At 41.4% G+C, this 71,258-nt stretch overlaps 4 protein-coding genes across 6 annotated transcripts in view; 3 read left to right on the top strand and 1 right to left on the bottom strand.

The window, feature by feature from the left end:
• LOC122748445 (zinc finger protein 2 homolog) overlaps positions 1–14,664 on the top strand; it is an 18,153-nt gene extending 3,489 nt beyond the window's left edge. Inside the window, exons 3-5 of the mRNA XM_043994077.1 lie at positions 1,357–1,483; positions 2,236–2,334; positions 12,788–14,664. Coding sequence (XP_043850012.1) covers positions 1,357–1,483; positions 2,236–2,334; positions 12,788–14,529 — 1,968 coding nt within the window. The 3' untranslated portion in view covers positions 14,530–14,664. The remainder of the gene's footprint in view (positions 1–1,356; positions 1,484–2,235; positions 2,335–12,787) is intronic.
• Positions 14,665–26,462: 11,798 nt separating this feature from the next.
• On the top strand, positions 26,463–43,616 carry LOC122751850 (zinc finger protein 271-like). Of its 3 annotated transcripts, none has more exons than XM_043999054.1 (5): positions 26,463–26,789; positions 37,848–37,912; positions 38,134–38,260; positions 39,320–39,412; positions 40,240–43,616. In XM_043999054.1, exons 2-5 carry the CDS (start codon positions 37,910–37,912, stop codon positions 42,408–42,410), a joined length of 2,394 nt encoding a protein of 797 aa, XP_043854989.1. In that variant the 5' UTR covers positions 26,463–26,789; positions 37,848–37,909; the 3' UTR covers positions 42,411–43,616. The 3 variants fall into 3 exon arrangements, with proteins under 3 accessions (XP_043854989.1, XP_043854988.1, XP_043854990.1); XM_043999053.1 differs by lacking the exon at positions 37,848–37,912 and adding an exon at positions 27,796–27,960; XM_043999055.1 differs by lacking the exon at positions 37,848–37,912.
• On the bottom strand, positions 29,648–30,362 carry LOC122751883 (60S ribosomal protein L34-like). Its single transcript, XM_043999106.1, has one exon. The coding sequence runs from the start codon at positions 30,360–30,362 to the stop codon at positions 30,009–30,011; it is 354 nt and encodes a 117-aa protein (XP_043855041.1). The 3' UTR covers positions 29,648–30,008.
• A 14,843-nt stretch (positions 43,617–58,459) lies between the features above and the next one.
• LOC122751868 (zinc finger protein 287-like) lies at positions 58,460–68,299 on the top strand. The gene is made up of 4 exons (XM_043999101.1): positions 58,460–58,658; positions 63,975–64,101; positions 65,192–65,287; positions 66,697–68,299. Exons 1-4 carry the CDS (start codon positions 58,614–58,616, stop codon positions 67,617–67,619), a joined length of 1,191 nt encoding a protein of 396 aa, XP_043855036.1. The 5' UTR covers positions 58,460–58,613; the 3' UTR covers positions 67,620–68,299.
• The last annotated feature ends 2,959 nt before the right edge of the window (positions 68,300–71,258 follow it).

Below are 71,258 nucleotides of genomic sequence, written 5' to 3'. Positions count from 1 at the left end.
AGTGAGTCATCTCGGTATAATGGAAATGGAAGAAAATGAGATGGAAGAACACCAAATTCCTAGCCCAGTGGCCAAACATGAAATCTACATTTGAGAGGTTAGAGAAATAGATGACCTATCCCAAGCATCAAAGTATTTTCACATCTGGTCAATCTCTCTTGTATGTCGTTCATCAGTAGGCCACAACTTATTCTCTTGACTCTTGTTCTCCCAAGTCCCAGAATTCTAGGGGTCTGTTGAGATCATTTGTTTCTCATAAAGGAACTGGCAATGTTTTTTAGATCAAACCCCAATCTTGGTTAATAAAATATTACCTTGGGGCAGCTAGGTGGCACAGTGGATAGAGCACTGGCACTAGAGTCAGGAGGACCTGAGTTCAAATCCGGCCTCAGACACTTGACACTTACTTAGCTGTGTGACCCTGGGCAAGTCACTTAACCCCAATTAAAAATAAAATATTACCTTGGGGCAGCTAGGTGGTGCAGTGGATAGAGCACTGGCCCTAGAGTCAGGAGGACCTGAGTTTAAATGTGGCCTCAGACACTTGACACTTACTTAGCTGTGTGACCCTGGGCAAGTCACTTAACCCTAATTGCCTCACCCCCCCAAAACTACATTTATAACAAATGAAGGAAAACTCCTTTCCCCTTCTTAGTTATTATTTCTATGTAACAAATGAGAGCAATCACAAACCTGAGGCAGGAAGTGTTCAGGCCCCTCACGCTCTCAGTATAACACTTGATAGCTCCTTTTCCCTAGACTAGAAATAGGCTCATACTGTTCAGTTCAACCTAGAATGTGATAAATATATCTTAAAAATGCTTGTTGTTTTTATCTAAATAAGACTATTTCATCCACTCAGGAAATCAACAAGATCTTTTCTTTTTCTTTATACTCTTTTCAGTGATCACAGGAGCCCCAGCCCCACCTCACCCCCACTACTGCCACTACACAACACCTGCTAGCATCTCACCAACTGTTCATGGAATTTTCTTTATAATATATCACTTAGGTCAGTTCTGTTAAAGAAGAAATTTCACCCCACCTTCTCTCTCCTCCAGAGATTCTCATATATCTCTGACAGGTCACAAAACTTCTCTGATTCCACAGGGAGACATTTCATAGGGGCACATTTCTCCCCTTTATCCCAATTGCAAAGATGCAAAGCTTTCCTCCAGACTCCTTTGGGGGCTTTTCATGACTGGCTCTAAGTGCCGACTCTGACGCCAATGAAGGGGACAGCCTTTGGGCAGATCTCTTCTCTGTGCTTCAGTTTCCCCAGTAAATTGATGAGGTCAGTCTAGATGAATTCTGAATCTCTTTCGGCTCTAAGTCCTCTGACTTTTGGTGGTTTAGGAGTTGGTGACCTTCAAGGACGTGACTGTGGACTTCACCGCAGAGGAGTGGCGCCTCTTGGACCATCCTCAGAAAGAGATGTACAAAGAGGTCATGCTGGAGAATGCCTGGAACCTGTTCTCCCTGGGTAAGGACCCTTCTCTTGGTAACTGCATCTACCATCAGAGGGACGATTTCATTCCCTTCTTCCTGTGACTGGTTTTGAGCATTTATCAATGATGAGAAAGGCCACAAAGCTGGAATCTTGTGTCCAAGAGACAGGGTCCTCCAGCTGCCTGGTTTTCCTGGAAAAGCTCTTTGCATTGTGAGATAGAAAGCTGGGGGCCCCTTTATTACTCTTGAAGCTGTGTCTTACAGGTTCTAGGGAGACTGAGGTCAAAGATCAAAATCAGTGTTGAAGAATCTCTGCCTCGGAAGTTGTCTTACAGGATGTATCTAGTCTAACTCCTCCCTGGACACGAATTTTGTTGCCAAATCTCTGAAAACTGCTCAGGCAGCTTTTCCTAGGAGAAGTACAGTGAAGGGAACCCCCTCCCTTCCAGGGTAGTCTCTTCCTCTTTGGGTTGGGGCTGGTTTTTGGAAGGCTCTTCTCTACTGCACTACCAGCTGGCTTTTAATGTCTAGATATTGCAATCTGAAGAACCAGCCAATTCTTCTATAAAGAAAGTGGAGAAAAAGAATTTTCTGACTCCCAATGGGCTTCCAAATGACCTCCTTCCCACTCCCCACCAAAGCTCCCAACATTAAATATCATGGAAAAGGTTCTTGAGGAGTGCTGGGAACCATCCTCTGACCCTTCCTGCAGGCCCCATTTCCCTAAAGAGACCTGAGTTATGAGTGTTTCTCCATCCTCATCCCTTCCTTATTTCCCATGCCCAGGACTTCCAGTTTCCAGAGAAGCTTTGATCTCCCAATTTGAGCAAGGGGAAGCACCATGGATGCTTGAGCAAGAAGGCCCAAGAAACTTCTCCTGTACAGGTGAGTGAGGTGAAAGCAGGTATGTGAGATCTGTTAACACAAGAGGAAGCCACTTGTCACAGTGAAGGGAGTATTAGACTTGGGTTCAGGAAGATCTGCCTTGCAATTCTTTTTCAGATCCTTTTTAGAATTGGATTCCTGTTCAAGTCACTGAAGCTCTGAATCTCAGTTTCCCCATCTGTGAAAAGAGGGGGTTGAACACCATGGCCTGTCATTTCCCTTTCACTGATAAAATTATGATCTTATTAGATACATTGTTTGGGACTTTGGGGCATGGAACTCTCCTGAAGGTATTCAGAAAGGGCTTAGACTAATACAAGCTCTTTCAAGTCAACAAGCATTTATTAAGTGCCCAATATGTGCAAGGCCACATGCTAAGTGAAGGGGCTTCCAAGCAAGTCAGGGGATATCCCCTCCTCTTAAGGAGTTCACAGACTAGGAAGGAAGACAACATGGAGAGAGCAGTGTAAAACCTATTGGTACAGGGGAAGGCCCTGAGACCAAGGAGGATTGCAAGAGGCTTATGGAGGGGGTGGGCTTTAGCTGGGGCTTCAGAGAAGGCAGGGGGAGCATTACAGGTTGGTTTTGGACATGGTAGGAGGAGAAGCCAAACAGAGGGGAGTGTTACCCAAACATATAGGGAAGAGAGTCTCAAGGAAAAGGGGGTGATTGACAGTGTCAAAAGCTGCAGAGAGGTCAAGGAGGATGAGGACTGAGAAATGGTCTTTTGGTTTAGCCATTAGGAGATCACTGGCAACTTTAGATAGAGCCATTTCAATTGAACAGTGAAGTTGGGAGCCAGATAGTAGAGTTTTATTGGAAGTAAGAGGTAAAAGAGTTGGAGACCCCCAGTATAGATGGCCATCTCTAGGTGTTTAGCCATGAAAGGGAAGAGAGATATAGGAAGACGTGTCCTGGGGATGGATGGATGGATGAAATAAGGGTTGTTTGAGGACCAAGGAAAAATGGTTTCATTTGTGTCACTTGAGAAGGAGCCAGTAGGAAGGGGGAGATTGAAAATTAGTGAGAAAATGGAGATGGTAGAGAAGGAAATATGTTGGAGAACTAGATGAGACAGAATGGGATCACATGGGCATATTTGCCTTCTAAAACTTCAGGCTAAGGGGGCAGCTAGGTGGTGTAGTAGATAAAGCACCAGCCCTGGATTCAGGACTGGAGTTCAAATCTGGTCTTAGACACTTGATACTGTGTGACCCTGGGTAAGTCACTTAACCCTCATTGCCCCGTAAAACCAAAACAAAACAAAACAAAAAAATTTAAAAGGGGGAAGCTAGGTAGCACAGTGGATAAAGCACCAGCCCTGGATTCAGGAGGACCTGAGTTCAAATCTGTCCTCAGGTACTTGACACTTACTAGCTGTGTGACCCTGGCCAAGTCACTTAAACCTCATTGCCCTGTCAAAAAACAACACCCCCCCAAAAGAAACAATAAAACTTCAGGCCCCATCTTCACGAGAGGCTGGGGTGACAGAGGAAAAGAAGGCTTCTGATTTGTGTGGGATGAGGAGGAGGTAAGAGTGTCCAATTGTTCCAGTGAAATATGAAGCCAAGTTCTCAGCTGAGAGGTTGGACGGGAGAAGGCCACATGGGTGGGTTGGGGAGGAGTGAAAAGATCTGGCAAAGCTGCTGCGGTGAGTGGGCCATAGGGAGTCAGGGAGATGCCAAAGGATTGCCTCTCCACAGTGGGGACCCAGCTGAGATTGAGTGACCTAAATTTGTAATGGACCCCAGCAACCTGGCTTCATGTTTTTTCTCTCTTCATTCAGCATTACCAGAGTAGGAGTGAAAGCCAGTGTCTCCTCTTGAAGCGATCCAAGGCTGAAGCTTGCATAAGTCACCAACCCACGTTCCTTTACTGATCTTTATGGTCCAGCCTTTGTCTCCAGAAATGGAGAATGATTGTCCAGATCCATGTAGGTGACTGCCACCCTCCATTTAGGGAGGTGGGAGGTAGGGACTACCAGCATTCCATGGTAGGACACTCTCCAGCAGCCTTTGGGATTACCAGTATTGGGTCTGGTCAGGTCCCATCCATGTTAGAACTGGACAGGGATAACTCCTCGTATGGTATAAGATGAAAGAAGGAGACAGAAAGAAAATTGGATTAAAGCCAGAACCTGCATGTGACCAATGGAGAGAAACTAGGTTCCATGGATTGAGGTAGAAGTTAGGGCCTAGCATGAGCCTTGGGCCATGACAGTCAATCAATACACCTTCCTTAAGTGCCTCCTATATTCTAGGCATTGTGCTAAGTTCTCAGGATACAAAGAAAGGCAAAAGACAGTCCCTATTGTCAAGGAGCTCCCAATCTACTATGGAAACTGGGAGATAGTTTGAGAGGAAGCAACAAACCATGAGCCTCAGTCACATTGCTAGTTTCTGTGCTGGCTCCGGGGCTCAGGTATTCTTGACAATGAGTCAGCATCCCAATTTTCTAACACACCCTCCAACATCCAACATTTTCCTTTTTTTTTTTTTTTATCATATTAGCCACTTTGATAGGTGTAAGGTGATACCTTGGAGTTGTTTTAATTTATATTTCTCTGATCAATAGTGATTTTGAGCATTTTTTCATATGACTAAAGATAACTTTGATTTCTTTCTCTGAAAACTGACTGTTCATATCCTTTGACCATTTATCATTTGGGGAATGACTTGTATTCTTATAAATTTGACTCAGTTCTCTATATATTTGAGAAATAAGGTCTTTATAAGAGATACTCGTTACACAATTTCCCCCCAGATTTCTGCTTTCCTTAAAATCTTGGTTGCATTGGTGTTTGTGAAAAAGCCTTTTCATTTTATATAATCAAAATGATCTATTTTACATTTTGTAATTCTCTATCTTCTTTGGTTCTAATTTCTTCCCCTGTCCATAAATCTGACAGTAAATTATTCTATGCTCACTTAATTTGCTTATGTATCATGATTTATGTGTAAATCACAATCCTATTTTTACCTTCTTTTGGTATCTGGTGTGAGATGTTGCTATATACCTAGTTTTTGCCATATTGTTTTCCAGTTTTCCTAGGAGTTTTGTAAAATAATGAATTTTTGTTCCAAAAGCTTGGATCTTTGGACTTATCATATATTAGATTACTATAGTCATTTATCATAATTAAATTTGTGCCTCTTCTATTCCATTGATCTACCACTCTATTTCTTAGCCAGTACCAGATTGTTTTGATAATTACCACATTATAATAGAGTTTGAGATCTGGGATGGCTAGACCTTATTTTGTATTTTTTTTACATTGATTCCCTTGATATCCTTGAGCTTTTGTTTTTCCACATGAATTTTATTATTTTTTCTAGATCTGTAAAATATTTTTGATAGTTTGACTGATACAGCACTAAATAAATAGATTAATTTAGATAGGATTATTATTTTTATTATATTGGCCCATCCTAGCCATGAGCAATTAATATTCTTCCAGTTGTTCAATCTGACTTTATTTGTGGAAGAAATGTTTTTTAGTTGTGTTCATATAGTTCCTGGGTTTGTCTTGGCAGGTAGACTCCCAAATGTTTTATACTATCTAGTTATTTTAAATGGAATTTCTCTTTCTATTGCTGCTGGACTTTGTTGGTAATATATAGAAATGCTGAAGACTTATGTCAGTTCATTTTGTATCCTGCAACTTTGCTGAAGTTGTTAATACTTTCAATTAAATTTTTAGTTGATTCATCATAATGTCTGCAAAGAGTGATAGTTTTTTTCTTCATTGTTTATTCTAATTGCTTTAACTTCTTTTTCTTTTTTTATTGCTATAGCTAACATTTCTAGTACAATATTAACTAATAGAGGTGATAATGGGCATCCTTGCTTCACCCCTGATTGTACTGGGAAAGGTTCTAGCTTTTTTCCATTACAGATAATGCTTGCTGACAGTTGCAGATAATGCTTGGTTTTAGATAAATATTACTTATTTTAAGTAAGGGAAGCTCTATTTATTCCTCACTCTGCTGTATTTTGTCAAAGGCTTTTTCAGCATCTGTTGAGATAATCATATGATTTCTATTGTTTTTTATTGATATGTTCAATTATGCTGATAGTTTTCCTAATATTGAACCAGTCCTACATTTGTGGTAGAAATCCTGCCTGGTCATAGTATATTATCCTTGTAGCATATTGCTGTAATCTCTTTGCTAGTATTTAATTTAAAATTTTTGCATCAATATTCATTAGGGAAATTGGGCTACAATTTTCTTTTTCTGTTTTGGTTCTTCCTGGTTTGGGTATCAGCACAATATTTGTCTCATAAAAACAATTTGTTAGGCCTCTTTCACCTATTTTCCCAAATAGTTTATATAGAATTGGGGTTAATTGTTCTTTAATGTTTGGTAGAATTTGCTTGTAAATTCATATGATCCTGGGTATTTTTTCTTAGCAAGTTCAGTGTTGGCTTGTTCAATTACTTTTTCTAAGACTGGGTTACTTAAGTATTTTATTTCTTCTTCTCTTTATCTGGGTAATTTATATTTTTGTAAGTATCCATCCATTTCATTTAAGATTGTCAAATTTATTGGCATATAATAGGGAAAAATAGCTCCTAACGATTGCTTTAATTTCCTTTTCACTGGTGGTGAGTTCATTCCTTTCATTTTTTATACTAGTAATTTGATTTTCTTCTTTCCTATTTTAAATCAAATTAACTAATGATTTATCTTCCCCCCCCCATAAAATTATCTTCTAGTTTTGTTTATTAGTTCAATGGTTTTCTTTCAATTTTATTAATCTCTTTGATTTTCAGGATTTCCAATTTGGTGTTTAATTGGGGCTTTAAAATTTTTTTCATTTTCTATTTCTTTTAAATGCATGCCCAATTCATGATATGCTTTTTCTCTATTTTACTGATGTGAGCAGTTAAAGATATAAATTTCCCCCTAAGTACCACTTTGTCTGTATCCCATAAATTTTGGTATATTTGTCTTGTAATTTTCTTTCATGAAATTATCAATTGTTTCTATAATTTGTTCTTTTATCCACTTGTTTCTTAGGATTAAGTTATTTAATTTCCAATTCCTCTTTGATTTCTATTTCCATTGCCTATTATTCAATGTAATTTTTATTGTATTATGATATGAAAAGTATATGTTACTATTTCTGCTTTTGGTTGTGAGGTTTTTAATGTCTTAATACATGGTCAGTTTTTGTGTGGGAGCCATGTATTACTGAGCAAAAGGTGTATTCCTTTCTATTCCCATTCAGTTTTTTCCAGAGATCTATTATATTTAACTTTTCCAGAATTTTATTCACTTCCTTAACTTCTTTCTCATTAATTATCTGTTAGATTTATCCAGTTCTGAGAGGAGAAGGTTAAGGTACCCCACAACTATAGTTTTATTATCTCTAACTTCTTCAAAAATTTAGATGCTATTCCATTGTTAAGGGCTAAAATTCTAGCTAGTCTGTCTAAAATATCTAATGAGTGGTCGCCAATCAATTACAAGCTTTAGCAAGAGTTAGACTTTTAAGCATTTATTAAGGAGAATAAGAATTTGGTAAAGAGAGAGAGAAAGGCCTAGATTCCTATCTATTAAAGGGAGAGCACATTTCTAGCTCCCTTCTCCGCCAGCGTCCTCAGGAAAGAGCCCCAGAGTCAGCGCCAGTCTCTTCCTTCCTCCTCCCACTAGTCCGCGTCACTTCCTCCTGCCAAAGAAGAGACTCCTGGTCTTGCCCTCAAAGACCTTCACTTCATGGGCAGAACTCTTCTACAGTAAGTATCCAGCAGGTGGCGTCATTCCAATCGTTACACCATTTGGTACATATATGATAAGTATTGATATTACTTCATTGTCTATGGTACCTTTCAGTAAGATATATTTTACTTCTTTATCTCTTTCAATTACATCTATATTTCTTTTGTTTCATCTGAAATCATGATTGTTAAACCTGCTTTCTTTCCTTCAGCTGAAGCATAAGAGATTCTGTTCCATCCCCGTGTGTATCTCTCTGCTTCAATATATGTTTCTTGTAAACAACATATTGTAGGATTTTTTGTGGGGTGGGCCAGGAGGGTTGAGTGACTTGCCGAGCATCACACAGCTAGTAAGTGTCAAGTGTCTGCAACTGGATTTGAAGGATTTTGGTTTTTAATCCACTCTGCTATCTTCTTCCATTTAATGGGTGAACTTATCCCATTCACATTTATAGTTATGATAACTCTTTCCCTCCATGCCATTTCCCACTTTTTTTTAATCTTGGCCTCTCTCTTACCCTCTTTTTCCTCCTCACAAGAATTTTATTTCTTATCACCACCTTCCCCGATATTCCCTCCCTTTTATTGGTGCCCTCTACCCTTTCTATTATTCTTGTCTTTTTTTAAACTTCCTTATGGGTAAGATAGATTTCTTTTATTTTTTTAATTTAAAAAATATTAAAATTTTTTTTAATTTAATTTTTTTTGTAAGATAGATTTCTATGTCCAACTGAGTGTGTATACTATTTCCATTTTGAGATAATTTTGATGAGATAAGGTTTAATCTTTGCCCACCACCCCACCCTATCTTCCCCTCCATCACAATACCTTTTTTGCACTTCTTTTATGTGGGATAATTTACCCCATTCGATCTCACCCCTCCTTCCACCCTACTTTCTTTCTCACCCCTTTATTTGGTCCCTTAGGGTATCATCTCATCAATGTCACCTTATATCCACACCCTCTGTCTACATAAACTCCCTCCAATTGCTCTTATAAATAATAAAGTTATTAAAAGTTACAAATATCTTGCCATATAGAAATACAGTTTAACCTCATTGAATTTCTTATATTTTTTTCTTTTTTGTTTCTTTTTTACCTTTTTATGTTTCCCTTGAGACTTGTATTTGGAGGTCCAATTTTTTTATTCAGCTCTTGTCTTTTAATCAGAACTGCTTGAAAGTCCTCCATATTATTAAATGTCCATTTTCCGCTGAGAAAAATTATTTTCAATTTTGTTGGGTAGGTGATTCTTGGCTGTAAACCTAACTCCTTTGTCTTCCAGTATATTCTATTCCAACACCTCCAGTTCTTTAATGTGGAAATTGCCAAATCCTGTGTATTCATGAGTATAGCTTCACTGTTTCTTTTTGGCTGCTTATAATACTTTCTGATTAATTTGTGAACTCTGGAATCTAGCTATAATGCTCCTGGGAGTTTTCATTTTGGGACCTCTTTCCAGAGGCATTTGCTGGATTCTTTCCATTTCTATTTTGCTCTCTGGTTCTAATATATTAGAGCAGTTTTCTTTGATAATTTCTTGAAAGATACTGTTCAGACTTTTCTTTTTCATCCAGGCTTTCAGGTAGTTCAATAATTCTTATATAATCTCTCCTGGATCTATTTTCTAGACCAGTTGTTTTTCCAATGATAAATTTCACATTTTCTTCTATTTTTTTTTATTCTGATGTTCCAGGAGCAGGGAAACAACTTACCATCCCAGCAGGAAAGGTCTGTCCTACCTGGGTGGGAGAGGGGGGAGATCCAATCACTGCAGTGGCAGTAGCAGCTGCTGCTAAAGCAGGCCTCACTGCAGGACATTTGCTGCAGGGCTCTAACCCTGGGGCAATCTACCAGTAAGGCACTGCCCTCATACAAACTAGTGGACCTGTAGGCAAGTGAGCAGTCTGGACCAGCATAGCAAGGTCCTACACCAGTAACATTACACCAACCTGAGTCACTGGGGAATCCCTTGACCCCATTGCTGACCAGTAGTGAAGCTTTCCCTTCCCCACCCAAGAGCCTATAGTGAGATCCCACCACTGGGGCCTACAGGCAAAGAAATTCTGTTTCCAAAATAACACATCAACAGGGGGCCCCAACCCTCTATGAAGTCACAAAAAAAGAAATAAAAGTGAACAAGAAAACAAAAAAAGCTTGACTGTAGAAAGTTACTGTGGTGATAAGGAGGATTAGAAGACAATAGTGCCAAAACGGCTACAGGTGAAGCTTCAAAGAAAAATGTAATTTGGTCTCAGGCTGAAAAAGAGTTCCTGAAAGAGTTTTAAAAAGATTTTAAAAAGGAAATTTCACTGTGGGATATTGGTCTATACCTTACAATCAGGAAACTTAGCAATGCCTTCTTTTTTTTTTTTATGTATAAGGTATTTTATTTTTCCCGTTACATGTAAAGATAGTTCTGAACTTTTGTTTATACAAGCTTTACAATTTCAGATTTTTCTCTCTCCCTCCCCTCCCTCCCCCCCTCCCCTAGACAGCAGGTAATCTGATATAGGTTATATCTATATATCTCTATACATATACATATAGATATATATATATACACACACACACACATATATATACACATAATAACATTAATCCTATTTCTGCATTAATCCTGTTACAAGAGAAAAAATCAGAGCAGTGATGCAAAACCTCAAAATAGAAAAAAAAACAACAGCACCCAAAAGAAAAGAAATAATATGGTTCAATCAGCATCTATACTCCACAGTTCTTTCTTTCTTTTTTTTTCTTGGATTTGGAGATCCTCTTCTATCATGAGTTCCCTGGAACTCTTCTGTACCATTGCATTGGTGAGAAGAATATAGTCCATCACAGTAGGTCAACACTCAATGTTGATGATACTGTGTACAATGTTCTTCTGGTTCTGCTCATCTCACTCATCATCAGCTCACGTAAGACCCTCCAGGTTTCTCTGAACTCCTCCTGCTCCTCATTTCTTACAGTACAATAGTATTCCATTGTATTCATATACCACAACTTGTCCAGCCATTCCCCAATTGATGGGCACCCCCTCAACTTCCAATTCCTTGCTATCACGTAAAGAGCAGCTATAAATATTTTTGTACATGTGGGTCCCTTTCCCCCTTCCATGATTTCTTTGGGCAAAAGACCTAAAAGTGGAATTGCTGGGTCAAAGGGTATGCACAGCTTTATCGCCCTTTGGGCATAATTCCAAATTGCTCTCCAGAATGGTTGGATCAGCTCACAGCTCCACCAACAATGCATTAGTGTTCCAATTTTCCCACAGCCTCTCCAACATTTATTATCTTCCTTTTTTTGTCATTTTAGCCAATCTGATAGGTGTCAGGTGGTACCTCAGAGTTGTTTTAATTTGCATCTCTCTAATCATTAGAGATTTAGAGCATTTTTTCATATGGGAATAGATAGCTTTGGTTTCTTCATCAGAAAACTGCCTGTTCATATCCTTTGACCATTTCTCAATTGGGGAATGACTTGGATTCTTATAAATTTGATTTAATTCCCTATATATTTTAGAGATGAGGCCTTTATCAGAAACACTGGCCTCAAAAATTGTTTCCCAGCTTTCTGCCTCCCTTCCAATTTTGGATGCATTGCTTCTGTTTGTACAAAAATTTTTTAATTTAATATAATCAAAATCATCCATTTTGCATTTTATAATATACTCTATCTCATGTTTGGTCAAAAACTGTTTTCCTTTCCAAAGATCTGATAGGTACACGATTCCTTTCTCTCCTAATTTACCTATGGTATCACCTCTTATGTCTAAATCATGTATCCATTTTGACCTTATTTTAGTATAAGGTGTAAGATGTTGGTCTATGCCTAATTTCTGCCATACTATCTTCCAGTTTTCCCAGCAGTTTTTGTCAAATACTGAGAATGCCTTCTTAAAGAAACTATTTTCCAAACAGCTGGTACAAAATGATAATCATTAAAAATTTTTTTTGTGTGATCCCCATTTTTAAATAAGTACAATTAAATTAACTACAGAATGTGGCAAGAATTAAAGTGTTGAAAAATCCAACTAAATTTGTATTTCAAAAGTGTCCGAACTCATTATTTTTTTAAAGTATATTTTTCATAGTATTCTTTAACTCATACTTATGCAGCAATACCTCTAAAATGACATTACTGATATGCCAAGCCTACTGCTTCCATTGGACACTCTTTAAAACTGCTGCTTACACCGTGGTTGGTACATACACTTATCAAAATTATTTCCAGTATTATGAATGGAGCATGTCCAGTCATGGGAGTTGAGTCTTAGTCTGAGCTGCAGGGATGTTGGCCAGATCACTCTCAGTAAGAGTTCGTGTCTTCAGTTGTGAATGTAATGAGAATGCTGGGCTTTTCTGTGTTACAGGTCTGTTGTGAGTTAGTACTGTATGTGAGTTAGTACTGTATTCTTGCCACATTCTGTAGTTAATTTAATTGTACTTATTTTAAAATGGGGATCACACAAAAATTTTTTTTAATGATTATCATTTTGTAAATGAAATAACCCTGGGAATATGAGCTAATGGCATTTTAAAATGATTGATATTGGTCATTTAATTTTGAAGACTCCTCTTTCCCTAGAGAAACATATTGCAAATCAGTTAACTTTCTGTCAGTGGAGGGAAGAGGATATGTTTGTGTAAATGTGTATTTGTTACTATATAGATAGATATATAGAGAGATAGATATATAGACATAGATTTGGGTTTTTTTTGTTTCCTTCAGATGGAGAGACTAGGCTTGACATGAGGAAGGCTACTTCGACACTGAGCTTTTCTGTGGAAGAATCACAACAGCAAAGATTCATGAAAAATACTCACTGTGACATTAATTTGAGAGAAAACTGTGATTCTGATATCAAGATAGAGAAAAAACAAAAGAATCACTGTAACTTTGATAAAGATAGAAAGAGTTTCAGCCAATATTCACCCCTAATACACTGTAAGAAAATTATCTCAGGGAATGACTGTTCTCAGGATAATAAATCTAAGGAATGCTTTACTAAACAAGTAGAGGTTGTTGAGTCTCAAGAAAAGCCTCCTGAAGTGCAAACTTATCAATATGATGGGACCTTCAGCTTGAATTCAGACCTAATTAGACATCAGAAAAGTCATACTAGAGACATGCTTTATATCTATAATGAAGTTGAAAAGGCCTTTAGTCATAATTTAATGCTCATAGACCACCAGAAAATTCACAATGAAAAGAAATATCATGAATGTCATGAATGTGCTAAAGCCTTTAAAAGGCACTCATCCCTTCTTTTCCATCAAAGAATTCATACTAGAGAGAAATCTCATGAGTGTCATGAATGGCATAAAGCTTTCGGTGAAGACTCATCCCTTCTTTTCCAACGGAGAAGATACACTGGAAAGAATCTTTATGAATGTGATCAATGCAGAAAAACTTTCAGTCAGAAGGTCCATCTTGCTGAACATCAGAGAATCCACACTGGAGAGAAACCTTATGAATGTAATCAGTGTGGAAAGACTTTCAGACACAGGTCCACTTTTGCTCAGCATCAGAGAATCCACACTGGAGAGAAACCTTATGAATGCACTCAGTGTGGAAAGACTTTCAGACACAGCTCCACTCTTGCTGAACATCAGAGGATCCACTCTAGAGAGAAACATTATGAATGTAATCAGTGTGGAAAGACTTTCACACAGAGACCCAATCTTGCTATACATAAGAGAATCCACACTGGAGAAAGACCTTATGAATGTAATCAATGTGGAAAGACTTTCAGACACAGCTCCAATCTTGTGATACATAAGAGAATCCATACTGGAGAAAGACCTTATGAATGTAATCACCATGGAAAGACTTTCACAAATACCTGCCATCTTGCTCTATATAAGAAAATTCATACTGGGGAGAAACCTTGTGAATCTAATCAATGTGGAAAGGCTTTCACAATGAACTCCATTTTTGCTGAACATAAAAGAAATCACACTGGAGAAAAACCTTATAAATGTAATCAATGTGGGAAGATTTTCAGCTTCAACTCCAAACTTGCTGAACATCAAAGGATCCATACTGGAGAAAAACCTTATACATGTAATCAATGTGGGAAGACTTTCAGACAGAATGCCCATCTTGCTAAACATAAGAGAAGCCACACTGGAGAGAAGCCTTATGAATGTAATCAATGTGGGAAGACTTTCAGACAGAGCTCTAATCTTGGTATACATAGGAGAATTCACACTGGAGAAAAGCCTTATGAATGTAATCAATGTGGAAAGACTTTTAGACATAGCTCTGATCTTGCTAAACATCAGAGAATTCACACTGGAGAAAAACCTTATAAATGTAATCAATGTGGAAAGGCTTTCAGACATAGCTCTGATCTTGCTAAACATCAGAGAATCCACACTGGAGAGAAACCTTATGAATGTAATCAATGTGGTAAAACTTTCCGGCAACACTCATCCCTTATTTCCCATAGGAGAATCCATAGTAGTTAGAAATCTTATCACTGTACTGAATGAGGAAAAGCATTCAAAGTGTGTATTGGGCCTGTTAGATATCAGAATTCATTCTGGGGACAAGCTAAACATGGATTCAATGTGGGAAGACCTTCACTTAGAGATCATCTTTTGCTTTACATCAGAGGATTCAGAAAGCACATGGCTTTTTTTTTTTTTAAAGAGAGAGGTCACTAAGACATCAGAATAATCACACTGGTATCATAAAAGCAATGATTGTGGGAAGGCCTTGACATAGAGTTCATACTTGACTGCACATGGGAGGAATTATGCTAGAGACAAAACTTATGGAAGACCTCTTGTTTGAACATAGACCTTTAGGCTTCTAGGTGACACAGTGGATAGTGTTACTGCTGCAGGCATAAGACCGGAGTTCAAATTCAGTCTCTTTTACTTAGTAGATATGTGATACTGGGCAAATCACTTGACCTATTACTGCCTCAGTTTCCCCCATCTGTTGTAGAATGTGTATACTAATAACACCTACCTCTTAGGATTAATGTAAGGATCAAATGAGATAATGCCTGTAAAGTCCTTTGCAAGCATTAAGTCATTATTTCAATGCTAGCTATTCTTATCATTCTTTGGGCCATAAGTCTCAGAATCATTGGCTAAAAGATAGGGAGAAATTAAAAAAGAATTCAAGTACTGTGGAGCCCCAGTCAGGATAGCTCAAGATCTAGCAGCTTTTATATTAAAGGACTGGAGGGCATGGAACATGATATTCCAGAGGGCAAAGGAAATGGGATTACAACCAAGAATCACCTACCCAGCAAAACTGAGCATAATCTTTCAGAGGAAAAAAATGGGACTTCAATGAAAAAGAGGTCCTTCAGGTATTTGTGATGAAAAGACCTGAACTGAATGGCAAATTTGACTTTCTAATACAAGACCCTAGAGAACCATAAAAAATTGGAGTTGGGGGACATACCTGGGGTCGTGCAGTGGGTGACTGTCTTGTGTCTGAGGACGGGTTTTGGCTGGGATCCCCTTGGGTCCTGTATACTTTGTCCACTGTGTCACCTAGCTACCCCATGATATCTTTAGGGTTAAATTGAGGGGTGAGGGGAATGCACTGGGGGAGGGGGAAGGGCAGAGGTGAAATCCTACATGAAAGAAACAGGAAAAGGCTTATGGAGTGGGGGAAGAGATGGGAGAGGAGCAGGGCAGTAAATGAATTTTACACTCATCAGAAAAAGCTCAAAGACCTTACACTCATCAGAGTTGCCTCAAGGAGGAACTAACACACCCACACCCAACTGGGTGGAATAATCTATTTAATCTGGGCAGTAAATGAGCCTGCACCACCTAGTTTCCCCTGGACAGCATCTTTCAGCAAATTATCAAAGAAAACTGCCCTTAGATCCAGAGTAGAAAATAGAAATTGAAAGAATGAACCAATTTCCTCCTGAAAGAAATTCCAAAATGAAAACTCCCAGGAATATTATACCCCAAATCCCAAACACCTAGGTTAAAGAGAAAATATTGTGAGTAGCCAGAAAGAAACAATTCAAATATCATGAAGCCAGTCACACAAGCCACACAAGATTTAGCAGCTTCTATGTTAAAGAATTAGGGAACTTGGAACATGTTATTCAAGATGGCAAAGGAACTAGGTTTACAATCAAGAATCAACTTCCTAGCAAAACCGTACAATCTTTTTTTTGGGGGGGGTGGGGGTGGATGTTCAATGAAATACAGGACTTTAGAGCATTCTTGATGAAAAGCCAGAGCTGAAAAAAAAATTAACTTTCAAATATAAGACAAGAGAAGCATAAAAAGGTAAATAGGAAAGAGAAATTATAAGGGATGACATAAAGTTAAATTGTCGACATTCCTACATGGGAAGATAATACTGGTAACTCCTGAGAACTATCATTATTAGGGCAATTAGAAAGAATTGAAGACATGACTATAAGTTAACTATATTGGGATATATTTTTTAAAATTAAGGGATGAGGGGCAGCTAGGTGGTGCAGTGGATAGAGCACCAGCCCTGGAGTCAGGAGGACCTGAGTTCAAATCCGGCCTCAGACACTTAACACTAGCTGTGTGACCCTGGGCAAGTCACTTAACCCCAATTGCCTCACCAAAAAAAACCCAAAAAACAAAAAACAAACAAAAAAATTAAGGGATTAGAAAGAGTTGTACTGAGAGAGGGGGGAGAGGTAACGTGGGAAAATTTCTCACAAAAGTTGCAAAAAAAGCTTTTAAAGTGGATGGGAAGATGTTGCAAGTTGGGGGAGGGAGAATGCTTGAACCTTACTTTCATTGGAATTGTTTCAAAAATCTAATACACTCAGTTGGGGATAGGAATTTACCTTATCCTACAGTAAAAAAGAAAAGGATAAAAAGAGGGATGGAGGCTAATAGAAGGGAGAGAGTATTACATGAGGTGGTGGTCAAAAGCAAAACATTTGAATAGGGACAGGGTGAAATGAAGGAAGGATAAATAGGGAGGAAATACATAGCAATAATAACCATGAAAATTTTGTTTTACAAGTCTCTGATAAAGGCCTCATTTCTCAAGTATATAGAGCTGAGTCTAATTTATAAAAATACAAGTCACTGCCCAATTGATAAATGGTCAAAGGATTTTAAAAGACTTTCAGAGAAAGAAATCAAATCTGGAATCATGAAAAAATGCTCTAAATCACTGTTGATTTGAGAAATGCACATTAAGAGAATTCTGAAGTACCATTTCACTCCTGTCAGATTGACAAATATGATAGAAAACGAAAATAACAAATGGTGGGGATGTGGGAAAATTGGAACACTAAAGACAACTAAGGAGTTGTGAATTGATTTAGTCATTCGAAAAGTCCTCTTTATCATTGAAGTCCCATTTTTTCCCCCTGAAAGATTATAATCAGTTTTGCTAGGTAGGTGATTTTTGGTTGTAGTCCCAGTTCTTTTGCCCTCCAGAATATTAGATTCCATGCCCTTCAGTCCTTTAATGTAGATACTGCTACATCATCTGCTATCCTTACTGGAGCTCCACAGTATTTGAATTCCTTTTTTCTAGCTGCTTGCAACATCTTCTCCTTGACCTGGGATCTCTGGAATTTAGCTATAATATTCTGGAAGTTTTCATTTTGGGCTCTCTTTCAGGAGGTCATTGGTGGTTTCCTTTCTCTCTCAATTTGAGGCAGAAGGAGAAGAAAATATTTGCTGATTGAAAAAAAATTAATTTTAATGCAAGAAGAAAACACATTTAGATATATTTCACAATTGTGGCTTAGGAGTATTCTTCATCCAGTATTTAGAGGGTTTTTTTTTTTTTTGAAAAATGGTTAATTCTAACTACATGCACTTTTAAAAATTTGAATAAAATAAGTGAAGATCAAATAGGAAAAGAAATTGTAGAATGGAGAATATAGCTAGTGATACATCAAATATAACCAATAAAAGCCATTTATATCCAAGATATAGAGAGAATTGACACTGGTATGTACTGAGAACTATTGCCAATATTGTGAATGCTGAAAGGATACCATTTTCAAAAGGACCGACAATTATAATTGACCACATAAAAACATGTTCTAAAAAAGCAATAAAGTCAAATTAAAAATATTTCTCAACAGGCCTTGAAAATTGGAAAAAATGACAAAAAGTAAATCAAGATTTTAATTTTTTAAGTGTTGAAATCCATAAACAAAATTATATACACAATTTATTATGTGTAGCTTGGTTTTCTTTTTAGGCAACTAAAAAAAACTGCAACATGGCACTTTCAAAGCAGCCCTCTGGTTCAATGTTGATTCCTCTGGCCTTCCTCTTATATTCCATATACATGCATGTATATATACATGTATATCCATCAATTTCATTATTTTCTTTTTTGGGAGGAGGGGCAATTCTATTCCTAGTTCCCATCATACTGTAATCATCCTCCCAAACAACTAGGGAAAAAATGAAGTTTTCATCATGGAAACACAGTCAAGCAAAACAAAGAGTCAAATACCACGTTGTTCATATCCCAGAATGTACTTTTTATTCTACATCTTGAATCCACCTCTTTTTAGGAAGGCAGATAACAGAGATGCTTATAAGTCCTCTCAAATAATGTTTGACCATTACAAATAATCAGAGTTGTGATAGCTTTCAAGTTGTTGTCTTTATATTGTAATTATTAGTACCCTTGGTTACACTTCATTCTGCATCAGTTCATATATTTCTTCCCAGGTTTTACTGAAATTGCCCATTGTTTCTGGCACATCAATGTTCCATTCTATTCATGTATCAAAATTAATTAAGTATTTTCTCTATTGAAATACATTGTGGAAAAAAAAGAAATACATTGTGTTTTGGTTTCCAGTACTTTGCCATAGCAAAAGAAGCTGTTATTGATATTTTCATATAGTTGGGTCCTTTAACTCTTTCTTGGATTTCTTTAGGGGGATGTGTCCATTCTTGCTGTCACTGAGTCAAAATGGATACACAATTTAGGGATTTATGGGTTTCACAGCCTCACCAATGGTGAATTAATGTGCCTATTTCCCCCCAAAGCCGCCAACACTTGTTCTTTTCTTTTCTTTTTATCTTTTCCATTTGCATACATTTGAAGTAGAAACTTAGAGTTGTTTAATTTGCATTTTTCTAATTATTAGTGATTTGAGCATGTTTTTTTTGCACTTTTTTTTTAAAACTTAATTTTCTTTTTTAAATTAACAAGCATTTATTTTCTCTCTCTCTGACTTGGCCTCCCCCAGTTGAAAATTAATACAAAACTCTTGTAACAAATATACCATAAAGTGAGTTGAATTCCTTAGTTGTCTATGTCCAAAAATTCCTGTCAATATTCACTGAGTCCCTGACCTCTGGAAGCACCTCTCCTCATTGGCTACTGCATTACTTATCAGAGTTCTTAAATTACTCGAGTTGGTTGTGTTGACAATGTTACCACTATATGTTTTGCTCTGCTGGTTTTCCTCACTTCATTTTTTGTTTCATACACATTTTAATAAGTTTCTGTATCTTTTCTCTTTCAAAATGTCTTCTTGTAAAATTGTATTCTATTACATTGATATGTCATGATTTTCTCAGCCATTAGGGCCATAGATGGGTATGTCCTTTTTCCAATTCTTTGCTATAACAAAAAGAGCCACTACAAATATTTTTGAACATTTGCTTTCTTTTTCTATTTCTTTAGTCTTGCTGGCATATAGGCTTAATAGAGGTGTCCCTGGGTCGAGTATGAATAGTTCAGAACTCTGTGCATAGCTCCAAACTGTTTTACAGAAATGACAACAGTGTCAGTGTAGCTAACAGTCTTCAAGCCTGCCAACATTTGTAATTCTTATTTGCTTGTCATCTTTGCCAACCTGATAGTTTTTCTAGTTATTAGTGACTTGGATTAGTGATTACAGATGTGGAACATTTTTTTAATATGGTTCTTGATAACTTGTATTTCTTCCTTTGGAAAGTACAAAAGAAGAAATTCAAGCTATCAATACTTATATGAAAAAATGCTCTAAATCACTAAAAATGAGAGAAATGCAAATGAAAACAATTCTGAGTTGCCACCTCATAACCATGAGATTCACTAACATGACAGGAAAGGAAAAGGACCAGTGCTAGATGGGATGTGGGAAAATAGAGACACTAATGCACTGTTAGTGGAGTTGTGAATTGGTTCAACCAATCTGGAGGACAATTTGGAACTCTGCCCACAGGGCTATCCAATTGTGCATACCTTTTGACCCAGAAATGCCACTCCTAGGTCTGTATCCCAAAAAAATCAAAGAAAGGGAGAAAGTACCTAATGTACAGAAATATTGACAGCCTTTCTTTCTGTGGGGGCAAACAGTTGGAACCTGAAAGGATACTCATCTATTGGGGAATGGTCAAATAAATTGTGGCATATGATTATAGTATTGAATAATATTGGTCAGTGTTAGGATTGAAATGAAGGTAAACTAGGGCAGCTAGGTGGCGCAGTGGATAGAGCACTGACCCTGAAATCAGGAGGACCTGAGTTCAAATCCAGCCTCAGACACTTAACACTTACTAGCTGTGTGACCCTAGGCAAGTCACTTAACCCCAATTGCCTCACCAAAAAAAAGAAATTAAGGTAAACTGAGAGGCAAGGTTCAGAGCATGATCAATTTATTTGTTAGGCTAGTGGTAACCAGTACATTGGATCAATGACCTCTCTCAATGTACAAAGACCCTGAGTGAAGACCGACAGAGTCTTTTATAACAATTAGTAGAATGACAGAGCCAAATCTCCAGCTCTATAAGTGTGTTTTCTTCTGATTGGCCTGACATTACATCATGACCATCCTGATTGATAGATATTTTAATGAGGAGGTTGGTTAAGAGTCATCTTAGTTGTTCCTCATTACTTCCTTGTTGGGAGAGGGGAGTAATCCTTCAGGGTAGGAATAGTTTGCAGTCTTGGGTGTAGTCTGCAATGAACGTTTTGACTGAATCAAATTGTATTTGGGGTGAGCGGGTAGTGGGTGAGCTTACAAAAATAGACAATACAAGGACAAAGATTCTATTCACAATAGAATGGAGTCCTGAGTCAAGGTAACTACAAGATGAGAACTTGGCCTTTAGCCAAAGTTTCTCCCAGAACGTTGTTGTCATTGTTGTTGTTTGTCCTTCCTTTTCAAAGAGGACCAATGACATCACAGGGTGATGAAGAGACTCCCATGTGAATTGGATTTCAGTGAGGCAGAGTTGCATGGAATTATGAGTCTCACCCTCCCAGAGTCATCCAAGTCCAGTGGCAAGACAAAAGCCAAGATGACTGGTGATGGCCATGAATGCAATGGATGCCCTTGGTGTCTTTGATATTTGAGCGAGCTCTAAGCACTCCACAGTACCTCTTTCAGCCCCTTTCATGGCCATTGGGACAAATTGTTCTCATTTGTCCATTTTATGGGAGAAATCTTCACATGCTTGGAGTAGACCTCTCCTTAACTCACCAACAGGTCTGAGACCTGTCAGTTATCCTCAACCTGATTTGGCCCGCTTGCCAAGACAGTTTGCCAGGGTGTGGCCACTGCAATGCTACAGCTTCTTGGAGACACAGGTGAGAGTTGAATGTAAAGTAGACACCAAAGATGGATGAACATCCCTGAAAAGGACTTGGCAGCCCTCACATCAGAGGTGCTAGTCTTCCTTGAACACCCCATATACCTCCCAGGATGTAGGTGAAGGATGGCATTACAAAGGTAAGGAGTTTGAACTTACACAGGTGTGGGAGAGTATTAAACCCAAGTCAGCTTAAGTCTTCAAAATAGAATGAAAATCAATTTCCAGTTTTACAGGTGTCAGAAAGGACAAGCAGGATGGTTTCAGAAAAACCTGGGAAGAGTTATATGTACTGATGCAAAGCGAAGTGAACAAAAACTAGGAGGACATTGTACACAGTAATAGCAACATTTAACAATAATCAATTGTGGGAGACTTGGGTAGTCATATCAATGCAAAGATTAATGATGTTTTACAAAGTACACCTGATGAAAAATGCTATCCACCTCTGGGGCAAGAACTGATGGGCCCTGAAGCACGTTTTCTCTTTGTATTTCCACATTAGTTATGTGGAGGCTAACTGGTGGTCCATGGCGTCCTATTCATAATGGCTTAAATATTTCTGGCCCTTTCAATGGGTGGGAGAGGTGAAGAGAGGGAAAGAACTTGGAACCCAATGAAGAAAGTAAGAAAATTGCCTGTTCATAACTTTTGACCATAGGTCTATTGGAGAACAGGTCACTTTTTCTAAGGTTGCATCTGTTCTTACATACCTTGAATAGGAGGCCTTTATCAGAGAAACTTCCTGAAAATCTTTCCCCCAATTGATTCCCTTTCAATTCTAGATGCAGTGGGTTTGGGGTTTTGGGATCAGAATTGCTAATTTTACATTCTCTGATCTCCTCTATCCTTTGGTGTTGAACTCTTCCTCTACCCATAATTGCAAAATGTATCTTCTTTACGGCTTCCCTCATTTGTTTGGGGTGAGCTTTTCTATCTTAGGCAGGTATTCAGTTAGAGCTGATCTTGATCTAGTGTGAGATGTTGGTCTAGCCCTACTTTCTGCCAGATCACTTTCCAGTTTTCCAGGTATTTTGTAGTGATTATCAAGTCCTGGCTCCCCAGTTGAGGTCTTTGAGTTTGTTGACTGAAGGTTCTTATACTCATCTTCCTTTGTGTATTATGCTCTTCACCTCTTTGACATATCAACCTCTATATTTTTTAATGTCATACAAAGTTTTTTTTGATGACCACTGCTTTGTAGTCAGTCTGGTACAGAATCCACTGCCCTGTCTGTTGCAGCACCCTGCCTTCCTCTACACAGTTCTGAATATCAATTTGAATGATAAGAAAATTGATCAAACTCTCCATACCTTTAGTCCACCGACTGCTATGAAACTTATGATCCCAGGAAAAAAATAGTAGCTTGCATTTACATAGTGATTTAATACAAAGCACTTTACAAATATGATCTCATTTGATTTTCTCACCAACCCTGGGAGGTAGGTGATATCATTATTTCCATTCTGTAGATGGGGAAACAGGCAGGAATAGTTTAAGTGACTTGTCCAGGGTCACACAGCTAGTAAGTATCGGACTTAATTTGAACTCAGGTCTTCTGACTCCAAACACAAAACACTATCCATTGAGTCACCTAGTTGCCTAAAGAAATTATTCCAAAATGAGTGTCCAACAGATTCCAAAGTATTTATATTAGGACTTTTTGTGCCAGTAAAGAGGTAGAAACAGTGAGCATCAATGATGTAAGAAATGGCTGGAGAAGTGATGGTATAGGAAAGCTATGGCATATTATTGAAGAAAAATGACAAACATTGGGATGTCAGAGAAAGATTCATTACATATCTCAGGTTTTATGCACAGGATGAAATCCCAGATGTCCCATGAAGTCTGTGCTGCCACAAAAGGCCTTCCCTCATTGAATAGATCCTCAGGTGTTATCTCCAGTAGGATTTCTCCAGTGAACAGTCAAGTCTTAGCTCTAGGTGAAGGTCTTCCTGTAGCCATTCCTTTGATAAGGCTTCTTTCCAGTATGAATATTTTAATGGTGGATGTCCTCCTCCTTCCAGCAAAAGGCATGTCCCCAGTAAGCCCATTCATGAATGTAAATCCTCTGATGTAAATAAGAGATGATCTCTGGCTAAAAGCCTTCTCACATTGAGTCCATATAGGGCTTGTCTCCTGAATTAATTTTCTGTTGTCTAACAAGTTCTGTGGGGCAGGTAGATTACATAGTAGATATAGAGCCAGGCCTGGAGTCAGGAAGACCTGACCAGCCTCAATCACTTCAAATCTAGCCTCAGACACTTGCTAGCTATGGGACCCTGTTTGCCTCAGTTCTTCACTTGTAAAATGAGCTGGAGACTCCTAAGTATCTTTGCCAAGAAAATCTCAAACAGGGCCATAAAGAGTGAGACAGACTGAACAGTGACAATCTCTGTACCCTGAATACCTTCATTTATTGCAGTGACATGAGTGCAATCAAATAGGAATTCTCGAATGGCAAATAAGGGATGATTTTTGTCTGAAGATTTTATTACGTTGATTACATTCATAAAGTTTCTTTCCAATGTTAATTTTCTGATGTCTAATGAACTTTGAGCTCTGGCTGAAGGCCTTTCCACCCTCGTTACATATATAAACTATTTCTGGTAGGGGCTGGAAAGGAGTGGAGTGGGAGTGGCTAAGAAGTTAATTAATAATAAAGAAATGATTTTTATGATGATTTTCTGGTCACTAATTATGAAAATTATAAAATTGACCTGGGGGTTAATATGCACTACCTTAAGATATGTATATCTGTAACTTGGAGACTTGCAATGGCCTATGTTTCTCTGGGTTTTGAGAGAACAATCATGTATTCACAGTATGTCTTCAAGTATAGGAATGTGGTTATTTTTTCCCACTTCTATTGATTTATTTTTGCTCCAGGATGGATGTAAAGTAGACAGAAAGGGCAAAAAAAGACCTTGAATGTACTTAATAAGGACTGAAGATAAATGTTTTTATTATTAAGTGCTATTGGACAAAGATGAAAAAAATAATAACTGTACCTTGCCCTCAACTGATTAGTGAAACTTGCTATTTGAGGAAAAATCTCTTGAGACTATATAAAATTCAGCATTTTTCTGAGTTCTGAATTCAGGTATAATTGTCTGAATTATTACACCAGTAAACTTCCATTCAAAAGAAATGCCATGAGCTGGTCAACGTGAGTGTGATCTGAGAATTGCTGCAGGTTGCTTTTTGTATCTGAGAAGGTTGAGAAGACAGCCTTACAAAAGTGAGGGCAGGAGCCTTTTGAAGTTTTCCCATTGTGATAACTCCTTTGTGATTAGGCTTGTTTCTCTGAGTCCAGTGATGATACCTTGTAAATAATGTGGAACTTTGCTACATGATTGACTATTCTAAAAAGTTAACTGTGACTCTTATCTGGAATGGACCAGAGCTAAGGAAGCTTTATCCTCTTAAGGTCAGTCTGGGCCCTTGAAGGGACAGTCTTGATATTCTTACAACCATGTCCCTCTCTCTTCCTTTCCTAACAAATTTCTAAAACCAGGGCAGGTGAATTGTAAATAATGAATCTCATAGTTACAATACTTAAACATCTTTGAGTTACTGTAATGTGATACAAGTTTACAAGACCTTATTGGTTTTATTTTTATTATTCTGAATGGATGCTCACCATTTCTTTCAATTTTCCAACCTAAGCAAGTAAGGAAAATGAGCTAGCAGGCTTGGCAGCCATCTCCCTGTTAAGAGCTATGTATTCTTGTGTAACATCAGGTCTGAAGTGTCACCTCTTTTCTAGATGATCTGATGAGATACATAAATATGTATCTCTCTCTATGTGTGTATATATATATATATACACATATATATATATATATATATAATGTATGTATTTCTCCCCTCAACAAAGGTGAGGGTGGAGTGGGTTGGGAAACCTAGGACAAAGATGTGATATGATCAGTATGTAAAAGTTTTAAATTTTAGGCAAAAATTTTAGTTTCAAATTTTAACAGGGGCAGCTAGGTGGCACAGTGGATAAAGCACCAGCCCTGCCTTCAGGAGGACCTGAGTTCAAATTTGACCTCAGACACTTGACACTTACTAGTTGTGTGATCCTGGACAAATTATTTAACCCTTATTACCCTACCCCACCCAAAAAAAGAAATAAATGGAATAGTACATTTTACTTTGAGAAAAGCAACAGAATTAGACTGTTTTCCCTGAGAAGTGGACCATAGAAGACTGGCTTCCAAATGTTTCTATTAAGAATAGCAAGCATCGTGTTTCTGAATGATACATACTTACATTTTCTTTTGATTCTGAAAGTAATAAAACACAAAACTAAAAAACAGACCCAAATACTAAACTTCCTGAAGGACCAAGGGATATATAGAGACGAATGAAGTTTTTGTGAATTTGGTTTTTACTAGGATGATTTACAGGCTTTGGCTTTGTTTTAATGATTGTTTATAAAATCTCAAAATTGGATTAAGGCTTTTTCCTATAAAATTGATTTATTAAGTTGTGAATAAGCTTGTAAATCATGTTGCTCCATTGCCCCCCCCCCCCCTTTTTTGAAATCAGTCGGATAATATGAAGTGGCAGAAGGGCTCATTTTACAAGCACCTGTAGTACCTGGCCTGGGGACAGGCTTCTGGCCTGAACTCTCCCAGAGGATCCATTTGTCTTCCAGTGAGAGAATAACAAGATAGTCTGGAAGATGAGTGTGTGTGTGTGTGGGGGGGGGGGGAGCAGGAAGAACACCAGGAGAATCTGCTCAGGAGGAAGGGCTAAGGCCTAAAGCAGGGGGAGGGAGGGAGGCTGTGGGAACAGGACTCTCCCAGATAATCAGCCTGCTGGGTGGAGACGCAGGGGAACTTGAGCCCTGGGGTGGAGTTTGGAGGCCTGGGAGGGGTTATTCTAGTGGCCGCAGTGTTCCACCTCGCTGAGGGCCGGGCTTGGGGATGAGAGGCAGGGAGGGCCTGAGGTCCTGGCTCTAGGAGCCATTGGAGGAGAGGGAGAGCCTGGGGTTTCAGAAGTGGGCAGGGCGGAGCTTTGGGACCCGGAGGACCTACCGGGAGAGGGCTGATGGGAAGCAGGAGTCTTTGGAGCTGAGATCAAGCTGCCTTCTTTATTTGGAACCCTGATCCCTGTGCCTTCTTCCCTTGGAGCTGGGATCGCTCTGCCTCCCAGGAGGAAGCCGGCTCCGTGCATGCAGCTCCCAGGTAGGTCTGCACCAGGAAGCCAGGCAGCGCTCCCTTTTGCCGGCTGCCCGTGCCTTTGGGTGTCATCCTCCCTGTCTGATCTTCCCAGTATCCTCCGGGGCCGCGAGGAGCCTCCTTTCTCGTCACCACTTCTTGTCCAGGCTCCCCAGCACATCCCAAACGTCCTGGGCTGTCATCACCAGCTTTACTATTGTATTCAGATCCCCCCATAGGGACCCAGGAGTCCTGCCTGGCCTCCCTTAACTGGGCCTGTGGTTCTGGTGCTGGCTCCTTATCTTATCCCAGGCATTGGGCTCCAGGGACCCAGATAAGCAGGCTCCAAGCCTAAGCTCCCAGTGAGGGTCCCAGAAGTCCTGCCCAGCCTCTAGTTAGACCCCCAGACACAGTCATCCTGCTTTCCCAGGCTCTGCTGCCCCCCTCCCCATCACTCAGATGTCCCCTCTCCCCTCCTCAGCTGTGTTACAGTGTCCTGCCTCCCAGACCCTTCCCTTCCCAGACCCCCGCCCCCACTTTGTTCAGAGCCCTCGGGCCCCTGCCAGGCACCTGAACCCCAAGGACTGTGTCTCCCAGCCTCAGGCTTTCCCTGGTCTTTTCTTGCAGCCCCATGTCAGAGCCCTTCCCATCCTCCACCTTCCCTCCCTCCTGGATCAAGCAGTCAGTCTGTTGTCTACGTTCTGTGAGGGTCTTAGGTGGGGAGGGGGGGTGCAGGGAGGGCAGAATACCAGCTGGAGGGAGAGCTCTGGCCCAGGAGACACTGGGCTCTGACTGTTCTTATCCCATCTGGGATCCCAAAGCCCTTTCTGTCTCCTGGGTCTCTGTAGAAGGATGGGGGAGAAGAGAAGGATGAAGAGAGGGAGGTGGGTGGTCTTCCTGTTCAGACCATCTTCATTTCCAAGCCTGACCTACTGCTGCCTCCCTCCCTCTAAGATTTGGAGTCTCTCCCCTGAGGGCAGGGTCACAGTCTCTGTACCTCCTGTGGGGCCTCCCCCTCTGTAAACCCCTCTAGGCCAGCCTCCTGCCCAGGAAGAGAAGGGAATGACCTCTCCCCACCTGGGATCCTGCTCCCTCCCCAGCTGAGCCCTCAGAGGACGGAGGCCTGGCCCAAGCAGGGGGCCTGGAGAGAGAGGCAAGAGAGGCAATGGCCCCTGGGAGCCACAGCCCCCCAGCCCAGGTGAGTGCAGTCTCTCCACAGGCTTCACCAACACCAGCCAAAGAGGTCACTTACACACACACACACACACACACACACACACACACACACACACACACACACAGATAGAAGGACACACACACCTTCTCCTCCCTCCTCTTTCTTTCTTGTGGCCGAGCTCTTCCTTGTAGCAAGCAAAGGTCCAGGAAACCCAATCTAATGGGGGAGACCACACGGCAGCAGCTGGGTCCACACAAGCTCTCTACAGTATGGATGGCAGGCAGTCTCAGAGGGAAAGCCCTAACAGTGTCAGGGCCTGGGGAAAGCTTGTTCTCAGAAGGTGAGATTGGAACTGGGATGTGAGGGAAGCCAGGAGGTCCAGGGGGGGAGGAAGGACATCCCAGGTATGAGAGACAGTCATTGGCAGGGCATCCAGTCAGGGGATGGAGGGTCTTGGTGAAGGATCAGCCAGGAGGTCAGTGTCCCTGGGTCAGAGAGAAGGAGGAGGGGAGTGAGGTGAAGGAAGACTGGAAACAGGCTTGGGGCTGGATACATGGTGTCTGCTGTGTGCTATAGACTTTCTTTCTTTCTTCCTTCCTTCCTTCCTTCCTTCCTTCCTTCCTTCCTTCCTTCCTTCCTTCCTTCCTTCCTTCCTTCCTTCCTTCCTTCCTTCCTTCCTTCCTTTCTTTCCTTCTTTCCTTCTTTCCTTCTTTCCTTCCTTCTTTCCTTCTTTCTTTCTTTCTTTCTTTCTTTCTTTCTTTCTTTCTTTCTTTCTTTCTTTCTTTCTTTCTTTCTTTCTTTCTTTCTTTCTTTCTTTCGGGGCAATTGGGGTTAAGTGACTTGCCCAGGGTCACACAGCTAGTAAGTATTAAGTGTCTGAGGCTGGATTTGAACTCAGGTCCTCCTGAATCCAGGGCCGGTGCTCTCTCCACTGCGCCCCCTAGCTGCCCCTTGTGCTATAGACTTTATAAATGATATCTGATTTGATCCTGTGGTGAGAATTGTCAGGGTCCTTGGTATAGCAACAGCCTGAATAAGGCAGCACAGGACGTGGCCAGGTACATACACCGCAGTTAGTCAGTGTCTGAGTCTGAAGAAGTGGTCCTTCAGCGTCCGCATGAAGACCTCCAAGGATAGACAGCCGCCTGCACCTCCTGAAGTAGCGTGTTCCACCTTGGGACACCTCTCCTTGCTAGGAGCTGTTTGGGCTGTTTTCTTGTGCTGTTTTTTCCCCAAAATTAAATTGGCCTCTAACCATCCCATGTCATTCCTGGTTTTCCTCTCTGGTTTTCTTCTCAACCCAAGGAGTGTGTGTCTCTTCCTCTGTAGGATCTCCCCTTCAGGTACTTGAGCATGAGTTCCACTTACTCTGTTCTCCCAATATAGCTTTTATTATCTATCTATGTCTGTCTGTCTGACCGTTTATTTATTTATTTATTTATTTGCCGGGCAATGAGGGTTAAATGACTTGCCCAGGGACATATAGCTAATAAGTGTCAAGTGTCTGAGGTCGGATTTGAACTCAGGCCCTTCTGAATCTAAGGCCACTGATTTATCAAAATCATCCATTTCAGGGCAGCTAGGTGGCGCAGTGGATAAAGCACCAGCCTTGGATTCAGGAGGACCTGAGTTCAAATCCAGCCTCAGACACATGACGCTAGCTGGGTGACCTTCGGCAAGTCACTTCACCCTCATTGCCCCACAAAAACAAAACAAACAAACAAAATCATCCATTTTGCATTTCCTAATATTCTCTCGATCTTGTGTGGTCATAAATCCTTCTCTCCATAGATCTGAGAGGTATTCCTTCCTCTCCTAATTTATCTATGTCCATTTTCTTTTTAAGACTTTAGTTGGTTGGTGAGTTCTCTTTCCACTGATATTGGTCCCTTGGAATAACAGCTTTTTCTTCTTATTGAGATTATTTTCCCTTGTGTCTTCAGAGTTGACGACGTGAATATCATTCACTGCTCTTGGGCTGACTTCCCTTCTGAGGACCTTGGGATCACACCTATCTTTTCTTTCTTTCTTTTTTAAAAATTTTCTTTATTATTCAAAAAACATCCTTTTTATTTACTTCTTTGACTCTGTGCCTGTGCCTTCAACACCTTCACAACAATTTTCTGCTCCTCGATCAGGAAATCACACTTGATCCTGTCACGGACACATTCAGCACACATGGAGCCACCATAAGCCCTGCTGACATGCTTTTTGGTCTTTGATAGCCTCATAAGAACTTTAGGTCTCAGTGCATGAACACCTCGAAGTCTTCCGGGGCACACACCACAGGCTGATTTGGGTGCTTTTCCGCCTTTCTTAGTATAAAGGTAAACAATTCTGTTACCTGGGGTTTGTGACAGCTGAGTTTTGTTGGAAGCTGTGTTGTAGGATAACCTACAGTGATATGTCAGATGCTGAACCATTTTTAATTTCTGTCGAGTCCGTCACTGGAAGAAAGAAGAGGAAGTGTGTCTGAGTTTGGAGTTCCCACACCTATCCTTTCTTTTTTTTTTTTTTAATTTAAAAAAAATTTTTTTTAATGTATAAGGTATCTTATTTTTTCCATTACATGTAAAGATAGTTCTCAACTTTTGTTTATACAAGCTTTAAAATTTCAGATTTTTCTCCCTCCCTCCCCTCCCTCCCCCCTCCCCTAGACAGCAGGTAATCTGATATAGGTTATATCTATATATCTCTATACATATACATATAGATATAGATATATACACACACATATATATACACATAATAACATTAATCCTATTTCTGCATTAATCCTGTTACAAGAGAAAACATCAGAGCAGTGATGCAAAACCTCAAAATAGAAAAAAAAAACAACAGCACCCAAAACAAAAGAAATAGTATGGTTCATTCAGCATCTATACTCCACAGTTCTTTCTTTTTTTTTCTTGGATTTGGAGATCCTCTTCCATCATGAGTTCCCTGGAACTCTTCTGTACCATTGCATTGGTGAGAAGAATATAGTCCATCACAGTAGGTCAACACTCAATGTTGATGATACTGTGTACAATGTTCTTCTGGTTCTGCTCATCTCACTCATCATCAGCTCACGTAAGACCCTCCAGGTTTCTCTGAACTCCTCCTGCTCATCATTTCTTACAGCACAATAGTATTCCATTGTATTCATATACCACAACTTGTCCAGCCATTCCCCAATGGATGGGCACCCCCTCAACTTCCAATTCCTTGCTACCACGTAAAGAGCAGCTATAAATATTTTTATACATGTAAATATTTTTGTACATGTAAATATTTTTGTACATGCCACACCTATCCTTTCTATGAGTGAGTCCTTGGAAAACTGCCACCTTCCAATCTGGAGTTTATGTCAGCCTACCCCAGATTTCTCCTCCTCTGTCCCTCATTCTAGGAGGAGTCGGTCACTTCCCCCAGGGTGCCATCATTTCCATGCAAGTGATCAGTGACAGTTTCAGAGGGGAATTTCCCCTTTTTGGATCTGATATGTTTGGAAAGCTTAAGTTGTCTTGAAGACTAGTTGAGACATTATTGGCTGTTGAGAGAAAGACAGACAGACAGAAACAGAGACAGAGAGAAGAAGAGAGGAGAAAGGAGAGAGAAAGAGGGGAAAGAGAGAGAGACAGAGAGCGACAGACAGAGAGAGAACTCTAGTCAATATTTGTATAATAAAGGTTCCTCGTCACTACTGTCTCCTGTCTCTGGGCCAGCCTTGATGTTGCTTTTCTTTTCTTTTTCATTTATTTAGAATTTAATTTTTCCCCCAGTTACATTTAAAAACAATTTTTGATGCCCATTTTTAAAACTTTGTGTTCCAAATTCTCTTCCTTCCTCCCCACCTTCTCTTATGAATGCAAGTAATTCAATATAAGTTATACATCTGTAGTCATGCAAAACATTTCCATATTTAGGTTGTGAAAGAAAACAGACAAAAAAAAAACTTAAGGAAAAGAAACTAAAAAAATTTATGCTTCAATCTGTATTCAGATACCATTAGTTTTTTCTCTGGAGATGGATCACATTTTTCATAAGTCCTTCAGAGTTCTCTTGGATCATTGTATTGCTGAGAATAGCTAAGTCATTCACAGCTGATCATCTTACAATATTGCTGTTACTTTGTACACAATACATTTCACTTTGCTTCAGCTCATGTAAGTCTTTCCAGGTTTTTCTGAGAGCATTTTGCTCATAATTTCTTCTTCTTCTTCTTCTTCTTCTTCTTCTTCTTCTTCTTCTTCTTCTTCTTCTTCTTCTTCTTCTTCTTTTTTGGTGGGGCAGTGAGGGTTAAGTGACTTGCCCAGGTTCACACAGCTAGTAAGTGTTAAGTGTCTGAGGCTGGATTTGAACTCAGGTCCTCCTGACTCCAGGGCCGGTGCTCTATCCACTGCGCCACTTACTTGTCCCCCTCATGATTTCTTATAGCACCATAATGTTCCATCATAATCTTGTCCCACAATTTGTTCAGCCGTTCTCCAATTGATGGGCATCTCCCCAGTTTTGAATCCTTTGCACCAGAAAAAGGCTGCCATAAATATTTTTGTCCTTTAATTTTTTGGTTTTTAATCTCTTTTTTGGATACTGACCTAGGTATTACCAGGTCAAAGAACATGCATGGTTTTATAGCCCTTTGGCTATAGTTCCAAATTGCTCTATAGAATGTTTGAATCAGTTTACAACTCTAGCAACAGTGCATTAATGTCTCATTTCCCCCATATAACTATGACATTTGTCATTTTCTTCTGCTGTCCTATTAGCCAATCCATTAGGTATGAGGTAGTACCCCAGAATTGTTATGACTTGCATCTTTCTAATCAATAGTGAGTTAGAACATTTTTTTCATATGGCTACAAATAGCTTTGATTATTTCATCTGAAAACTCTTCATATCATTTGATCATTTATCAGTTGGGGAATGGCTCTTATTTTAATAATTTTTGGGGGGGGTGGGGCAATGACGGTTAATGACTTGCCCAGGGTCACACAGCTAGTAAGTGTCAAGTGTCTGAGGCCGGATTTGAACTCAGGTCCTCCTGAATCCAGGGCCGGTGCTTTATCCACTACTCCACCTAGCTGCCCCCTATTTTAATAAATTTGACTCAGTTCTCTATGTGTTTGAGAAATGAGGCCTTTGGCAGACAAACTTGCTTCAAAATTTTTTCACAGTTATAGTTGCTAAGTGGAGAGAGATCAGGCAAGTCACTGCGTTTCCACCACCATCTTGGCTCAGCCTGATGTCCCTTTTCCTTGGAAGTCCAGCAGCTGCTTGCTCCCCTGAAGGTGGATCTGGCTCTTGTTGCATGAATTTTTCCATCCATTCACTAACTAATGTCGTTGAACCAGCAGGAATCAGACAACCAAGTTTTCTTACATTCCAGCATTTGGTACATCCCACCAGATCTTGAAGGCAATTTGCATCATTAACAATTCGGCTTGTAGTGTTTACACATTACATAAGAAAAAGGAAGATCAGTGACTCTTCATTAGACTGCAGCTGGTTATGCAGACACAAAATGGTGCTTGTTAAGAAGAATGTGTCTCAGCAGTTACAGGAGATAGATAAGCCATGGTCCTTGTTAGTATAGCTAGTAGTACTAAATTCAAGGAAACTCCTTTTCAGGCAAGACTGGGGATGAGGCATTAAAGTGACTGTTACGTCCTCTTTTTTTTTTTTTAATTTAGCAACCGGGTCTTTTTATATGAATTAGAAGACGAAAGAAGACACTGAAGGGAACCAGCTATTGCAGCTGGTCCTGTGGTTCATGTAGGGGGCATACACAGCCAAATGACATTAGTTATATTTTCCCTGAAACTGATTTTCAACACTGCATGAATGTGCTGGGGTCAGCATCAGCTGGCTGGCAGGAGCTGGTTGTTAAACGTTTCATATGAGCATCTAGTCCTAGGAACTTAGCAAAAGCTCCAAGTCAGGGCTTGATATTTTTGTTGCTTTTCTAGACATAAGCAAGTGATGTTCATGATGAACATAAAACTTAAAAATGTGTTGTGTGCATTTTTTCCCCAGAAATCTGATTGTTTAACATTTACTAGCACACCACTGTCTATCTCCCTCCTATTTTATATCCATCTCCCTTGGGTTTCTGTGCTGTAGGGATTCCAATAGACCTCCTTACCCCATCCTGTGGAAAGCCACTCATCCCTTGCCGTCTGGAGAAGACAAACTGGATAGTGGATAGAAGAAGTTGGGAGCAGGGCACTGTTACTGTCCTAATTGGAAGCACAGAGGGAAGGCAGAAATGGCAAGAATACTTAGGAGGAAATGGCCAGTTATAGAGCTAGGCCCAGAGCCCAAGAAAGCCAACGTGTCAGAATAATAAAGTTTGAAAAAGGAATAAAAGTCTACAAAAAACCTGGTTAATCAAAATCTTTTTTAACATGCCTACTCTGTGCTGCCCACTGTACTAGTTGTAAGGGATAAAGCTACAAAGAATTACATGATTCAAATGTGCTGCTGTTCTAATGAAGGAGAAAAGTCTGCTTCAAAATAGATGAATAAACTCAGGGCTTTGTGCCAGGGGGTTAGGAGGGTAACATCAACAGTTGGAGGCAGCAGATGTGGCTTCATACAGATGATAATTGAGGTATGAGGGATGCTCCCAGGTGGAAGAAAGGAGGGAGGGGGGTCCAGGTAAGAGGGGGGCAGGCAGCACACACAGAGAAGGGGGAGGTGGGATGCTATATGTGAGAACCCAAGGAGCCATCAGGGCCAGCTCAGGTCCTAGGAGAGGGGTGATATTTGACCCTGGAGGCAAGAGGGATCCACTGGGGTTGGGTGAACAGAGGAGCCACATGGTCAGACCTGAGCTTAAGGAAAATGACTTGGGCAGGAGTGGTGAGAGACAGGAGGCAGGGCGACAAATGGGAGGGTGAGGAAGGAAGGGAAGAGAAGGAAACAAGCATTTATAGAGTGCTTACTGTGTACGGGACCTGTGCTAAGTGCTTTAGAAATATTAGCTCATTGGATCCTCCCAACAACCCTGGGGCCCAGGTGCTGTTATCGTCCTCATTGAAGAGTCAAGGAGACTGAGGCTAAGACAGGTTAAGTGACATGGTGAAGTCACATGGCTAGTGATTTTGTGAGGTTTGATAAGAGCTCAGGTCTTCCTGACTCCAGGCTCACCCTGGCTCTATCCACTTTACCATGTAGATGCCCCTATCTTAACATCTAACACTAGAACTTGGTTAGTTTTTCCTTAAAAAGTATTGGTACCATGGGGGCAGCTGGGTGGCACAGTGGATAAAGCACCGGCCCTGGATTCAGGAGGACCTGAGTTCAAATCTAGCCTCAGACACTTGACACTTACTAGCTGTGTGACCCTGGGCAAGTCATGTAACCCTCACTGCCCCCCCCCACAAAGTATTGATACCATCCTTCAGTCTTAGTTGGCTAAGGGAACCAAAGACTCAGGCTGCTGATTTTACTTCCTCATCTCTGGAGGACCAACAGCCCCAAAGAGCTTCACATGTGCCCAGAGACTTTGCTGATGAGAGGGAGCCCAATGGGAGCCTCACTCATTTGTTTCTTTTCTTTTTTGCGGGGGGGGGGGCCTCACTTATTTGAACCAATTTTCCACTGCCCTCAGCAAGCTGTGGACAGATCAAGAGAATATGGTTAACAGGGGGAAGGCAGAGAGTTAAGAGGAGTCACCAAGGACTTCCTGTGGAAGGTGGGATTTTAGTTGGGACTTGCTGGAAGCCAGCAGACAGAAATGTGGGCAGATAGGACTGGAATGATGGAGGACAGCCTGAGAAAATGCTCTGACCTAAGAGATGGAGTGTGGAAGGAGGCCAGTGTCACTGGGTCAGTGAGGGGGTGGCAGGTGTAAGAAGAGGGGAATGCCAGGTGATGTGTAGGCCATGTTGGGCTTTGAATGCAAGAGAATTTGTATTTGATCCTGGAGGTGGGAGGGAGTTACTGGAGTTCTGTGAGCGGAGGAGTCACATGATCAGACTTGTGATTTAGGAACATTAATTTGTGGGCCAAATGGAGGATCCATTGGAGTATGGAGAGTCTTGAAGCTGGCTAACCCAGCAGCGGGCTAACCCAGCAGCGGGCTAACCCAGCAGCGGGCTAGAGCAATAGCCCATGGGTGAGATAATCAGAGCCCACAACAAGGTGGTGGCAGATCAGAGGAGAGAAGGAGGTATATATCAGAGATGTTACAAGGTAAAATTCACAGGCCTTTGCATCAGAATGGATAAGAGGGGTGAGAATTGGGAGCTGAAAATGATGAGTAGGTTGTTGGGAGCATGGTGTGGCCTTTGACAGGAAGAGGGAAGGTAATAAGTTCTCTTTTGAACATGGTGAGTTTAGGATAGCTACTGGACATCTTGTCGGAGATGCCTGAAAGGAGGTTGGGAGCAGAAGTAGCTCAGGTTGAACGCATTTAGTTGTGAAAGGAAAATAAGGGCAAGGTTCTGAAATAAGGATTCTTGGGTAGGCAACAGTCAATCAGTATTTATCAAGAACCTACTATGAGCCAGACCCTGTGCTAAACACTGGGAAATGAAATATAAAAAGTGAAAGACAGTCCCTGCCCTCAAAGAGTTTACAATCTAGTGGGGGAAGACAGCATACAAAGTGAAGGTGAAAAGTAAAGAGGTATGGGAGAAGGCATCAAATATTGGGGCATGATGGAGAAGACAATCAGATTAAGTCCCAAAGTAGTACATCCAGGTCAGAAATGAGATGAGTCAGCTGTGCTCTCTCCTTAAATGAAAGTTCATGTCCTTGTGGTGAACAATGGATGTGGGAGGATGGAGAATGAAAAAAGTTGGGAATAGAAGTAAAAGAAGTTTGGAAGTTTCTCTTGGGAGTGAGTCAGGTAATCAATTATCAATGAACAAAAGGACTGCCCTCACAGAGTGAGTGGCCACACTGTGAATAATTGCTGTGAAGTGAAGAGACTAGTGAAAAAGAAATGGATGTAAATACTTGGGAATCTCAGGAGGTGAGACGAGATCAATAAATTCTTTAATTGTACAGAAGATAAAAGAAATAAAGGAAGTTAAAGAAGAAATATGGATTCCAAATAGAGAACAAGTCTGTTGTTTTAAAGAAGAAATCAAAATGATGACTAAGCAAGAAGAATTTTTTTGGTATAATAGCAAATGCTACAAAATAATAGAAACTTTAAAAAGATGAGTTATCTCACCAGAAGGCAAAAGGAAAAAAATGAGATGGAAGACCCTCTTGGCCAAACACATAATCTACATTTAAGAGGTTGGAAAAATAGATGAGCTATACCAAGAATCGATATGTTTTCAAATCTGGTCAATCTTTCTTATGTGTTATCAGTCGGCCACAATTCATTCTCGACTCATGTTCTCCCAAGTTCCAGAATTCTAGGAGCAAGTTTAGATCCTTTATTTCTCATAAGAAAATTGTCAATGTTTTTCTCATAAATTAGATCAAACCCCAGACTTGGTTAACAAAATGATACCTTTATAATAAATGAAGGAAATCTCTCCCCTTTTTGGTTACTCATTTCTTTATAACCAAATATCAGATTAATGAATATATTTCATTAACAGATGAAAACAATCACAAAGCAAAGGAATGAGATGTTTTGGCCATCACCCATACCCAGAGCCCCCTCATTGGATCCTCCCAACAATATAACAACTGCTAGCTCTTTTCCCCTTGACTGGAAATAGTCTCATTTTATGTTATCATTTAGATAAGACTTTATTTCATCCACTCAGGAAATAGTTTTTTCTTTTTCTTTCTGCTCTTTTCAGTGATCACAGGAAACTTTCCTCCCCCGCCCCCCCAAGAATATACAACACCTTCTGGCATCTCACCAGTTCTTCATGGAATTGCCCTTCTAACATCACTTAGGTCAGTTCTGACGATAAGGAAATTTCACTTTACCTTTTCTCTTCCTCCTCTAGAGATCCTCGTATACCTCTGACAGATCACATCACTTCTCTGGTTTCATAGGGAGAAGCAATTCATGGTAACACATTTCCTCATTTTATTCCAACAGCAAATATGCAAAGCTTTTCTCAATATTCCCCTGGGCTTTTTATGCCTGTGGTTCTAAGTGTTGGCTCTCACTCTCATTAAGGGTATGATGTTCTCTGTGCTTCAGTTCCCTCCTGTAAATTGATGAGGGTTGGTCTAGATGAATTCTGAAGCTACTTTCAGCTCTAAGTTCTATGACTTTTGGTGGTTTAGGGGTTGGTGACCTTCAAGGACGTGACTGTGGATTTCACCCCTGAGGAGTGGCGCCTCTTGGACCATCCTCAGAAGGAGCTGTACAAAGAGGTCATGCTGGAGAATGCCCAAACCCTGCTCTCTCTGGGTAAGGACCATTTCCCTGCTAAATCCGAATCTGCCATCAGAGGAACTGCTTTCGTTTCCTCCCCATGTGCCAGGCCCTAGCATTTATCAGTTATTGAAAAAAGTTAAAGGAATGATCCAAGGGATCCTCCTGCTTCCTGGTTTTCCTTTGCATCATGTGACAGGGAGTTGGGAGTTTCCTTTGTTGCCCTAAAGCTTCCTCTTACTGGTTCTAGGGAGCCTGAGGTCAAAGATCAAACCAGCGTTGAAGAGTCTCAGACTTGGAAGTTACCCCAGGTGGTGTCCAGTCTAACCTCTCCTTGAACATGGCTTTGATCTGCCAAGTCTCTGAAGACAGCATAAGCAGATTTTCCTTGGAGACAATGGGCAGTCAAGGGAATCCCCTAACTCCCAAAGGACTCTCTTCTTTTTGGGTTGGGTCTGGTCTCTGGAAAGTTCTTGTTCATAAGCATCTGTTTGTAGCTCGCTACTTCTAGTCTTACTCTCAGAAGCCTGGTATAGCACATGTGTCCTTGTCCTTCCTTCCTCCCCCAGTTGTAGTGGAAATGATGGGAAGAGAAGGCAATGACCATTTATGTGCACTTCCTGTAGGCCAGGCACTCTGCTAAGAGCTTTCTTGACAAATATTATCTCATTTAATCCTTACAAAAAGCCTGTGAGTGGGATGATAACATTATACTTATTTTGTAGTTGAGGAGAAATTGAGGCAAACAGGGGCATTTGGCTAATAAGTACTTGATCTGAACTCGGAGCTTCCTGAGTCCAGCCCCAGGGCTCTCTTCACTTTACTACTGGCGGCCTCTTCATTTCTAGATTATGGAATCATCCCATCCTTCTGTGAAGAAAGTAGAGGAAACAGAATTTTCTGATTCCAAATTAGCTTCCAAATGACCTCCTTCCCACCCTCCACCAAAACTCCCCTCAGTAAATATCATGGGAAAGGTTCATGAGGAGCACTGGGAACCATCCTGTGACCCTTCCTGCAGGCCCCCTTTCCCTAAAGAGAACTGAGTTATGAGTGTTTCTCCACCCTCATCCCTTCCTTATTCCCTATGCCCAGGACTTCCAGTTCCCAGAGATTTGATTTCCCATTTTGAGCAAGGGGAAGCACCATGGATGCTTCAGCGAGAAGGCCCCAGAACCTCCTGTGCAGGTGAGTGAGGTGAAAGCAGGTGTATGAGGGTTGTTATCACAAGAGGAAGCTACAATCCACAGGGAAGGGTGTGCTCGACTTAGGAGCAGGAAGACCTGACGTGCAATTCTTTTTTGGATAATGTAGGCAGCAGTAGGATCCTGAGTAAGTCACTGAACTCAGTTTTCCCATCTGTGAAATGAAGGGGTCAGACGTCATGGCCTTTACCTTCCCTTCTAGTGATAAAACCATGATCTGCTAAGACCCATTGTTTGGAACTTTGGTTGCTAGAACCCTCCTGAAGGTATCCAGGAAGGGCTTACTTGGGCTGTCTGATACAAGTTCTTTCCTAGGCCTTCTTTAGGTCCACAAACATTTATTAAGTGCCTACTATGCATCAGGCTTTTGTGCCAAGTGCTGGGCACTCCAAGAAAGGGAAGGGATATCCCCTGCTCTCAAGGAGCTCACAAACTAGAAGGGAAGACAACATGGACAGAGCTGAATAAAAATCACTAAATACATCTTTAATTGGAGTTAATCAGGGGAGGGAAGGCCCTGAGACCAAGGAGGATTGGAAAAGGCTTATTGAGGAGAGTGGGCTTTAGCTGGGGCTTCAGAGAAGTCAGTGCGGGCATTCTTGGCATGAGAAGCAGCCAAGGAAAACTCATGGACACTAAAGATGGTTTGTCCTGTTCAAGGAATAGAAAGGAGGCCTTTGCTGCCACATTATGTATGTGGAGGGGGAATGAGTGAAAGAAGCCAGGAAGGGGGGGAGAGGGGCCGATGATGAAGGCATCTCACAGCCCGACAGACAAATAAATAAATATTTCTTCCTTTGTTTCCTTCAGATGGAGAGCCCAGGCTGGAAATGAGGATGACTCCTTCAGAGTTGACCATTTCTGTGGAAGAATCACAACAGCCAAGATTTATGAGTGATGGTGGCCATGCCCTCAATTTGAGAGAAATCTGTGACTCTAATATCAAGATTGAGAGAAAACAAAAGAGTCACCATGAATTCAATAAAGAGAGAAAAAATTTCAGACAATCTTCAGTCCTAATTCGGTGTAAGAAAATGACCTCAGGGAATGGCTCTTCTCAGGGTAATAAATCCAGAGAATGCTTTACTGAGCAGGTAGAGGTTGTTGGGTCTCCAGAGAAGCCTCCTGAAGTACAAACTTATCAATGTAATGAACAGGAGAAGGCCTTCAGCTTGAATTCAGACTTAGTGAAACATGAGAAAAGTCATGCCAGAGAGATGCTTTATACACACGATAAAGGTGAGAAGGCCTTTGGCCATAATTCAAAGCTCAATGAGCATCAGAAATTTCAAAATGGAAAGAAACATTATGGATGTAGTGAATGTGGTAAAACCTTTATTCAACAGTCATCCCTTATTACTCATCAAAAATTTCATACTAGTGAAAAGCTACATAAATGTAGGCAATGTGGAAAGGCCTTTAGGAGACAGTCATCCCTTCTTTCCCATCAAAGAATACATGCTAGAGAGAAACGTCATGAGTATCATCAATATGGTAAAGCTTTCAGTGAAAACTCTAGTCACATTGCACATCAGAGAAGCTATGCTGGAGAGAAACAATATCCTTGCAAGCAGTGTGGAAAGTCTTTCAGACAGAGGTCCAGCCTTGCTGAACATAAAAGAATTCACACTGGAGAGAAACCTTATCCTTGCAAGCAATGTGGAAAGTCTTTCAGATGTAGTTCTAGTTTTGTTCAACACCAGAGAATTCACAGTGGAGAAAGACCTTATGAATGTATTCAGTGTGGAAAGACTTTCAGATGCAACTCCAAACTTGTTCTACATCAGAGAATCCACACTGGAGAGAAACCTTATGCATGTAAGCAATGTGGAAAGAGTTTCAGACAGAGCTCCAGTCTTGCTGAACATCAGAGAATCCATACAGGGGAGAAACCTTATGAATGTAATCAGTGTGAAAAGACTTTCACACAGAGCTCCAGTCTTTCTCTACATCAGAGAATCCACACTGGAGAAAAACCTTATGAATGTAAGCAATGTGGGAAAACTTTCACAAACACATCCAATCTTGCTGAACATCAGAGAATCCACACTGGAGAGAAACCTTATGAATGTAAGCAATGTGGAAAAAGTTTCAGACAGAGCTCCAGTCTTGCCGAACATCAGAGAATCCACACTGGAGAGAAACCTTATGAATGTAAGCAATGTGGAAAAAGTTTCAGACAGAGCTCCAGTCTTGCTGAACATCAGAGAATTCACACTGGAGAAAAACCATATAAATGTAATCAGTGTGGAAAGGCTTTCAGACACAGCTCCAGTCTTGCTAATCATCAGAGAATCCACACTGGAGAGAAGCCTTATGAATGTAATCAGTGTGGAAAGGCTTTCACACAGAGCTCCAATCTTGCTTTACATCAGAAAATCCACACTGGAGAGAAACTTTATGAATGTAATCAGTGTGGAAAGACTTTCACAAACACATCCAAACTTGCTCTACATAAAAGAATCCACACTGGAGAGAAACCTTATGATTGTAATCAATGTGGAAAGACTTTCAGATGCAAATCCAGTCTTGCTCTACATCAGAGAATCCACACTGGAGAGAAACCTTATGAATGTAAGCAATGTGGAAAGACTTTTAGATGCAGTTCTGGTCTTGCTAAACATCAGAGAATCCACACTGGAGAGAAACCATATGAATGTAATCAATGTGGAAAGAGTTTCAGACAGAGCTCCAATCTTGCTGAACATAAGAGAATCCACACTGGAGAAAAACCTTATGAATGTAATCAATGTGGAAAGGCGTTCAGATTCAACTCCAAACTTGTTCTCCATCAGAGAATCCATACTGGAGAGAAACCTCATGAATGTCTTGAATGTGGCAAAGCTTTTAGGGAGCGTTCATCTCTTATTGTACATCAGACAATCCACACTGGAGAGAAACCTTATGAATGTAATCAGTGTGGTAAAACCTTTCGGCAACAGTCATCCCTTATTTCCCATCGTAGAATTCATAATAGATAGAAATCTTATTACTGTAATGAATGAGGATGTGGCGATTAAAATTATATGTGGTTGCCCTATATTTGCTCCAGGTTTTAGGGGAAATTATTTGGGGTTCTAATATATAGCTACTGAAAAATTAGAGGCTACTGCACCAGTTTGGGGCATTAAGCATTTATTAAAGCACATTAAATATTAGTAAAGTGATAGAGCACATGGCTCAGAAAGGTCAGAAGCCTACCTAGGAAAGACGGGAGAGAGAACAAACTGCATCCTGCCTTTTGCCTCCTTGAGCCTTAAAAACCAAGAGAGCATGTCAGAGCAGAAGCCTCCTGCAGGTCCAGAGGAGAGGTGGCCCTTCCACACTGCTCAAAGCTAATTGGCTCCATCATTCAAATCTATTGGTTTACTGGACTTGAGGAGGGTGGACCATGAGCTAACTTCCTTTAGGTAGTCAGGAAGTTCAATCTACATTTCCTTTGAAACTCTCCTGACTCTGGGTTGACCTTAAGAAAGGTCAGGCCATGCTCTCTGGGTCTCATAGAACCCCATTATTTTCTCACAAGGAAAAGCATTCAAATGGAGTATAGAGCTTGTTAGACATCACAAAATTCATTCTGGGAACAAATTCAATATGAACTCAATGTAGGAAGACCTTTAATCCAAGATCATCTCTTACTTTACATCATAGGATTCATAGTGTAAAGAAATTTTATGAGTGTGCTCAATAGGGACATGCCTTTTGATGGAAGATCAAGGTCTCTAGATGTCATAATATTTCCACAGGAAAGAAGGCTCATAAAAGCACTGATTGTGGGAAAGCCTTGACATGGAGCTCATAGTTGATTGTACATTGGAGGAATTATGCTGGAGATAAAACTTTTGGATCTAATCAATAAGAGAACTTGAGCACATATGTAATTAGACATCTCAAATCTCATTCTGCAAACAAGACCCTATAAATGTAGTGATTTTTTTTCTCAGAAATACTTTTGTTTTTTAGTTCTCAATATTATTACATGGCATTCATATACCACAACTTCATCAGCCATTTCCTAGTCAATTAATAGTCCTGTATTTCCTGGTTTTTGACACAAAAATTCTGCTATAAATATTTTTTTGTAACTGTTGGTCATTTATTTCCTCAATTATTTCTTTTTTTTCCCCTGCAATGATTTTTTCAGCCTAGTATATAGCACAGTGGAGAGAGTGCTGCTTTGGGAGTACTCTCTGAGTTTAAATTCAGTCTCTGATACTTCCTAGCCATGTGACCCTATACAAATCATTTAACTTATTACTGTCTCTGTTTTCTCCATAATACCTACCTCTTAGGGCTGATGTGAGGATGAAATTGATAATCTTTATAAACTGCTTTCCAAGCATTAACTCACTATTTAAGTGCTAGATATTTTTTTCCCCTTTTGCAGGGCAATGAGGGTTAAGTGACTTGCCCAGGGTCACACAGCTAGTAAGTGTCAAGTGTCTGAGGCTGGATTTGAACTCAGGTCCTCCTGAATCCAAGGCCAGTGCTTTAGCCACTGTACCACCTAGCTGCCCCCTAGATATTCTTATTATTTCTCCTGTCATGTCAGTCAAATTACTGGCTAATTGGTATAGATGGTTTAGTTGCTTTTATAATTGAAATTGATATTCAAAACAGTGTAGAGGAAGACAGTATGTTGAGATGATAGGTCCCTGGGTTTAAAATCAGGAAGACTTGGGCTCAAATCCTGCCTCAGATGCTCTCTTGCTGTATAACTCTGGGCAAAGAATAAGCCTCAATGTACTAATCTCGAAAATGAGGAGGTTGGTCCCAGTGACAACAAGTCAAAGAAAAATGCAAATTTGATGGAAGCCCAACAAGAATTCATGGAAGAGCTGAAAAAAGAGATAATACAAAACAAAAGAACATTTAAAAAATCAAATGAAAATTTTAGAGGAAATTGCAAAAAGAAAACAATCAGAGAAAATTATGGCAGAAAAATAAACAATTTAGTAAAAGAGGTACAAAAATACTGAAAAAAATCCTTAAAAATCAGAATTGGTCAAAAGATAAAAGAGGTTCAAAACTTCATTGAAGAAAATAACACCTTCAAAATTAGAATTAGTCAAGTGGAAGGTAAATTCATGAGAAATCAAGAAATCACAAAATGAAGTAAATTTTTTTTTAATTTAAGAAAATATGTAATATCTCATAGGAAAAACCACCAGCCTAGGAGAGATCAAGAACTATTGGACCATCTAAAAGCCATGATAAGAAAACCAAAATAATTTGGACATTATATACCAAGAAAATATAAAGGAAAGCTGCCCTCATGTCTTATAAGTAGAGGGCAAAGTAGAAAGTAAAAAAACAAACAAACAAAAACCCACTGGTCACCTCCTGAAAGCAATCCCAAGAAATTTCAAAGGAATATTTTAAACAAAATCCAGAACTAGGTCAAGGAGAAAGTACTGCAAATAGTGAGGAAAAAAAATTCAAATACCATGGAACCACAATCAGGATCACCAAGATTTAGCAGATACCACTCTTTTTTTAGTGAGGCAATTGGGGTTAAGTGACTTGCCTAGGGTCACACAGCTAGTAAGTGTTAAGTGTGTGAGGCTGGATTTGAACTCAGGTACTCCTGACTCCAGGGCCGGTGCTCTATCCACTGTGCCATCTAGCTGCCCCCTGTTAAGGGCTAAAATTCTAGCTAGTCTGTCTAAAATATCTAATGAGTGGTCGCCAATAAATTATAAGCTTTAGCAAGAGTTAGACTTTTAAGCATTTATTAAGGAGAATAAGAATTTGGTAAAGAGAGAGAGAAAGGCCTAGATTTCTATCTATTAAAGGGAGAGCACATTTCTAGCTCCGCTCTCCACCAGAGTCCAAAGGAAAGAGCCCAAGACTGAGCGCCAGTCTCTTCCTTCCTCCTCCCACTAGCCCGCGTCACTTCCTGACGCCAAAGAAAAGACTCCTGGTCTTGCCCTCAAAGACCTTCGCTTCATGGGCAGAACTCTTCTACAGTAAGTCTCCAGCAGGTGGCGTCATTCCAATCGTTACACCCCAGATACCACTCTTAAAGACTGGAGAGTTTGGAATATGATATTCCAAAAGGCAAAGGAGGTAGGATTAAAATTAAGAATAATTCAGCAAAACATTATGTAGGTGAAAAATGGAAATTTAATGAAAAAGAGATATTTTAAGCACTCCTAAAGATTCTAGAGTTAAATAGAAAATTTAACATTCACAAACAAAATTCAAGAGAAGGAAAAAGGGTAAACATGAATAAGACATCATAAGGGACTTGAAAAGGTTAAATGATTTACATTCCTATATTAGGAGATGATACATGTATTCCCTAAGAACTTTTTGATCATTAGGGCAGTTAGAAGGAGACTACTTAAGACAGAGGACATGAGAATAAGTCTATCACATTGGGGTGGTCTCAGAAGGAGAATGGAAGAGTAAGAAAGGGATGTACTGGGAGAGGAGGAAGGGAAAAAAAAGTGGGGGAAATTATATCACATAAGAAAAGTGTTTTGAAAATGGAACTGATTCAAGGTGGCATCTAACATCATCTTATTTATAAGAGAGACACTTCAAACAGACATGCAGACCTAAAATAATGGGCTAGAGCAGAATTTATTATGCTTCAGCTAAGGTAAGAAAAACATTGGTAGCAATTCTGATCTCAGACCAAAAACAAACAAACAAAACAACCCCCAAAAAACCCCCAACACCCCAAAATAAAAACAAAACAAAAATGGCCCTAATCAAAAGAGATAGATTGGGTAGCACAATGGATAGAGCTCTGGACCTGAAGTCAGGAAGACTCTTCTTGAGTTCAAATCTGGGCCTAAGACACTTACTAGGTATATGACTCTGGTCAAGTCACTTAATCCTGTTTGCTTCAGTTGCTTCTCTCTAAAATGAGTTGGAGAAGGAAATGGCAAACCACTCCAGTATCTTTGCCCAAAAAACCCCCAGATGGGGTCACAAAGAGTCAGAAATGATATAAATGACTGAACAACAACAACAACAGCAAAAAAGAGACGATAAATAAAAGTACATTTTGCTAAAGGTACCATATATAATGAATTCATAACAAAACTGTACATGCATGCATGGAATGATAAAGCATCCAGATTCTTAAAGGAAAAGTGAAATGAGTTACAAGAGGAAATAGAAAATAAGACTATACTAGTGGGGAACCTCAATTTTCTCCCTTCGAACCTGGATAAATCTAACCATAAAATAGAAGGAACTCAAGAAATTAAAAGAATTTTGGATAGAGATATATAGATATAACCTATATCAGATTACCTGCTGTCTAGGGGAGGGGGGAGGGAGGGGAGGGAGGGAGAAAAATCTGAAATTGTAAAGCATGTATAAACAAAAGTTGAGAACTATCTTTACATGTAACGGAAAAAATAAAATACCTTATACATTAAAAATAAAAAAATAAAAAAAAAGAATTTTGGAAAAGTTAGATATGATAGACATCTGAACAAATTAAAATGAGAATAGAATGAATTAAACCTATTACTCAGGTCTCAATGGCACCTTCACAACAATTGACCATACATAGGACATAAAAACGTAACACATGCAGAGAAGCAAAAAATCTTAAATGCACCTTTTTGGGGGACCATAATGCAATAAAAATTACATAAAATAAAGGTCCTTGGAAACATTACTGAAAAATTAATCAGAAAGCAAATAATCTAAACCTAAAGGATGAATTAATTGATCAAAAACCAAATCACAGAAACTATAATTTCATGAAATACAATAACAACAATGAGACAAGATATCAAAATTTCTAGGATACAACCAAAGTAGTACTTAGAGAAAATTTTATTTCTCTTTATGCTTACATAAATGAAAGAGAGAAAGAACAGATCAATGAATTGGGTATGCAGCTTAAACAAAACCTTATTAAAACAACAAATTAACTAACTAACTAAACAATAAAATAAAAATTCTGAAAATCAAAGGAGAGATTAATAAAATTGAGAGTACAAAGGCATTTTACTAATAAAACAAATTATTGGCTAATTTGATTTTAAAAAGGAAATAAAATTACTCATGTGTAAAATGAAAAAAGTGAATGTGCAACTAATGAAGATGAAATTAAAGCTATAATTAGGACTTATTTTGCCCAACTATATGCCAATTTACCTCATAATCTAAATGAAATTAATATTTATAAAAATACGAATTGCCAAGATTATTAGAAGAGAAAATAGAGCATTTAAATATTCCTACCTTCGGAAAATAAATTAAGGAAGTCATAAATGAGCTCTCTGATAGAAAAACCCCAGCAGCAGATGGATTTACAAGCAAATTCTGGGTTGTAGAGGGCACGGTCCCAAGTTTTGGGTTTTTCATGCTGCTGTTTTCAAAGCTAGTTCTAGGGGTCTGTAAATTTTCAGTTCTTCCAAGGTCATATAATCTAAGGAGAGGTGTGGTGTTCTCTGGCCTGTGTTCTGGTCTGTGGATGCTACAAGTACTCTTTTCTGCCCTGGAACTGTGACCAGGGTCCCTGTTCCCCTGAACCACATACTGCTCATAATCATCCTGGGACATCTTGTGCCAGCTAAGGGTCCCCGGTAACCACCTTCTCTTCTTCTTGTTTGTCCTTCATTCTCAAAGAGGACCACAATATCTGGAGGTGACATCATGACTTGCAGTGAAATGGATTTAAGTGATTCAGGGCTATGCAAAGTCACCAGCATCACTCTCTCTTCCAGATTCGGTGGTGGGGAGGGTCTAGTGGCAAGGCATAGATCAGGACAACTGGAGGTGGCCCTGGATGCAGTGGGAGAGCTTGGCCTTTTCAAGCTAAGGCCTTTCACAAGGTCTCAGTTTGTCTGAGGCAATTCGGGAATTAAGGCTAGGTAAGAAATAAGGCAAAGGGGGCAGCTCGGTGTCGCAGTGGATAGAGCACCGGCCCTGGAGTCAGGAGTACCTGAGTTCAAATTTGACCTCAGACACTTAACACTTACTAGCTGTGTGACCCTGGGCAAGTCACTTAACCCCAATTGCCTCACTAAAAAAAACAAAAACAAAAACAAAAAAACAAAAACCGACCAAACAAAAAAAGAAATAAGGCAAAGACAAACAAATGTGGGAGGGGAAGACAAGTTGGGGTTTCTGGCCAAAACAGAAAGAACTGCTATTTATACACATTCTGAGCTGTTCAGAAGCCAAACAATGGCCGAGTGAGGCTTGGACTAGAACCTATTGTTGGGCAATTAATGAGATCCCCAGTGATTAGGGGCTAAGGCCTGGTCCTCCAAAAAAAAAATATATATATATATATATATATATAGTCTAGGGGCAGCTAGGTGGCGCAGTGGATAGAGCACCAGCCCTGGAGTCAGGAGGACCTGAGTTCAAATCCGGCCTCAGACACTTTACACTTACTGGCTGTGTGACACTGGGCAAGTCACTTAATCCCAACTGCCTCAACAACAATAACTAGATAGATAGATAGATAGATAGATAGATAGATAGATAGATAGATGTATAGATGTGTGTATGTATGTATATGTGTGTGTGTGTATATATATATATATATAATATATAGTTTACTTTGCCTGGCTCCTACAAACAGATAAGAGAAATTAATCTTTAATCTCTCCTACAAAATTAATAAACAGATCAGAAAAATTATATCTTATAGTATCTCCTACAATTTGTTTCCATACCTGTCTTCCTACAAAGACCCAGATCAGAGAAAATATAAATCTCCTACCAAAACCAGATTAGAGAACATGGCTAAAAACCAGATCAGAGACAGACAGAAAAAACATAATACCAATTTAATTTTGTTCCAAGAAGAAATATAACATGATCATGCAGGAGACTCCCCTCCTCAGAAGGGAGCTCAGGGACTCCCTCTTTCTGAGGGTATATAAGGGGGTTTTTTTGTTTGTTTGTTTTGTCCATGGGTTACAGGGCATTGTCAGTTACAGATCAACCCAAAAGTAAATACTATAACAAGAATGGATGTAACAGAGACATCATGATAAGATTACAGGATTCTAAAAAAGGATTTGGCAAGGATGAGGATGCCAAGATATCCCCATAAGATAGGGACTTGCTATCCTTAGGGAAAAGAAGTTACCAGGTAGAAACTTTTATCTGCTAGCTATCTGGGTTCAGTTTGGAGTTCAGTTGAAGGACATTTTGCTCCTGTTAACCTAGGGTTTCATAAAAAATACTTTTGGATAATAAGGGACCTCCATCAAATCCAGGTGATCCATATATTCATATTAACAGGACTTAAAGGAAGCCATGGAGACTTTTTTTCATCCCCTCATTAGCTAATGTCATTGAGCCAGCAGGAATCAGAGAAGCAAATTTTCTTACCCCCTAGCATGAGGTACACCCCACCAGATCTTGAAAGCAAGTTGTATCATTAACAATTCAGCTAATACTGGTTACACTTTACACAAGAAAAAGGAAGATCAGGGACTCTCCATTACATTGCAGCTGGTTATGCAGACACCAAGGGCTGTTTTTTTTTTAATTTTATTTTATTCCATTTGTGATATATAATTCCATTTTATACATATATCAAACATAGATATAATATACCAATTTGTAAGACCCAATTTAAACCCCAGCTTCCCTGGGACGCTTTCCCTGATTCCTCTGATAATCTTCTGTGCTTTATCATTCCTTAACTTCCATTCTTCATCTGAATGATTTCTCTTTGAGACTTGACCATTTTGTTGTTTCCAATCCTCTCCTGGGCTGATTTACCTTTTAGAATTTTAGTCTATGGGATGCTACTTATCCTTTCCCTAAACCCTTTGAAATCTTCTCTCCCTAAATTTTTTTTTTAACCAAGGGCTGTTTGTTAAGGAGAATATGTCTCATCAGTTACAGGAGACGGATAAGCCATGATCCTTGTTAGTAAAGCTAGCGGTACTACATCCAAGGGAACTCCTTGGGCATTTTCGTGGTGGTGGTGGTGGTTGTCCTTCATGCTTGAAGATGACCAAAATGGCATCACTATGTTAGAGTCAATATAGAGTGTGTCTGATTGTGGCTGAGTTTGGAATGCTTTACCACAGGTTGGGCACAAATAATCCAGGTGAACATTTGGGTTGGATTCTCTAAATTTGTGCATCTCAAGTTTCTTTTGAGCTACTTCAATTCTGCTTTGTTCGTAAAGCAGATAAAGGCACATGATACTGGACGGTCCTGCTCCAGCATCTCCCATGGCTCATAGTGGACCCCAGAGTTCTTCAGAGGGAGCTTGATAGTGTCCTTGTATCACTTCTTCTGACTTCCATGTGAGTGGTTGCCTTGTGCGACTTCTCCAAAAAACAGTCTTTTAGGCAAATGTACACCTGGCATTCAAACAATGTGAGCGAGCTGTCTGTGTTGTGCTTTCTGCAGTGGAGTCTGGATACCTGGCGGTTTAGCTGGAGAAAGGACCTCAGTTTCTGGTACTTCATCTTGCTGGTGATCTCGGGATCTTCCTACCACAATTCCCATAGAAGTGACTCAGTTTCCTGCCATGGTGCTGGCAGACTGCCCAGGTTTCACAAGCACACAACAATGAGGTCGGTACAATGCTCTGTAGGCCCTCAGTCTGGTAGTAAAGCTAATACTTCTTCTCTCCCAAACTTTCCTTTGGAGGCTCCCAAACACCGAGCTGGCTCTGGCAATGCACTCGTCAACCTCATTACCAGTGTGTACATCCCAGGAAAGCACACTGCAGAGGTAAGTGACCTTATCCACAGTATTCAAAACTTCTCCATTTGTCGTAGCTGATGGTTCCACGTATGGATGGCATGGGGCTGGCTGGTGGAGAACCGCTGTTTTCTTGGTGTTAAGTGTTAGGCCAAAATTAGCCCAAGCAGCGGAGAATTGATGCATACTTTGTTGCATCTCAGCTTCAGAGGCTGCATCGAGTGCACAATTGTCTGGGAACAAAAAAGCATGCACCAGCTCTCCCTCCACTTTAGTCTTGGCTTCTCGTCTTTTCCAGCTAAATAATTGCTCATCAATGCAGAAGGTGACGTATATGCCAAGTTCTTCCTCATTGAAGGCGTCTGACAACGCTGCTGAAAACAGCTAAAGAACATGGGAGCAAGCACGCAGCCTTGTTTCACTCCAGTGGTGACTGGGAAAGTGCAAGAGCATCATCATTCATTGTCCAGAACCCAGGAAGCCTGACATCCGGCAACTGACATGCACTTACTGATGACCTTCTCTGGGCAACCGAGTTTGGATGGAATTTTCCCTAAGTCCTCATGACTACAGTAGCCAAGGCCTTGGTCGGATAGATGGACATTGTCTACAGGCCTCTGTTCTGCTCTTGCTCTGTTTTCTCGTGGAGCTGTTGGGAGACAGGCACCACATCGACCATTCCTCCACCCTTTCTGCAGCTGCACTGGCTCTCAGGTAGATGACCGTCTGTTAAGTGAAGGCTCAGTCTATGAAGGGGGAACTTGTGGCCACTCCAGGAAACCGTGTATCCAGATCTGACTTCAGTGAGCTGGCCTTCACGTGCCATCCTTGTTTCACTCAGGGCTGCAATTTGGAGGTGGTAGCTGCCACAAGGTCTACTGGATTTTGTGTTGTCTATTAGTGTGAACATATTCCATGGCCCAGTGGGGAGTGGAATCATCTTTGCAGAAGGGTTTTGTTTTTTTGTTGTTTGTTTTTGGTGAGGCAATTGGGGTTAAGTGACTTGCCCAGAGTCACACAGCTAGTAAGTGTCAAGGGTCTGAGGCCGGATTTGAACTCAGGTCCTCCTGAATCCAGGGCTGGTGCTCTATCCACTGTGCCACCTAGCTGTCCCTAGAAGGGTTTTTGCTTTTTGAACAGTTTTTGGTGTTTTGACTACAGAGCAGGGTCCCCTCAGTAACAGGCCAGGGTTGGGTAGGCAGACAATATTTAGGGCAGCTTCTCCAACCCCTTTCTCACACCAGGAGGTGAGCAGTGTGGTGCTCCAGAAGCTGCTCAGACACTCGGGGGCTGCTGGGTCCCAGTGCTGCTTCTAGCAAGAAGACAGAACTATGTCCGGGCCCACCTGTGGTCAGGGCTGTGTCCGGTGTATCTGCACCTGCTGTTTCTTCGCTTGCCTGTTAACACGGGACTTTGAGATAGGTAAAGATGGTAAAATGGCATGGGTGCTGGCTTTTGCTTCGTGCCTAAATTGGATGTAAGTGAGGCAGAATGGCACAAAGGCGCTGGCCTCCCTCTCTCTTCCAGCGTTGTCACAGTCGAGTGGCGGAACAGAGTCAAGGTAACTGGTGATGGCTCGAGATGCAGTGGATGACCCATCTAACCACGCGCTAAGAGCGCCACAGCCCCTGCTTCAGCCTCCACCTTCATGACTATTGGAACAGATTGTTCTCACCTGCCCCTTCCACCAGGGGACGTCTTCACATGCTCAGGGTAGATACCCCCTAACTCACCAATGGCTTAGCCTCAACCTGGTCTAGTCCAGATGCTTTACCAGAGCGTGGCCACTGTGCGTGCTACAGCTTCTTGGAGCCGCAGGTGAGAGCTAGGTGGATCAGGTAGACACCAGAGGAGAAAGCAAGCCATAGTTCATTTTTTTTTGGATGTGGAAAACATTTTTCATCATGAGTTCTTTGGAATTGTCTTGGGTCATGGCACTGCTGAGAATGATCAAGTCTATCACAGTGGATCATCATACACTGTTGCTGTTACTGTGCCCAAAGTTCTCCTGGTTGTTCTCACTTCACTCAGCATCTGTCCACTTAAGTCTTTCCAGGTTTTTCTGAAATTTGCCTGCTCATCATTTCTTATGGAACAATAGTATCCTTTACATTCATATACCACAACTTGTTCAGTCATTTCCCAGTTGATGGGCATTCCCTTGATTTCCAATTCTCTGCCACCACAAAGAGAGCTGCTATAAATATTTTTGTACATGTGGGTCCCTTTTCCCTTTTCTACGACCTCTTTGGGATACAGACCTAGTAGTGGTATTACTGGGTCAAAGGGTATGCACATTCCCATGACCTGTTGGGTATAGCAACTGGGTCTTTTTATATCAAAGAGGAGAAAAGACACTGAAGGGGACCTTCCACTGCAGCAGGTCCTGTGGTTTGTGTAAGAGGCATACACAGGAAAAATGCAAAAACAGAAGAAAATGGAATCTTTTATGTTATCCCTGAAATTGAATTTTGACACTCCACACATGTGCTGGAGGCATCAGGAACTGGTGGGTGAGAATCAGGTGTTAAAATTTTCATGTGAGCATCTAATACTAGGAAATCAGAAAAGCTACAAGTCAGGGAATGATGATTATTTTTAAAATTTTCCAGACATAAGAAAGTGATGTTCGTAATGAACAAAAAGTTTCAAAAGTATGTATTTTTCCAGAAAACTGGTAGTTAAACATTTACTAGCACGCCACAATCTACCTTTCTCCTGCTTTAGACTTATCTACCTTCCATTTCTATGCTCTAGGGATTCCAATACATTTGCTTCCCACACCTTGTCAGGACACTGAGAAAGCCACTAATCCTGTGCAGTCTGGAGAAGACAAAATGGAAGACAATAGATAGAAGCTGGGAGCAGGATTCAGATACCCATAACTGGAACCAAAGGAGGAAGGTAGAAATGGCAAGAATGCTAATGAGAAAATGGCCAGTTACAGATCTAGACCCAGAGCCAAGAAAGCCAACTTGTCAGAGTAATTAAGATTCAGAAAGGATGAAAAGTCTAGAAAAAAGACCCAGTAAATCAACAATGTTTTTTTTGTTTTTACATATTTTTTAATTTTTAAAAAATTAAAAAAAATTTTTTTAAGCGGTTCAATGGGGGTTAAGTGACTTGCCCAGGGCCACACAGCTAGTAAGCGTCAAGTGTCTGAGGCCGGATTTGAACTCAGATACTCCTGAATCCAAGGCCAGTGCTTTATCCACTGCACCACCTAGTTGCACCCAACAATGTTTTAACGTACCTACTGTATACCAGGCACTGTACTAGGTGTGAGGGAAAAAGCTACAAAAAATTAAATAATTCCTACTCAAATGAGTTTATATTCTAATGGAGGATATAACAAATACACATCAAAATATAAGTATTATTATAAATGAATGAATTCAGATAAAAGAGAAGGGCTTTGTGTCAGGGGTTTAGGATGGGGGGACCAGCAGTTAGAGACACCAGATGTGGCTTCATGAAGAAGATGGTACTTCAGGTGTAAGTGATGCTCACAGGTGGAGGGAAGGTGGGAGGGGGGTCCAGGTAAGAGGGGGGCAGATAGTGCACAGAGAGAGAAAGGGGGAGGGAAAATACTGTTTGTGAGAAGCCAAGAGAAGGCCCTTGTGGCTGGATCTAAGAGGACAGGAGGGTGAGGAGTGTAATGAGGCTGGAAGGAGCCATCAGGGCCAGCTCAGGCAGGGCTTTCCAGCCCTAGGAGAGGGGTGATATTTGACCCTAGAAGCAAGAGGGATCCACTGGGGTTGGATGAGCAGAGGAGCCACATGGTCAGACCTGAGCTTAAGGAAAATGACTTGGGCAGGAGTCTGGAGAATGGACTGGAGTGGTGAGAGACAGGAGGCAGAGCGACAAATGGGAGGGTGAGGAAGGAAGGGAAGAAAAGGAAACAAGCATTTATAGAGTGCTTACTGTGTACCAGACTTTAAAATATTATCTACAGGGGCAGTTAGGTGGCACAGTGGATAAAGCACCAGTCCTGGATCCAGGAGGGCCTGAGTTCAAATCTAACCTCAGACACCTGACACTTACTAGCCTTGTTATCCTGGGCAAGTCACTTAACCCTCATTGCCCTGAAAAAAAAACAATATTATCTCTAACCCTGCAGTGCAGGTGCTGTTATCATTCCCATTATATAGTTAAGGAGACTGAGCCTAAGACAAGTTAAGTAACATGGTGAGGTCACATGGCTAGTGATTCTGTGAGGTTGGATTTGAACTCAGGTCTTCCTGACTCCAGGCTCAGCCTGGTTCTATCCCTTAACATCTAATACCAAAACATGGATAGTTTTCCCCTAAAAAGTACTGAGACCATCTTCCAGTGTTGGTCAACTCAGGAGACCAAAGGCTCAGGCTGCTGATTTTACTTTCTGGTCTCTGGAAGATCAATAGTCCCAAAGAGCTCCACATGTGCCCAGATGCCAATAGCAGCTAAACTGATCTGAACCAATTATCAACAAGCTATAAGCTGATAAATAGAATATAATGAAAAGCAGAGGGGGCAGCTAAGTGGTGCAGTAGATAAAGCACTGGTTTTGAATTCAGGAGGACCTGAGTTCAAATCCAGACTCAGACACTTGACACTTACTAGCTGTGTGACCCCTAGGCAAGTCACTTAACCCTCATTGCCCTTTTGAAAAGCAAAGCAGAAAGGCATTAGATTGCCTGCTACACACAGAACATATATTAGCTCAATGTGCTAGGAAGCTGATGGGCTTCCTTCCCATTTTCTTCCAATTGCCATCACAGATTCTGTTATCTGGGAGCCATTCTCCATCGTAGGAATAAAATTGCTTTTGCTTTTTACAAATTATTGTGATTTCTCCTTTAACCCGTCTGATCTGTGATCTGGTTGTAATCCATATTTCACATTTAGCTTTTAGAATGTCTATTATTAAACTTCTAAACAATTAAGGAATTTATTGGTCTTTCCCACCTTTTCCGATTCCCAAAGTTTTATGATTTTTTCCTTTTCACTAGGATCTAAGTCCCAATTTTTTCACGGAAGGTATTGATTCGTGGTGCAGGCTCTCACCATGGGAAATTTTACTGATTGAGAATCGATCTCTCCTTGATTGCCTGATTCACTCCCAACAGAAGCTCTTCCGCCCCTCTTTCCTTCTCAGTCCTCCTGCACCCATCCCTCACCACCACGGAGTGGGGTGATGAACTCCAAACCTCCGCTTAAGGAGAAAGCTCACGTCTCTGACTGACTTGTCTGCCGTGCCCCAAATTAGCACCTTCTCCCCACCTCCCTTTCCAGCTGCCTTTTGTGTATTGGCTTCCTCTGTTAGACCGTCAGCGTCTTCAGCCTCGGGACTGGCCATCTGTCCCATACTTGGATCCCCAGCCTTTGGCACACCTTTACTCATGGGGGGCAGTGCTTAATCCCTATGGAGTGACTCTTCCACACGATCATTTTCCGCAGGTACCTTGTCTCTTCTTTTACTTTCAAAGTTCTACCTCAGCTCCTTCTGCTCCAACTTTACTTCAGACGCCTTCAACTGGGGGTCCAGTGGATATGTCTAAAACTAAACTTCTTTTTATCGACCTTCCCTATTCCTGTCAAGGGCAACACCCTCCTCCCAGTCCCTCAGGCTCCCAAACTCGTTGTAACCCTCCGCTCCCATCTGTTGTCAATTCTTGGGCATTTCACCTTTGCAACATCTCCACAATACAGGCGCCTTCTCGCAATTATACCGCGAACACCCTTGGGCTAATGCAGTAGCCTCCTGGTGGGTTGGCCAACCTCAAGACTCTCACTCCAACGCATCCTCCATTTGGCCAACATGATGATTTTCCCAACTTTCCCTGCATTTTTTTTTGTGAGGCAATTGGGGTTAAGTGACTTGCCCAGGGTCACACAGCTAGTAAGTGTCAAGTGTCTGAGGCTGAATTTGAACTCAGGATTCCAGAGCTGGTGCTCTATCCACTGCGCCACCTAGCTGCCCCCACTTGCCCTGCATTTTAACGGAGCTCACCGTCTCCTGTGTTGTCCAATCTGGGTTGATTGTGGCCCCTCGTTGAACACCTACTACTCTTCCAAGGGCATATAAACTGAGGCCACTGCCATGATTGTCTTTGGAGACACAGCCAAGTGACCATCCTTTTATTAATAACGAGGTGGCCTTATTAACAAGTGATTCAATTGCCCAGACACTCTCTTGAATGTTTTTAATCATCACAAGGTAAAGCACCTGTCAGCTATGTGTTAGCCCAAAGCCCGGAGAGTGCAGCACAGACAAAACAGTAGTGGGCACTGCCCAGAGTTTTATCCTTACGTTCTCTAATGTGGAAAGAAGTCACAGTTGCCAAGGTGACCTGCTTTCTGGTGTTACAAATTGTTCTCGAGTCCTTATCTTCTCTGAGAATGTTTTCTTTTTCTTTAGCTAAAAATCGAAGGTTCGCAGTCAATTTTAAAATCCGCTGAAAGCTGTCCCACCTGAGACTGAGTAAAACCGAAAAGTTCCTAATATTGTGAAGCCGAAGGGTTAGCAATCTCAGCAGCCCTTTGGCCCTAGACTCGCTTGGGGAGATGACTCAGTAAAATTGCATCCCTTTCTAAGTAATCGAAAGTTCCTGCTTTGGCCACTACAGTCCCCTGAACTCTTTGTGTTCCTAAACCCAAGACGTGCATGCCTTACCTTTTGCCTTCTTTTAGTTGTCCCAGGCTGGACAGGGAGTCCACCGCTGTCCCCCAACTTTGAAAGCCCCTGGCCCATCCGCTCCGGAGGACTTTGAAATCATGGGTTGTTTGTTCCTATTTTGCCATCTCTCTCTAATAATGTGAAGAGCCAGAAGGGCTCCTTTTATAAGCACCTGCAATACCTGCCTTGGGACCCAGGTGTCCTGACTTCCTGGCTTCAGCTCTCCCACAGGATTCATTTCTCTTCCAGTGACAGAATGTACCTTAGGGAAGAATAACCAGATAAAGGCAAAGACCCCAGTAGTGTGCAAGTAGTGTGGAGTAGAAGGATAAATTGGGGTGGGGAAGCCTGGGGTCCGGACTGCAGGGAGGAGAGGGGCACCTGCCTGGTGAGTGAGGGGTGTGGGGGAGGGGAATGGTTAGGAAGATCAGGAGGGATGTAGGCACTGGATGTCCTAGTTTGGAAGAAGGTGGCAGTAGCAGGGGAAAGCTGGAAGGAAATCAAGGGATTCTACTCAGAAGGAGGAGGATCTAAATCCCAGAGCTGGGGGAGGGTGAGAGGAGGACTCTCCCAGATGACCAGCCTGCTGGGTGGTGGCTCAGGTGGAATTTGACCCTGGGGTGGAGTTTGGAGGCCTGGGAGGGGTCTAGAGGTAGCAGAGGGTGATTCCAGTGGCCAAGGCATTGCACGTGATGGGGGCAGGGCTGAGGCTGGGAGAATGCAGACCTGCGATCTATCAGCCATTGGAGGAAAGGGGAGATCCTGGGGTCCCAGCGGGCCCGGGGAGGGCAGAGCTCTCAGTACTGGAAGCAGGAGCCCTCTGAGCTGAGATCCAGCTGTGGTTACTCTGCCTTCCTTTAGAGCTGGGATGGATCTGCCTCCCGGAAGCCAGCTCTGTGCAGGCAGGTCCCAGGTAGGTCTGAACCAGGAAGCCAAGAGGCCGAACTGTCCTTTGGGTCTCTTCCTCCCCATGTGACCGCATGCCGTGTTCTCCGGGCCACCAGGGGTCCTCCTCCTGCCCAAGGCTGACTCCCCGGCCAGGTTCTCATTGTCCCTGCATCACAAACACCCTGGGGTGCCATCCCCATGTTTCCCTTTGGATCACACAGACCTCCCCCATAGGGACCCAGGAGTACCTCCTTCAGTTGCCAATCAGGACCCAGGGCTCCTATCTCCCTGCCCCCAGCTTCTGTTCAGAGACTTGGTTGTCCTGCCAACAGCCCTGATTCCCCGTAAGGATCCTGGCATCCTCCCTCCTTAGTCCAAGGACATACCTAGGACCCAGGCCCCCAAGCTCCTGCCTGGCCTCCCTTAACTGGACCTGTGGCTCTTGTGCAGGCTCCTTATCAGATCCCTGGTGTTTGGCTCCAGCGTCTCTCCAGAGACCCAGATAAGCAGCCTCCAAGCCAAGCTCCAAACTGTCCCAGGAGCCCTCCCTGACTCCTGGTTAGAGCCCAGGACACAGACATCAGCCGCCCTCCCCCACCCGCTCCAACCCTTCACTGCTCCAGTTTTGTTACAGCATCACCTGCCAGACCCTTTCTTACCTGTGTCCCTGGGAGGGGGCAGAAGAGGAGTAGGAGAGGGCAGGGAGTCGTCTTCCTTTCCAAGCCTGACTCCCTGCTGCCTCTCTCCCTCTTGGGGTTGGGGTCTCTCCCCTGAGGGCAGGACCAGGGCCTTTGTAACTCCCTTGGGGCCCCAGCCTTTGTAAATCCCTCTAGGCCAGCCTCCCGCCCAGGAAGAGAAAGGAAAGACCTCTCCCCCCTGGGATCCTGCTCCCTCCCTCCCTCAGTCTGAAGAGGACCAAGGGCTGGCCCAAGCAGAGAGCCTGGAGCCAGAGGCAATGGCCCCTGGGAGCTACAGCCCCCCAGCCCAGCTGAGTGCAGTCTGTACAGAGACTTGCCCAACATCAGCCAACTTGGCCTTTTCCATAGACCTAGAGGGCGGTCTATGAGGCTGGAATTCTCTTACCTCTGGGTCCTTCTTTCCCTACAAAAATGGGCATGAAATGGAGCAGAGGAGTGACCACAGGGCCCTGGCCTCCCCTTTGATGTGCACTGATTGCCAGTGCTTTGGCACCTGGAGCCCTGACCCCTTGCCATCACCCCCAGTGGCCACCCTCTGTGTGTCCTTAAGTTCTCCCTCGTTACAGTCAGGTGACAAGAATAACCACTTTCCTCACTAGTCTTTATTCCATAGGGATCATGTCTTTGCTCTCTTTTTGCACGCCTAGCACATGCACACACCCATGGTGTGCATGTGCACACCTTACCTCTTCCCCTTTGCTTCTTATGGCCAAGCTCTCCCCTGTAGAAAGCAAAGGTTCAGGAAGCCCCTTCCCGAAGAGTCTTGTCGGCAGGGGCCTGGAGCAGAGCCAGAAGGCTCCCCCAGCTCTTATCCTTGGCAGTCCTGTCAGCAAAGCAAATTCTCCTACTGCTGCTCAAGTCCTGCTGCCTGAGCTCACATCAGGCTTCCCAGGTCTCTCTGAATCCTTCTCATTTACCATTTCCTAGGTCCAGTCTCCAAACACTTAGAAAGTGGTCCCTCGGGGGCAGCTAGGGGGCCCAGTGGATAAAGCACTGGCCCTGGATTCAGGAAGACCTGAGTTCAAATCTGGCCTCATAAACTTGACACTTACTAGATGTGTGACCCTGGGCAAGTCACTTAACCCTCATTGCCCTGCAAAAAAATTAAAATTAAAAAAAAAATTAGAAAGTGGTCCCTCTGTGCCAACTTCCATGAATACAAAGAAAGGAAAAACCAGTCCCTGCCCCCAAGGAGCTCCCAGAGACAACATGACATCAGCTGGATCCACACAGGTTCTCTATGGTATAGATGGGAGGCAGCCTTGGAGGGGACACTCTAGCAGGGTCAGGGACCAGGAAAAGCTTGTTTTCGGAAGGTGAGATGTGAGCTGAGATGGGAAGGAAGCCAGGAGGGAGGAAGGATACTCCAACTGTTGGGAAGGCACAGAGTCCAGGGATGGAGGGTCTTGGCTTAGGATCAGTCAGGAACCCAGTGTCCCTAGGTAAGAGGAGGTGGAGCGAAGTGTGATGCAAGAACATTGGAAAAGGGGGCAGGACTGGTCATGTGGTGCCTGCTATTGGCCAGGAGTCTCAGAAATATTGGCTCATTTGGTCCTGGCCAATGAGAGCCTGAAAAAGGCAGCACAGGATGCAGCCACACAGCGACCCTGCAAACTGAGTCATAAGTGTAAATTGATGAGTAAACTGAGGCAACACTTTGTGAAAAGAAAGAGGATATTTAAAAGGTTAGGAGGACTTAGCACAGCATTTGCACCAGACTACAGAAGATAGTATTTAGGGGCAGCTAGGTGGTGCAGTGGATAGAGCACGGGCCCTGGAATCAGGAGGACGTGAGTTCAAATCCGGCTTCAGACATTTAACACTTACTGGCTGTGTGACCCTAGGCAAGTCACTTAACCCCAATTGTCTCACCAAAAAAAAAAGAAGAAGATAGTATTTTCTGCATCAGTGAGCTAATTAGCATTTGTTATGCTGCTACCATTTGCCTTCTTTGATTTGATGAAGAGAGAAAGGAGTGAAGAGTTTGTGGACCTTTTCTTTCCTTTTCTTTCTTTCTTTCTTTTTTTTTTTTTTAGCAACAAATATTTACTTTATTTTTTCCAGTTACCTGTAAGGGTAGATTTCAGCATTCATTTTCATAAGATTTAGAGTTCCAAATTTTTCTCCCTCCCTCCCTCCCTCCCTTTCCTCCCCCCTCCACAAGATTGCAACCAGATTATATATGTCCAATCCACAAGTGTTCTTTTTATCAGTTCTTTCTATGGGGGTGCATAGTAAGCTCCCTCATTAGTTCCTTGGGATTGTCTTGGATCATTGCATTGCTGAGAGTAGTCAAGTCATTCACAATTACTCATTGAACAATACTGCTGTCACTACGCACAATGTCCTCCCAGCTCTGCTCGCTTCACTATACACTGATGTTCATTAGTCTTTCAAGGTTTTTCTTTACTCATGGGGGGCAGGGAGGATCTGGAGGACACTTTCTGTCCCAGTCAGAGGCATCAGTCTGAAAGGCAGAGGATGTCTGAGTTGAGAAAATGAGCTGATCTGGACTGATTGTCAGTGTCCTCAGCAGGCTGTGGGCAGTAAAGAGAGCATGTTTAACAGGGGGAAGGCATGGAGTTAAGAGGAGTTACCAAAGGCCTGTAGAAGGTGGGATTTTAGTTGGGACTTGCTGGAAGCCAATAAACAGACCTGAGGAGAGAGAGGAGTGGAATGATGGAGGACAGCCTGAGAAAATGGTCTGACCTAAGAGATGGAGTGTCTTTCTGGAGTAAAAAGAAGGCCAGTGTCACTGGGTCACTGGGGGGGGGGGCAGGTGTAAGAAGAGGGGAATACCAGGTGATGTCCAGGTCATGATGGGCTTTGAATGCAAGAGAATTGGCATTGGATCCTGGAGGTGGGAGGGAGCTACTGGAGTTCATTGAGTAGAGGAGTCACATGATCAGACCTGTGGACCAAATGGAGGATACACTGGAGTGGGGAGAGTCTTGGGGCTGGCTGACCCAGCAGTAGCTATAGCAATAGTCTGAGGGTGAGATGATGAGAGCCTGCACTTTAAGAGGAGAGAAGGAGGCATATTTGAGAGATGTTGCCAGGTAAAATCCACAGACTTTGGCATTAGCTTGAATAGGATGGGTGTGGAATGGGAGCTGGGAACATGGTGTTGCCTTTGACAGGAAGAGGGAAGGTAATAAATTCTCTTTTGGACATGGTGAGTTTAGGAGAACTATGGGATATCATGTTGGAGATGTCTGAAAGGAGGTTGGGAGTAGAGGTAGCTCAGATTGAATGGCTTTAGTTGGTGAAAGGAACATGAGGGGCAAGGAGCTGAAATGAGGGTGATTGGGTGGTCAATTGTCCATCAATATTTATTAAGCACCTACTATGTGTTTGCCCCTGTGCTAAGGACTGGGATATGAAATATGAAAAGTAAAAGACAGTTCTTGCCCTGAAAGAGCTTATAATCTAATGGTGAAGGCAAAATACAAAAGGAAGCTGACATGCGGAGACTGATGGGGTATGCTGGAGAATTCAATCAGAAGTCCCAAAATAGTGCAGCCATGGCAGAAATGTGATGGGTCAGCTGCATTCTCCTTAAATGAGAATTCATACTCCCACCCTCTAACCCCAGAGGCAGAAGGTAGTAATGAGCTGCAGTACCAATATCACTAGTGAAATTCCTAGAGAGTTCTGGAAAAGATAAATCAATTTATTAGTAAGGCTGGGAAGCGGAAATAAATTGAGGTCAGTGATCTATCTTGGTGATCAAAGAAACTGAGTGAGCATCCCAGGCTCCCCCTTAATTCCAGGTGTCTTCCTTCTGATAGTACATCCTTGGGGCCTCCCCTGACAAGCAAAAAGGCAGTGCTGATTGGTGGACATTTAATGAGGCAGTGGGCAAAGAGTTCTCAACCCCTCCTTATTAGTTCATCATTCCCAGGAGGAGAGTAAGCTAGTGAATGTGTCTTACTCATGAGATTGTCACCTCTAGCCATCTGGACCAAGAAAGCCCACCTAATCAGTCTCTCCCTAGCTTAGTTTCCCCTTTGTAGATCAAGTTACCCCCTAACTTTGATTAGAAAACAAGGAAACAAGGGTCACTCTTTGTTCATGTGGACTAGTTCAGGCTGGTTTCTGAGCTCCTGAGGCAAACAGAGAGGCTCAGCCAAGACTTGGGAGGGACTGGAATGGTATTCCCATTCCTTAGCTAGAATGGGAGAGGTCTTTGAGGTAGGCAGAGGGATGGGGGTTTGGACAGAGAAGGGAAGTTACAAATTAATAGTAATAAAAGGATACGGCATTAAAACATTACAGAATGATGAGGTTATCCCAATAATAAACTTCCTGGTGCATGGCAGAGATCTGATGAGGAAAAAATTTCACATCACCTTCCGTCTTCCTCTTCCAGAGATGCTCAAATATCTCTGATAGAACACATAACTTATCTGATTCCATTGGGAGAAGCAATTCATGGTAACACATTTCTCCATTTTATTCCAACTACAAATAGTTTTTCATGACTGTGGTTCTAAGTGTCAGCTCTGACACTCATGAGGGGAATTGACTTTGGGCAAATCTCTTCTCTGTACTTCAGTTTCCTCCTGTAAATTGATAAGATTTGTCTAGATGAATTCTAAAGACTCTTTCAGCTCTAAGTCCTATGACCTTTGTTGGTTTAGGAGTTGGTGACCTTCAAGGATGTGGCTGTGGACTTCACCCGGGAGGAGTGGGACCTCTTGGACCCCCCTCAGAAGGAGCTGTACAAGGAGGTCATGCTGGAGAATGCCCAGAACCTGCTCTCTGTGGGTAAGGACCACTTCTCCTAGAACTCTGATTCTATACTCAAAGGGACTGCCTTTATTCCTTTCCTAGTATGAATGGTTTCTAGAATTTTCAATTATTAGAAAGGCCAAACTGTAGATCTTTCATTTCCAATGGACAGGGTTTTCCTCCTGCCTAGTTATTCTATAAAAGGTCTTTGCACTGTGGGGTAGGAAGCTGGGGATGCTCTTTGTTGCTCCTGAAGGTTCTTGGGGGCCTCAGATCAAAGACCAAAATAAGTGTTCAAGAATCTCAGACTTGGAATTAATCTGAGATTTTATCCAGTTTAATCTCTACTTCAACATGAATTTTTTCCTCCAAATTTCTGAAAACTGCTCAGGCAGCTTTTCCACAAAGATGGGCACTGAAGGGAACCCCCAATGGCCCAAAGTTGTTCTTTCCTCTTTGGGTTGGGTCTGGTCTTTGGAAGATTCTTGTTAGGAAGCATGGATCTGTACCACACAATTCCTGCTTTTCCTCTCAGCAGCCCAGTATAGCAAATATCCTTGTTCTTCCTTCTTTCCTCCCTCCCCAGAATCCCAGCTCAAATGATGGAAAAGAAGGAAAGGGGGGATAAGCATTTATATATACCTGTTATGTGCCTGGCACTGTGCAAAAAGTTTTATCTCATTAGATCCTCACAACAAGCCTGTGAGTTAGATGATATTATTATCCCCATTTTTACACTTGGGGAAACTGAGGCAAACAGAGCTTAAGTGACTTGCCTGGGGAACTTGGCTCATAAGTGTCTGAAACCAGATTTGAACTCAGAGCTTGCTGAATCAAAGGCCAAGGCTCTCTCCACTGCACTGCCAATTGTTTCTTAATTTCTAGAAAATGGAATGCATGGAATTAGCCCATCCCTCCATAAAGGAAGTAGACAAAACAGAATTTTCTGATTGCAGATTGGCTTCCAAATGACCTCCTTCCCACCCCCCACCAAAGCTCCCAACAGTAAATATCATGGTAAAGGTTCTTGAGGAGTGCTGGGAACCATCCTGTGACCCTTTCCCTGAAGAGAACTGAATTATGAGTGTTCCTCCACCCCCTTCCCTTCCTTATTCCCCATGCCCAGGACTCCCAGTTCCTAGAGAAGCTTTGGTCTCCCAGTTTGAGCAAGGGGAAGCACCATGGATGCGTGAGGGAAAAGACCACAGAACCTCCTGCCCAGGTGAGTGAGGTGAAAACAGGTGTATGAGGGTTGTTACCACAAGATGGAGCTAAAGGTCACAGGGGAGGGCATGTTAGAATTTCTCCTGGGACAGTAGGTTTCTTGACTCTGGGAGGTCTGTGGAGGTTTGGGGGCCTGTGTTAGTGGTTGGGAGTGTTACTGTGGAGACTAGCAGCTAACAGGCCACCTGCGAAAGGGGAGAAGGGTCTTAGACACCACCCCCCAGTGTCCTACACAGTAGGGGGCAACCCCACTGCACCTGCAGTGTCTGTGTTTGTGGTTAGACCTCACACCCCAACCTTAGGCTGAGTGTTGAGTGTTAAACATGACTGGAAGAAGACAGACATTCAAATCCTGCCACTGGCACTTAGGCGCTATGTACCTTATCTGAGCCTCAGGCAAAGATCTAAGACTTCTCTACTTAAAGGTGTTCTTATACCAAAAGTATGCCATTGACAGTCAATACAGAGAGTCACAGTCTTAAGCTTTGGGAATCCCCCAAAGTATCCCAACACAGCCACTGAAGGAAAATGAGAGAGAGGCACATACAGTCATTAAGCAGGAAAATAATAACCAGGAGACTAGGCTGGAACTGATTGCTTCCGAGCTCATTTCTGAGTCCTGGTACTTGGCAGTGGTAGGAGTAGTGGCTCACTCACTGTCATCAGGAAACTTTAATTGATGCTTTGCTGAATGTAAAATAGCAATCACTGTTTCTAATAAGCACAATGAATCTACAGAATGTTACAGGAATTCAAAATGTAAAATAGCCCACCAAATTTGGATAGCCAAACTCAAAGCAATGAACTTTTTACAGTATGTTTCTCTTCCTATTCATTGGGCATTAAGTCGTACTGGTGCAGTAATCCCTCTAAAATGATATTATAGATATGCCAAGTGTTCTACTTCCACGAGACACTTGTTTAAACTACTGCTTACACACATTCTCCCAAATAAGTTTTACTTTAAAAAAAAAAGTGGAATGGAGGAGGGCTGTCTGGTACTAAGGAGAGAGGAGCATGCTGGGTCACAGGGTTTGAGTTCTAGTCTCAGTAGCAGAGATGATGTTCAGGTCACTCAATCACTCTGAGTTCAATGGTCTGAGTTATGACTAGTGAGACTCAGGCTTCCCCAGTGTCACACGTTTGTTATGAGGCTTCAATGTTATTGTGTGTAAAGCTCTGTGGACATTAGACCATCCTGGAGATGTAAGCTAAAGTTATTTAAAAATGATTGATTCTCGCCATTTAAGCTTCAAGACTCTTCTCTTTCCCTGGGGAAATAGATTATATAATCAGTACTTTCTGTTAACAAAGAGAAAAAGGATATGTTTGTTTATATGTGTATGTGTTACTATGCACATATATACACACACACATATATGTACATGTATTTTTTCTTTCCTTCAGAGGAAGACAACAGGCTTGACATGAAGGAGACTTCTGCAAAGCTAAACATTTCTATGGAAGAATCACAAGAGCAAAGATTAATGAATGGAAGTTACCATGACCTGAATGTGAGAGGAATCTATGGCCTAATTAGACCTCAGAAAAGTCATACAGGAAAAGTCCTGTATATCTATAATGAAGATGAAAAGACCTTCACTCATAATCCAGAGCTTATTGACCACCAGAAAACCGACAGTAGAAAGAAACATTACAGATGTAATGAATGTGCTAAAGACTTTAAGCTAGAGTCATCCTTTATTCACCATCAGAGAATTCATGCTAAAGAGAAATCTCATGAGTGTCATGAATATGGCAAAACTTTCAATGAGAAGTCATGCCTTATTGTACATAAGAGAAGCCACACTAACGAGAAATGTTATACATGCAACCAATGTGGAAAGACTTTTAGACGGAAGTCCAGTTTGGCTAAACATCAGAGAATACACACTGGAGAGAAACCTTATGAATGTAATCAGTGTGGAAAGACTTTTCGATACCACTCTAGTCTTTTTAATCATCAGAGAATCCACACTGGAGAGAAACCTTATAAATGTAATGAGTGTGGAAAGACTTTCGGACAGAGGTCTAGTCTTGTAAATCATCAGAGAATCCACACTGGAGAAAAACCTTATGAATGTAATCACTGTGGAAAGGCTTTCACACAAAGCTCCAGTCTTGCTCACCATAAGAGACTCCACACAGGAGAAAAGCCATATAAATGTAATCAATGTGAAAAGACTTTCAGAGGGCACTCCTGTTTGGTAGTACATCAGAGAATCCACACTGGTGAAAAACCTTATGAATGTTATCAATGTGGAAAGAGTTTCAGACAGAGTGTCAGTCTTGCAGTACATCATAGAATTCATATGAGAAAAACCTTGTGAATGTAATCAACATAGAAAGCCTTTTAAACACATCTCTAGTCTTGATAAACATCAATGAATCCACAATGGAGGGAAACTTTGTGAATATAATCAGTGCAGAAAAACTTTCATAAGCACATCCAATCTTGAACTACATCAGAGAATCCACTCTGCACAGTAATCTTTTGATTATAATCAATATGGAAAGACTTTCAGATGCAGCTCCAATCTTGCTCAATGTAAGAGATTCCAGACTAGAGAAAAACCTTATGAATGTAATCAGTGTGGTAAAATCTTCTGGCAACAGTTGTCTCTGATTTCCCATGGGAAAATTCATACCAGATAAAAATCTTATCACTATAATGAATGAGGAAAGGCATTCAAATGGAGTATGGAACTTGTTAGATATCGGAAAATTCCTTCTGGGGATAAGCTCAATATGAACCCAATGTAGGAAGACCTTTAGTCAGAGATTGTCTCTTATTTTACATCTAAATATTCATAGAGGTGAGAAACTTTTGGGACATGCCTTTTTTAATTTAATTTTTTAATTTAGTATTTTATTTCCCCCCAATTACACGTGAAAACAATTTTTAAGATTCTTTTTTAAAAATTTTGAGTTCCAAATTTTCTCCCTTTCTCCTTCCTCCAACCCCTGCATTGAGAAGGTGAGAAATTCAATAGAGGTTATACATGTGTAGTCACGCAAAACATTTCTATATGTCTTGTTGTGAAAGAAAACAGACAAAAAATTTAAGAAAATAAAGTAAAAGAAGTATGCTTCAAATCTGTATTCAGACACCATCAGTTCTTTCTCTGGTGATGGATAGCATTTTTCATCATAAGTCCTTCAGAGTTCCATTGGATCATTGTGTTGCAGAGAATAGCTAAGTCATTCACAGTTGATCATCATAATATTGCTGTTACTTTGTACATAGTACATTTCACTTTGCATCACTTTATGTAAGTCCAGGTTTTTCTGAGAGCATGCTACTCATCATTTTTTTTTAAGTGAGGTAATTGGTGGTTAAGTGACTTGCCCAGGGCCACACAGCCAGTAAATGTTAAGTGTCTGAAGCCGGATTTGAATTCAGGTCCTCCTAAATCCAGGGCCAGTGTTCTATCCTCTGCACCACCTAGCTGCCCCCCTGCTCATAATTTCTTATAGCCCAATAGTATTCCATCATAATCATATATTAAAATTTGTTAAGCCATTCCCCAATTCATGCTTATCCCCTTAATTTCCAATTCTTTGCCACCAGAAAAGAGCTGTTATAAATATTTTTTTACACACTGGGCCTTTTCCTTTTTGTTTTTTAATCTCCTTTTGGATATAGACAGTAGTGGTATTACTAGGTCAAAGAGTATGTATGGTTTTACAGTCCTCTGGGCAGAGTTCCAAAGTACCCTACAGAGGGCAGCTAGGTAGCGTAGTGGATAAAGCACCGGCCCTGGATTCAGGAGTACCTGAGTTCAAATCTGACCTCAGACATGTGACACTTACTAGCTGTGTGACCCTGGGCAAGTCACTTAACCCTCATTGCCCTGCAAAACAAAAACAAAAACAAAGTACTCTACAGAATATTTAAATCAGGTTACATCTCCACCAATAGTACATTAATGTCTCATTTTCCCTACATCCCCTCCAATATTTGTGGAACATTCCTTTTGCAGGAAGATGGAGATCTCTCAACATTAGAATATTCACCCTGGAAAGAAGGCTCATAAAAACAATGATTGTAGGAAAGCCTTGACATGGAGTTCATACTTGACTGTACATTGGAGAAATCATATTAGAGATAAAAATTTATGGATCTAATTAATAAGAGAAAACCTCTTGCTTAAGCACAGACCTAATTAGATGTTCCAAATTTCATACTGTATATAAAGCCCTATAAATGTAATGAATTTTATTCTGAGATGCTATTATTTTTCATAAGTCTTCAATAATATTACAGAGCATTGCCATAACTTCATCAGCCATTCTCTAATTGATACTCTCATTTCCTGTTTTTTTACTGACTCAAAAAATTCTAGTATAAATATTTTTGTAACTGTTGGACATTTATTTCTGTAATGATTTCCTTTGTCTGGTAGGTGGCACTCTATATAGAGTTCCTGGTGCTACAAGACCCGAGTTCGAATTCAGTCTTTGACATTTATTATATGTGCGACCTTGGGCAAATCATTTAGCCTATCAATGCCTTAGTTTTTCCCATCTGTAGAATGTATATACTGGGGGGGTGGTGCCCATATGGTGCATAAAAGGCAGGAATTCACCTGATCTCTTCCAAATTCCCCTCCAAACAATTTTAAAACAATGCCTCAAAACAAATTCTTGAGTGTTGTTGTTGTTTGTCCTTCATTATTGAAGAGGACCATGACAGATGTCATGACTTGCAATGAATTGGATTTAAGTGAGAGAGGGCTGTGCAAGGTCACCAACCTCACTCTCTTCTCCAGAGTTATCTGGGTCCAGTGGCAAGATATATTTCAGGATGACTGCAGATGGCCTGAGATTGGCAATTTGTGTTAAGTGATTTGCTTAGGGTCACACAGCTAGTAAATGTCTGAGGTGAGATTTGAACTCAGATCCTCATGACTCCAGGGCCAGTGCTTTAAACACTGCACCACCCAGCTGTGCCTGGAGTGACAGTGCCACAAAAGTACATGGTGAAACAATTTTCCAGTCCAAGATAGGCTGGCAGGAAAGGTCAATCTCACAGGGGTGAGAGTAAAGTGCACTACATTGCAGCCTGTGCCTCAACAAGTCAACAGAAAGCCTCAGGAGTAAGTGAGTCATCAGGTCAGTGGTGACTTCCAAAGTTCTTAGCACATATATGATAAGCATGTTGGATACTCAATCAGAAAAGTACACTTTGCTTCCATTGGGTGCAGGACTTTGTTGCATTGCCAAGGGTTGCTATCCCAGGGCGAGAAGGAGCTCTAACAAACTAGAACCTATAGCTATAGAGGATTAGGGATCCTGGTCACTGTTCTAGGGATGAAAAGAATGTTTGTGGTCACTCAAAGAACAGAGCACTGGCCAGCAGAGTAGTAAACGTACCTCTCTTTAGATCATACCTCCTTAGAAGAACTGAAAACTTATAGACCCCCAAGAACTAGGTCTGAAAACAGCAGCAAGAAAAAACTGAAGCTTGGGACAGTTCTTCCATTCTAGGAGCAGAGTTCAACTTTAACAAAAATAAACATCAAGAAATAGGCTGGACATGTATAACCCATATCTGATTGCCTACTACCTCAGGGAGGGAAAAGAGGAGGAGAGAAGGAGGGATAAAATTTGGAACTAAAAACTGTAAATAAAAATGTTTACTATTAAGAGAAAAAAGAAATAGGCTGGAAAAATAAGGAAACTGAAAAAAGGACCTGACCATAGAAAGTTACTATGGTGAAAGGGAAGATCAAAACATGAACACAGAAGAATGGCAAAGTCAAAACTGCTGCATCCAAAGTCACAAAGAAAAATGTGAATTGCTGTTGGGATCAGAAATAATTTCTGAAAGAGGTAAGAAAAATAAAAAATCGAATAAGAGTGGTAGAGGAAAAATAGGAAAAGAAATGAGGGATAGAAGAAGATCTTTTAAAAAGAGGCAACAAGGGGGCAGCTAGGTGGTGCAGTGGATAAAGTAAGGGCCCTGG

Source organism: Dromiciops gliroides, chromosome 3 (genome assembly GCF_019393635.1).
Source record: "Dromiciops gliroides isolate mDroGli1 chromosome 3, mDroGli1.pri, whole genome shotgun sequence".
Classification (NCBI taxonomy): domain Eukaryota; kingdom Metazoa; phylum Chordata; class Mammalia; order Microbiotheria; family Microbiotheriidae; genus Dromiciops; species Dromiciops gliroides.
The sequence above is the reverse complement of the archived record's forward strand: the minus strand, read 5'-3'. Positions and strand labels throughout refer to the sequence as shown.

Coding starts and splice junctions, on each gene's coding strand:
- LOC122751850 (XM_043999053.1), top strand. CDS start 27,928: ATGGCCCCTGGGAGCCACAGCCCCCCAGCCCAG. Junction 27,961..38,133: donor GCCACAGCCCCCCAGCCCAG/GTGAGTGCAGTC, acceptor TTGGTGGTTTAG/GGGTTGGTGACCTTCAAGGA. Junction 39,413..40,239: donor CCCCAGAACCTCCTGTGCAG/GTGAGTGAGGTG, acceptor TGTTTCCTTCAG/ATGGAGAGCCCAGGCTGGAA.
- LOC122751868 (XM_043999101.1), top strand. CDS start 58,614: ATGGATCTGCCTCCCGGAAGCCAGCTCTGTGCAGGCAGGTCCCAG. Junction 58,659..63,974: donor TCTGTGCAGGCAGGTCCCAG/GTAGGTCTGAAC, acceptor TTGTTGGTTTAG/GAGTTGGTGACCTTCAAGGA. Junction 65,288..66,696: donor CCACAGAACCTCCTGCCCAG/GTGAGTGAGGTG, acceptor TCTTTCCTTCAG/AGGAAGACAACAGGCTTGAC.
- LOC122751883 (XM_043999106.1), bottom strand. CDS start 30,362: ATGGTTCAGCATCTGACATATCACTGTAGGTTATCCTACAACACAGCT.